The sequence below is a fragment of the Emys orbicularis genome, chromosome 4 (genome assembly GCF_028017835.1).
Source record: "Emys orbicularis isolate rEmyOrb1 chromosome 4, rEmyOrb1.hap1, whole genome shotgun sequence".
NCBI lineage: Eukaryota > Metazoa > Chordata > Testudines > Emydidae > Emys > Emys orbicularis.
In genome coordinates, this window is record NC_088686.1 from 135,647,553 (window position 1) to 135,715,050 (window position 67,498).

The following is a 67,498-nucleotide window of genomic DNA, read 5'->3' on the forward strand; positions in this document are numbered from 1 at the left end:
AACACTGGGTGCTCACACACTCCAGGCACCTTCCAACACCCCAGACATCCAGGCTAACCGACTCTCAGGAAAGGTTCGATTCCCATTACAAAGGGAAGTTCTGCATCTATTGTCTAATGAACCCACACTGAATAATGCCTCTTATAAAGTCAAAGCTCAAATCCAGGACTGGGAGAGCAGCACATACTCACATTAGAGCGTAGTGATCCCTTGGCGCAGCTAGCCCTGTCTGGAGAGTCAGTTCCCTGATTCTGCATGGTGGAGGTCAATAATTTACCACAATACATGGGGCGAGCACCAGGGGAGTCCTTGGGGTGGCTTGAGTCTGCTGCATAGCGAAGGGCGTTCAGAGGGTTACAGACTACATGGTCAGTCAATCAGATGTCCTTCAGCCACCTTTCACATGCCTCTCCCAGCAAGGACTGACTGATTGACCAACACTTAGCTCCCATTAAAGCCAGTAAGAATTTTATTACTGGGTTCAGGCTCAAGACACCCTTTTTTATTAAACACTTAAAGGAACTTCTAGGAGATTGTCAGCTCTTTGCAGATGGGGCCATCTTTTTGTTCGGTGTTTGTACAGCACCTAGCACAATTGGGTCCTGGGCCACACCTGGGCTCCTAGGCGCTACTATAATACAAATAATAAACACCAATCATTGTAGCAGGACCCATGTTTGGAAGGGCAGATCATAGCGGCTCAAATCCCGTGTGGTATTCCTCCGGTGCCCCAAATATCACAGGAACCTCCCACCCCAAATGTCACTCATCCCTAGCCTCCGTGGGACTAAGAACATGCAGTAAGGAGGAGGCAGAGATCCACATCTCTCCCCTGCCCAGAAGGATCAGGCATAGCCCAGCTCTGCTCTTCACAACAGACACGTTCTATAAGTTATTCCAGCACAAGGGATCCCCTGCAGCTGGCCTCGTGTTTGGTGTGTGTGTTTGACAGGAGTTGCGTGATTACTTAATTTTTAATGCATTAATTATAGTTGATTGACCACTTCCACCCTCACCTCCCAGGAAGTGCAGCTTTAACCTGTTCTCACATTGGCTGAGAATCTTTTTTTCCCTCCACTGTATTGCTAGCCACGGCTTGCACCACCTCCCACTGTCAGCAGTGTGTCACAGCCTCAATTAGGCTTTCAGATGTGCCTCTCTTACTGGGTCGCCACAGGCCTGGTACAACTGGCGGAAGCAGCAACAGTTTCCGGCTGTCCCCAGAAGGAGGTGCTGCTTCCTATTCATTGCTGCTTATGGGCAGTGCTATCGAAGCAAAAAGATAAGCTTCACACTTCTGATGGCTGGGAGCAAAGGGGTGGTTGGTACAATCCAGCTGTAGGCTGACTGGGGTTTTAAGGTACCGGGTGTAAAGCAGATGGGGAAGGTAGTAAGTTATGTACCTGCTGGTAGATTCTTCTCAGCACAGCAGGGAGGGAATCATCTGCATTCACCTTTCCAAACAAAGCCACTGGCACTTCCTCACCTGCCAGCACCTCGGCCAAACTCCTCCTCCTTCCCTCTGCACACTCAGCTAGTCACAGACACTCAATATTTCCACAAAGAAATGCCAGGTATTTACAGAGACTCAGAAGAACAGCCCTGCACGTGGCCTGGAGCAGCAGAGTCAGACAGGAAGGGCCTACTGACGGGTGCACCAGAAATACCCAGGACATACAGGGCGATTTCCCCCCCCCCCAATTTGTTAGAGTTATTTTTATTAAAGGTGTATTCGGTGCCAGCCCGACAGCCCTGGCAAAACGGAGTGGTCTCTCCACAGGGCAGGTACAGCACGGGCAGTGGCAGAAGAAGCTACACACACATGCAAACCCTGAGCCCCAAAGACTCTAGTAGCCGGGAGAAGATATTCCAGTCTCCATGGCACACCAAGTCTTTGGGCTCACTGCTGCAACTGCAACTTATTTCACTAAGGACATCAAACTGCCATCAGATGGAGACAAGTTGTCGCTCCCTGCCAGCTTGGCTGGATAGTTAGATGACACGGAGGCCAAAGGAGCTGAATCCCTATATGCCAAGGCCCTGAATTATCTAGTTCTCCTTTGTATCCATTCCCTTCCTCCCTCCCCCCAATCTAAGCACATCAACAAAAAGGCCCGGCCAAACCTTGCTTTCTTTTATGATCTGATCATCTTTGTCTATACGCTTAAGTTCAGATCCAGAGTTTCTTTAGGGTGAGAGCGATGCTATGGGACGGTGGTTTCCTTGAAAGCATTTTGGTATGAAAATTGCCAGGCTGAACGATACCTGCCCTTAGCGGTTAGAGATTATATTATAAATACAAGATATAGATATATACAAACACGCCCCTTCTTATCTTTACCTAGTATTTAAATTATAGTGTGTGACTACTTACATAGAATATATCTACTTTATACTACTGATTCTTCTAGAGGAGAGTTATACTCCGGCCGCTGAGGGGGGTTACGAAGCATGGCACATGCTGGAGATCCTTCCTAACACTATCCTTATGGTGGTTTATTAGCATTTATCCATTTTAAGAGCTAAGAAAGGACAGACTGGTGTGTGGATAAGGCCCAGGCCCAGGAGTCTGACCTGGGTTTTACTCACAGCAGCCCATGACCTGCTCTGTGACCTTGGGTAGGGTGACCAGACATCCGGATATTTAGTTGTTTGTCCCGCATCCCGACCAATGTATGCCATTTGTCCCGATATTTTGCACTCTGGCTTTTTTTTTTTTTTTTTTTTTTTTAAACTTCAGCGGCGCCCCCCCCCCAATGTCCCGATATTTTGTTCTTGTCATCTGGTCACCCTAACCTTGGGTAAGTCTCTTCCCTCTCTTTCCCCATCTGCAAAATGGGGGTCATGATACCGGCCTAACTCACAGGAGGCGGAAAGGCAGAAGAGTGCCTGGAGAAAAGCGTGAATGTTTTGTCACAACAGGGTTTGCACTGGGGGGGAGAAACAACACAAACGCCTTTAAATGGCTCCTGAAGACAAGCAGCATATAGTGTGACCCAGCTATTGCTTTCTAGAGAGGCATTCCCTGCACTGTACAAGTGCCTGCGTGTCTGGGCCTGCTCGACCGGCAATACGTCCCTACAGAGCCGTGACCAGTTATCTATAGAGGCGGCAACCTGGCTACGAGGTCTCCCCCAAGGCAGCACCTTCATTGCAAAGTACCTCAGCCACCACCACTACAACGTGCCTTCTTAGAGCCACCTCACAAACACTCCCTCCCCACACACAAGCAGGGGGTATCAGAGCCGGGAAGATGTTCTCTGTTGCAGCATTAAAAACCCTGACTCACCACAGATGGGCAGCAAGATGGGGGACAGGGCCACGGCCACTTGCCTCAAAACTATCCAATTTAGACTGACTCTCTTTTCTGGGGGAGGAACGGACCGCCACAGCCCTGCCACCTATTTACCATTGCTCTTATTTATGATAGACAAAAGGAAGACCCACTGGGACCTCACACTTTTCTTCCCTGCCCTCTGTGCTCGCCATTTCCCTGTTTGTTAATTCATTAGCACTCTGGGTCAGCTGCCCAGAACTAATCAATCTGAACTGGATTTTCTGTGGAGGTGGGGGTTTTTTGACAAGCAATGTTGGATGCCTCCAAAGCCATGTTTCTGGGCATCTCCCTTCCCTTCCCCCGGCACACCACCCCCCATGCCCCAAAATATTGATTTTCATGCCTGAATCCAAAATGACACTCACTGTGCCCTTTCTGTGTATTCAACCTAATTTACACACAAAGTTAACCCAAACCTGCATGGTTACCTACATAAACACATACACAAATAAGCATGTTATTTTGGAGATTCATATAACTAAGTGTGTTTTGCTTGGGGTCCCGTCCCCCCGAAAAAGCAAGAGCATGAAAAATATTGCAAATGTGCTGCATGGCTGAAAATTATGCATCTAATTAATGACTCGTTAGTACTGTGACTGTGTGACTAGGCACAAAGTGTGTAATATACAGCCAGCATATTATCTTCCAGTGTATGTGTGAGATATGGATGTGTTGTACATGCATATACACAATGCAGTTGCTAAAGACACACATGATGCCCTCCAGAGTCAGAAGGGGAAGCAGTTATATTTGGGGGAGCTACCGCAGCGAGTTGGAGGGAAAAGGAGGCAGTTTATGTAACGTAACATATTGGCTCTACGCACGCTATCGATGGATCATATATTGCGCGCAAGGCCTCTTTGGTACTGTAGCTCCAGCAATCACATGGTCAAAGCCCATAGATACAAAGTAGAAGCCAAAAAAATAAATTCAAATCTATCACAGGCCATTGACTTAGAAACTTAAACTGAAGTGAGAGGCAGGAGTAGGGCAGAAAGCGAGAGCACCCGAGGGAGCAATTGGATGTTTTGAAACTGAAAACTGTTGAATTATTGGGGGGGGGGGGAAGGAGAGATTAAAAAAATAATAATCCACTAACCAGAGGGGAAATGAGCCCCTCCAGGCTGAGGGTAAACACTGAGGGGGGGAGGAGGCAGCAGAGAGGGCCATGGATACGTCCTTCCACAACCAAAGGACTGCAACCGGCCACTCCAGCTAACACAGAGTGAAACCCACACCCCCTTGCGCCCAGTAGCCCCCCGGGGGCGGGGGGGAAGGCTCAAACCCACTGGGGGTGGGGAGAAGGGGCTGGGGGCAGTTCCACCTCCACATCCTCTCTAGTGTTCTAATGGGGCTGATCCCTTCCCAGGCCAGGCCCCCCCACCCAAGCAGCTCAAGTTCCCAGGCAGAGTGGGAAGGGCTGCCCCAGGCAGCTGCAGTTTCGGGGAAGGGATTGCGGGGGGGGGGGCTCTTCCCCCAAACTAATCTGAGGACAGGGCCCCCAGGACAGGCGAGCTCAGCTGGGGGTGGGGGGGAGTGTTGGTGGAACCTCCTCCCCACACAGAGAGATCAGCTAAGGGGGAGTGGGGGCCCTACAGGGGATCCCCTCCCCACCCAGAGCGATCAGCTGGGGGGGAGTGGGGGCCCCATGGGGGAGCCCCTCCCCACCTAGAGCGATCAGCTGGGGGGAGGAAGAGTGTGGGCCCCCGGGGCGGGGGGGGGGGGGGACAAAGCGCCTTACAGCAAAGAAAGACCCTCCCGGGCTGGGGGGGGGGCGCTTACCTGCTCCGTGCTCCGGAGCGCTCGGCCGGCTGCGGGCGAGCTGGGGGTGCCGGAGCCGGTGGGGGTGACAGGGGCAGCAGGAATGCGGGGAGCGCGGCTGGCTCCGGAATCCGCGCACGGAGCCAGGCGCAGGGAAGGGAAAGTTTGTGCAAGGGAGGAGCAGAAAGTTGGGAGTCAATCAGGAGGCAGCTGGGCTGGGCTGGGCTGGGCTGCGCCCTCCCCCCCCCCCCCTTCACATGGCCTCCAGCCCCGGCCGGCCCTCCCCTGGCCAGGGACCGGGACGCCACCCCCCGACCGGCTCCGCCAGCCGGAGGAGGGGGGTTGGGCCCTCTCTCGTTGGAAGGGGGCTGGGATATTGGGGCTCTCTACTGGAAATGGGCTGGGATACTGAGGTTCCCTTCTGCTGGAAGGAGGGGACAGGGGTCCCCTTGTTGGAAGGGGCTGGGGTATTGGGGGTCGCCTCTGCTGGAAGGAGGGAACGGAGGTCCCCTTTGTTGGAAGGGGGCTGGGTATTGGGGTTCCCCCTGCTAGAAATGGGCTAGGATACTGGGGTTCCCTTCCCCTGGAAAGAGGGGACGGGGGTCCCCCTTGGTGGAAAGGGGCTGAGGTGTGGGGGATTGGGGTTTCCCTCTGCTGGAAAAGGGCTGGAGCATTGGGGGGCCCCTTGTTGGAAGTCTGCTGGAATATTGGGGTTCCCCTCTGGTGGAAGGAAGCTGGGCTATTGGGGCGCCCCTCTAGGGGCAGGGGAGGGTCAGACGGGAGTGACCCCTCCTAGGGGATAGGCTATAAGGGGTCTCCCCTCTGGGGAAGGGTAGGGGGATCCTCTCATGCATGGGAGGTGGGGGTTGGGGCTCTCCACGCTGGAGAAGGGGCTGCTCTCCTGCCGGGGGGGAGATCAGGGAAGGACCCAGGGGAGTGTAAGGGGGCAGAGACCCGCCCTGCCAGCGGGTGTGGGGGAGCCCAGGCCTGGCCATTGCCCCGGGGCTGCTGCTACAGCAGCAGAACAGCTCGCGCCTGCCCCCGAATCACAGCTTCGGACTGTGCTGCTGACATCAGACTTGGAGCCGCGCCCGACCCCAGTTCCCAGCCAGAGAGACGGGCTCGCTCTCCAGCCCACGCCTGCCCCGGGCTACGCCAGGCCCCGGTGCTCAGCCTCCTCCTGCAGCGCCCCCTAGGGGAGCCAGCCGGCCGGGGCTGGAGCTAGCAGCCTTGGAGCCAGAGTGGAGGGAGGCGTTTAGCTGTTCAAGCCTTGGTTCCCACTCTCCGCCCCTTACCCAGGTTTCAGGCTGGGGGAAGCTGATCCCGGGGGCCTTGTCATTTCCCCTGGCATCTGCTCTGACCACAGTCTGCTGGCTTCCCCTTCCGCTTCAAGGTTAAACTCCTAGGGCCTGGCTCCCCCGAGTGCACCTGGGGTAGGGCACCTGTGCGTATCCCATTTTGCAGCCACTGGGCACAAGTAAATGGCACCCTAATGTGGAACCAGACCCCTGGCTTTGTCCTCAAAACTCTGCACTGATAAGCTCCCACCTATTTATCTACTTAGCTGTTGGGCTCCCTCCGCTCTTCCCTGCACACCACTGAGGATAAACCCTGGTAAATTCTGTTTACCGACCCACTTCTCATTTGGGGATCATGGCGTTTGTTAGTTTACCTACTTCTTTTTTTTTTACCATTACGCCAGTGCAGGACACCTAGTCTTGTCTTCATATTCTCCTCCCCTCCCACACACCATCTTACTAACATATCACTATGGACCCAGGTTTTCAAGGAGCACTTAGGGCCATATTGCCTAGTGCCCAGCACCCATACGTGGGGCTGGATCTTCCAGGGCCCAGCTCCCATTTAGGCACTTTAATAAAGGACCAAATTTTCAAAAGCACACAGCAGCTCCCACTGTGGGACTGATGGACAGATTTTTCCAAAAAGCTCAGCCCCCAGTGTGCTGGGCTCTTCTGAAAACCCGGCCACTTATTTTGGTGCCTAAATAGGAGCTCAGGTCTTTGGAAAATCTGGCCTTGGTTGCAGGTGCTGAGCACTTGGAAATACAACCCTTGCAGTCTAATTAGATTGTAAGGTCTTTGGGAGCAGGGCATAGGTGCTGGAACTAGGGGTTCTGGGGGCACTGCAGCACCCTCTGGCTTGAAGTGGTTTCCATCACATACAGGGTTTACAGATTGGTTCAATGGCTCTCAGCACCCCCACTATACAAATTGTTCCTTCAGGGTAGGGACCGTATTTTTATTCTGTATTTGTACAGCCCTTAGTACAATGGGGTCCTGGTTCATGACCGGCGCTCTAGGCACTATCAAAATACAAATAATAATTGTAAACCCCTTCCTTGTAGTTGGTAAGAATTCACAGTTAAATGACTGCTCACAGATTGTGTTTTTCAGGCCACGATTTCTTGTCAGTTTATAAGACTTGGGTTTTGCTTTTTAGTTCTCATTTAGAACTTGTTTTATTTGAGTAATTCAGGACTAGATAAGCACTACCAAGGCCTGTTAAACTACAGCCATCCCGCACATTCAGCAATCTAGCATGATGAATAAAACGGCATCAAACTCTCCTGCCCTTGGCATGTGCCTGTTGCTAAGCATCTGGCCCAAGCAGTGTAATAAAGGCCTAATCCTGCAAAATTTAAGAACCTGAGTCATTTTGTGCATGGGACGAGCCATGGGACTATTTTTGTGTGTAAAGTTAAACACGTGCATGACTGGTTGGGGGCCTTATTTTGTTTAGAGAATCAGTTTGAAACTTCTGTGTTGTTTGGATCTGCCCCTTATAGAATGAGGCAAATTCAGATGCAGTGGTTTGGTCCAGTCGTGTGTCAGAAGTCCATAATACTTGCCGCTACTATTCCTCTTCCACTGAGGGGAAACAGCCACTTCCATTTCCAAATTATAACATAAAAGAGCTGCAAGCAATAAAGCCATAAATAATATTTCCCTATGGCTGGAACGTCCGAATCTAGGCAAAGCACCAAGACTAGCTACAGCATTGCAAAAATACCAAACTTGTCCTGAATCGATTAAAAAGATTGTATTTTAAGTCAGTAACAAAACATTGGCTTCCCAGTTAGTCCTGGTAGTTCATGGCAAAGAGGAAGAGACTACTCTAATCATCCAGAAGGCCAGAGTTCAAGATTGGCTGCCAGAGGATTCCCTTCCTCCTGTAAGGATTTAAATTACAAAATATATTAAAATAGACAAACCAGAGTAAACAACACAAAAACACAGCCATAACGTTTAGCCCTGGTTAAAAGTTTTGGAGTGAGAGACCTGCTTGCTAAGAAACAGCATGGTCTAGTGGGGGCAGACACTAGCTTGGTGCTAAGAAGACCAGGGTTCTAATCCTGCCTTTATCTAGTGATTTACCTATTGGGTGAGTTTAGTCGCTCACATCTCCTCTCTGGGCTTTTGTTTCACCCTTTGTTTGTCTGATCTATTGAGGCACTAACTTCTTCAGAGCAGGGACTATGTGTATGTCCAGCACCCAGCCCAATGGTGCTACTGTAGCAGTAAGAATCAAGTGCTTGTCCATTCACAGAGCAGGTACCACACGATCAATGGCAGGACAAGCTTGCTCTCCCCACGTACACAGTCCCTCTGCCCTACGCCTGTTTAACTCCATTTGTTCCAATGGCATTCCTCCGCCTGTACACAGTGTGAGAGAACCAGGCCTCTCCCCAACCTGCCTCAGGCTTATGGAGATGCCACCCCTGTTCATTCATATATTTCCATGCAGTGGAATAACTCCTGTCCATCATGTTGAACCATTAACACAGGGAGTGCTGGATGGCATTGTGCGAGGACACTAATGCACATAGGCCTTGTGGCCCAGGGTTTAACCAATGGCAGGAAGGAGCCTGGCCAGTGATGATTGTGAGAACAGGGGGTGGTGTGGGAGCATCACCAAAAGGGGGCAAATGACGAGCAGGAGCCATCAGGAGAGAAGTTTGGGCAGCGCAGGGGTAGAACTGAGGACCAAGCTGTAGGCTGGGCAAAGCAATGAGAAAAGAGGCCCGTTCATTGTCTATGGCCCACAATATGCTGAGATTGTGCAGCATCAGGACCCAGGCACCGTGGCAGGCCAATCACAACCAACTCTAGTGGTGGGCAGGCTGTGAGCATCAGGGCTTGAACTCAACCCCTCCCAATTACTAGTACAGCTGAAATTTGCCTGATAGGCAGAGCGTCTACTGGAGACTCCAACAACAATGTTCTGGGTGACCCTGTGGCCAACTGGCTAGAAGAGCAGGAGCCTTGATTAACCAGCACCTGGGAGGTAAGGCTTTACCCTACTTTAGGGTGTAATATTTTTTTTCCACTTTCCATTGCGTGCAACTGTCAGAGTTGTGAAACTCAAATGCATCTCCCTACTGGTTCATTGGACAAACAATGATGCTTTCCCCCCCTCCATGCTCTGTGTTTCTAATGGGCTAAGGAGGCATGCAATTAACATGGCTGTGAGTATTTCGCTTGGGGTGAAATCTGTAAAACCCTCTAAAAGAACAAATATTTTAAGCCTAAATGAAGTTGATAAGGTCTCTTATTTTTTGATCTTTCCCTGCAGCAAACATTCCTTTTGCCCCTCCCACCATCTTCACGCATTGGTCTTTCTTTGTATCCATCACACTCTCGGTAGCACAAAACAGATGCACATTTCAACTGCTTCAACCCTTCTTCTCTTCTGTTGTCTCTGGCACTAACAGCCGGAGCAAACAAAGGACCAACTATCTCCTGCCCTACTAAATTGTTTTCAGTTGTTTCTTGTGCTGCAGTTGGTTTCAGTTTTAATTATTTGTAAGTGTAACCGAGCTTGGGAGTACTGGTGCGTGCTTTAATTGTTGTTGGCTGCATGCATATGTTGCTAGAATTGTGCGTATTGAAGTAATTCTGAAAGGTGCTCGTTGTTTATATACGGGGGGTTCTGTTTTTCAGTTAGCTTTGTGTTTGCTCTCTGCGGTAGTGTTACAATAATTGTTTAGGTTGTGTTGGGCTGGTATTTGGATTAGGTAAAACAATATTTTTCTGGGGATCAGAGGCAATAATGGGCAAAACTGAAAAGGTTCAGATGTTTGATTTGGACAGTACCCACCAAAAACAAAAACAAAAAAAAAAACAACTCTAGGCAAAGTTTTGCACCAGGCCTTTTAATGACCTTATAGGTGCCCCATTTCTGATGGGCCCAAATAGCACTGAACTGCTGTTCTTGGTGTATTTTGGCTCTTCCTCTTCCATCTATGCTCAGGTAATCAAGAAGAGCATGAAAAAACCCACCCTCAGAAGGTATCCAGACTTTTTCCTGTCTCAGCAGCGGTTTGGTTCCAGTTTGGAATCTGGGCTGAAGGTTCTTACTTTCTATGCTTTGATTATCCCTAATCAGAGGCTGCAGGCACAGAAGAACAGTGAATGTAATGGGGACAGAGGCTCTGATCTGGAGCAAAGGGGTCTGACCTGCCTAATGCTCCACCTTTTAACCACACAAGAGGTCCTCAGCTCTCACTGTGTGGTTGTAGGAGATAAGTCTTGGATGTGCCCAGTTTGCCTGTTGGTGGTAGGATGAATTATCCCCACCATCTCCTCCATGCTTAGGCCCCACCTTTCCTGATGCAACAAGGCAACAGATGGGGACAATCCGCTACATCCTGGTAAAGGGGGATGAGCTACAAAACCCTCTAGTGCCTCAGACACCTGATGTGAGCTCTGCAGGATGATCAGCAAGAGATCCCACCATCATTTAGAGAGGCTGAGACATCACACACTAGGAAATAATACTGTAAGGGGCCATCCTGCATTGGGCCCCAGGGGTTGGGACAGAGGAGCTCTACAAAGTCTTCTCCAGCTGTAACTCCCTTCCCCTCCCACCCTGTGCCTGACTGGCAAAGAGGACCCATATGGTTCCAAGAATTCCCAGGGATCAACCCCAGAGGGCGGCTGATGGCAGCCGGTGGGCCCACTCTCCTTGAGAACATGGGGAGAGGATGGCCGTTGTGAAAGATGGCAGTTCTTTGGGAGTTCCTCTGAAGCACACCATGAAGCAATGGTTTGGTTTTTTAATAATTTGTCTTTAAAAATCAGTCATCTGGGACCACAAACATCACTATGCATTAGTCATAATTCTTATAACTGCACAGCCCAAGAGGGGCAGAAAGTCAGGCTCTGGTACCTACCTGCCCCTGATAATGGGTGCAGTGGCTCAGCAAAGCCTGCTCTCCCCTCTGTGCTGTGAGCAGTAAGGAGGTACTTTATACCCCGTTATACACTGCGTGGCTGGGTTTACTTGAATCTGCCTCAGTGCTGGGGCCTGGACTGGATGACTTCTTGAGGTACCTTCCAGCCCTACATTTCTAAGATTCTATAATTAGCACTGGGTCGCTGCCTCTCTGGCTTTTCTGTGGGAGATCAGAGGCCATGACCGATGGATCCCTGCTGGTTTTGGTGCTGCAGCTCTGGTTTCTTTTTTCCCCCCAGCGTTCATCACCACCGGCTTATTCATGGATTTGCTTGGGAGCCTGGCCATGGGACTGCAGTCGAGTTGTCATTCCACCAAGGGAGTTTGTGAAAGAGAAGGAGGGATAGAGACCCGCCCCCCAGAACAATGACCGTTAAAGGAGTGGAAAGGGTGAAGGCTTAACAGTTAATAGTGACTTCTTTACCGCGTCAATTTACAGAGCACCCTCCAGCCCTCCTGCTACACCTACCTGCCTGATTCACTGACAGACAACAGTCGTCTGATGCCCCACAGCACTGGGCAGCAGTTTAGGACAGGAAGTGAAAAATAGCATGGCAGCCAATTGAAGCAGAAAGGAGACTGTTCAGTAGGCAAAAGCTAGTTACCCAAATTAGCCCTGGTGTCTTGGCCAAATTTCAAATGTGCCTGCTCTTCCAGAAAACACCCTGGAGAGCTGAAATGAGTGGTCAGAAGGCTGGGGTGGGAGGACTTTTCAGAGAGACAAGGCCACGGCCCTAATCAATACATAAGTACTGACTCAGAAGGAAGAGCTCCACGCCTTCTGAGTCACTGCCAGCACTTCCTTGTAGCACCTTGCATTTTCCCCTTGAGGTCTCTCCTCCGAGTAAGGACCCAACCTAATCATGCTCAACTTGTCCGGTGGAACCGGATCCCGGCCAGCGGCTGTGTGGCTGCAGGCTGCACTGCCTGCTAGGCAGGGAGGCTAGAGAGGGGTGGGAGTGTTTGCAATTCCTATTCATCTAATAAAGATAACTCAAGGCACAGGCTGTCTTTTAAAAGATTCCCCTCCCATTAGGAGCGGGCTGGCTCTGAATCTTTCCTTTGTGGAGCAGCCCGGCTGTGTTTACCTTCCACACACTTGATGCGGGTGATTTTACATTACTATGGCCTCATCTGGTTGCTTCAATATTTTCACCCATTGGCAAGATTTGGATACTCAAAGCAAGTGGCTCTAGGGCCATTCTCATTCAGAAAGGCCTGTAGGGAGGGGAGGAGGGAGATTACATACACCATGCAGAGGGGATTTGGAGTTCCTCAAGGGCTGACTCCTTGGAGCGTAAGGAAAGGTTAACGACCTCAAAGCATGGACAGAGACTCCATTGCCCAGCATTTTATGTGGCACAGCGAGTGCCCAACGCCACCCAGTCACAATGGCAGCGTTTTATATCCCGTTTGCGCTGCTATAAATGACTACGCAAGACAAAGGGCAATGGAGAATCAGGCCCTGGGTGTCAGAAGCAAGGCAGGAGGGGTGTCAGAGGGGCTTGGGCAGCCACACCCAGTGGTCAGAGCCAATGTCGAGGTCACAGCCGAGGGCCAGCGGAATCCAAGGAGTTGGAGCATAGGGTCAGAGCTGGGGCCGTTGGGAACCAGGGTGACAGGATTCAGGGAGTGGATGAGGCTGAGGGCAGGAGCCAGGAACAGGGCAGGGATTGGGGACTGGAAGTCAGGTAGCAGATGGCAGGGTCTGTGGTAGCAACAAACCAGGATCCACCTTGTTGTACAGACAACTTACTGTGTCTCTTTCTAGCTTAAATAGTGTACTTGGCCAAATCAGGGACTCCGGAGCTTCTCCAATCAGGTCCCTGCGGGTGGTAACTTTAGTGGAGCATAAGGCTTTATCCCAATACTCCAGTCACTAGTAGACCCGTCAGGTGGTGCTGGTGTTGTGGATGTGGGCCCAGGTTCAGGGCCTGCAGATAGTCACAAGGGTCCACTTCCCAATGGGTGCACGGGGGAGATGGTAATGCATAGGTTTGGAATTAGGTCCATCTCTGCTCCTACAAAATCCAGATAACACTGCTCTACAGCCAAAATGCTTCTGAAATAAATGTAGTCAAACTTTACTAATTCTGGGTCATTGAGAACGAAAATGATGCTTAAAATTGTTGATTGGCTCTAGTTTTCAAGATATGCTATTGGGTCAGTATATACGACCCTTGACTTGGGAATGGCGGAGGATAAGTCAGTTATAAAGGGAAGGGATCTCAATTTAAACCAGAAATGACTAAAATACATCTTTGATTGGATCTATGAATAAATCTATGACTGGGTTTGGACAGTACTTGCTTTTTAGGCAAAACAATGAATGATGCAATCTGAAGCTGGTATCGCGTCATACATGATATGAATTGCATCATGTTATTTCTAGAAGTCATGGATGATGCAATCATAACGAAGCTTACATCACTCTGCTGAACAAATTGCCCTATATCAGCTCTAGAAATCATACAGTGTCGTGCTCTCTTATTTGTCAGTGTTTGATTTTGCAAAGGGACACATTTCTGTTTAGCCAAAGTGAGCAGAGATACCTCGTACTTGTGTGAACAGTGCAGATAACTTCTGCTATGTTTGTGGTGAAGTGACTTTTGCATCACAAAAGCACAGTATAACCATTATGGTTAATAAAGCCTATCACCTTTATTTTGGCTGCAAAATTGGAGATCAGGACAAGAGGTTGGCCCCACACATATGCTGCAACACTTGTGCAACAAATCTTCGCCAGTGGTTGAACAGGAAAAGGAAATCTATGCCTTTTGCAGTGCCAATGATTTGGAGAGAGCCAACAGATCATACCAGCAATTGTTACTTCTGCATGGTGCCCCCAGTTGGGAAAGGTGTGTCAAAGAAGAAAAAGTGGACTGTGCATTATCCAAACATTCCATCAGCTATACGCCCAGTACCCCACGGAGAAGGACTGCCGGTTCCTGATGCACCAGAATCATTCTCACTTGAGTCAGACGAGGAAGAGGAAGAGGATGAAACTTCTGGTCCTGAACCATCAATGTCACAGGACCCACATTTTCTCCCATCCTCCTCCTCTGAACCACACCTCATAACACAAGGTGAACTGAATGACCTTGTCAGGGATTTGGAACTACCCAAGAGTAAGGCAGAGCTGTTGGGCTCCAGACTACAGCAGTGGAATCTCCTGGCAGGTGATGTTAGGGTTTCCATGTTCCGTGATCGTCAAAAGGATCTTGTCCCATTCTTCTTCATGGAAGGTGATCTTGTAGCCTGCAACAACATCAATGGTGTGATGGCAGCCCTCAACATCGTTCACGATCCAGATGAGTGGAGACTGTTCATTGATTCATCGAAGACGAGTCTTAAAGCTGTTTTACTGCATAATGGCAATGTTTTGCCATCAATTCCCGTTGGTCATGCAGTCCATATGAAGGAAACCTATGACAACATGAAAGAACTTTTGAGGTGCATAAACTATGACCAACATCAGTGGCAGCTTTGTGGCGATTTGAAGGTTGTTGCTCTCTTGCTTGGTCTGCAGACTGGATACACAAAGTACTGCTGTTTTCTCTGCGAAAGGGATCGTCGTGCAAGAGATTCCCACTACATCAAGAAAGATTGGCCACTCCAACAGTCATTGGAGCCTGGGAGGAAGTGTTCAGCATCCACCACTTGTTGAATCAAGGAAGATTTTGTTACCACCCTTACACATCAAGCTGGGTCTGATGAAGAACTTTGTCAAGGCCATTGACAAAACACAAGCAGCTTTCAAGTACCTCCGTGGAAAATTTCCAAGGTTAAGTGAAGCTAAGATAAAGGAAGGTGTCTTTGTTGGTCCTCAGATTCGTGAACTTCTTCGAGATGATGCATTTGACCATGCACTGCGTGGCAAGGAAAAGACGGCATGGAAAGCCTTCCAGTTAGTGGCAATAAATTTTCTCGGAAACAACAAGGCAGACAACTACAGGTTGTTGGTGGAAAACCTCCTCAAGGCATACAAAAGCCTTGGTTGCAACATGTCACTAAAGATACATTTTTTGCACTCTCATCTAGATTTTTTTCCACCGAACTGCGGAGCAGTGAGCGACGAGCACGGCGAGCGATTTCACCAGGACGTTGCAACAATGGAGAAACGCTATCAGGGCAAATGGAGCCCATCAATGCTTGCAGACTATTGCTGGACAGTGACAACAGATGCTCCATTTAATGAATACAAGAGACAAGCCAAGAAGCGCCGAGTAGACACTGAATAGGACTAAACTATGTACATAATAGTTTTTTGCCTTTTGTTTCATAATAAATTTTATTTATATAACCCTTTTGCTGATTTTTAAAGTGTTACATAAACAGGACAGGTGAAATATTATCATGTAAAGCAACCATAAACACCTGAAAAGACCTAGGTTTACAATTTATGATTAAAACTCTACTATCTACACAATATACATAGACATAAAATGTAAAAATTTAAAATCTTAGAAACAGTAGCCAGTTGTTTTAATTGTCATATTTGAATTCAGCACGTCAAAATACATAATAAATAGCACATTTTATCTCTGAAGCAGACGACTTCTCAAAAATTGTACCCCAGTGTAAGCTCTTGACGAAGCTTGTGCCCCGTGCTGGTTAGAAGCACCTTCACAAGTACATCCCAGACCGGTGCTCTCCATGAACCAGCCATGTCTGCTGCATAGCTAGAGGTCAGAGTATTGCTCTCCAAGAATCCAATATATCTTCTGCCTGGAGAGGGAGGAATCACGTTGGCTGGACAGTGCATGTGAGGGATACTTACCCTTCCATTCCCTTGCTGTACCTATTCTGGGGATATAGAAAGCACTCTGGTCCAGCACGAAGTTCAGTTTCATTTTTTTAATGAACAGAGACTTGTCCCACAGTTCTTCATTTATTGACAATTATCAGTACAAAGAAAACAAATTAAAACAACCTGCTCCCCCACCTGTGTCATTTAAACCTAATGCTACAATATATAAAACAGAATCTAAAAAACAAAGTATTTCAGGGATTCTGAGGAACTTCCTGAAAGGATGATGTCAGAGCAACCGTCGGGCTCATCTGCTAAATATATAGAGGGAGCAATTCTGCTTTGTGGTCTGGGATCAGTGGCCAGTTCTGAACCACCCAGAGACTCAATGGAGACAAGAGTACAAAGAGTACTCTGGTATTCTACAGTAACAATCCAACCCACTATAGCTTAAAAGAGCGTCTCTGCAGTGCTTGGGGCCATCTCTTCCATCAGGGTGGAAGCTGAGGAAGACGGAACGGTGACTGTGTGATATCTGACCTGCTACACCCTAATCAGTGGATACGTATTTGCATTTAACGACTCCACTTGGTCTCATTCAGCTCCACTCTCCAGATGTGGACAGGTAACATTAGTAACACCAGTCCAGCTGTTATTCACATCCGCAGAGTGATTCACGGGTTCTCGAGTGTCAGCACAGATCCCCGTATTGTAGGCAAACCCCTCCCCAGCTCAGCCATTCCAACTGGCAACGTTGCCCCTCCGACTGGCCTAGGCTCAGTACAACTCAGGGACGTAGGGCTCCCAGGCATGTTATTCACAGGCCAGCTTCCCATCAAAGCTGGACAGGGCAATGGCGAAAGCCTGCACAGCACACATGGGGTAGTTATAGTCCATGGTGAAAGCGTCGTCTGCCACGCGGCCGAACTGCATCACAATGTAGTCAGCTGAAAGAGAGGAGATAAGAGGCCATCAGCGCAAACACGCACACGAACAGGTTCCTGGGCTAATCTGAGTGCCAAGGGTCAAAGCCCCACACCCTCGAACCAGCCAGGCAGCCAAAACTCTGGCTTAGGAGACTACCCAAGGCTATGCAGTCTGTGGCAGAGCCCAGAACAGAATTCAGATCTCCAGCGTCCTGGTCCCTCCCAGTCACTTTGAACCTCGTGAGCTGCATCAGTTTCCCCATCGGTAACCCAGGGATAACTAAACGGGTTGAGAGGCTTGATTCATTAATGCATGTCAAAGCTTTGAGATCCTTGACTAGGAGGAGGCACTGGACGAAGTGCTCCTTTATACTTCTGAATTCCTGTCTGCGCTGTTACCCCCAGCAGCCCAGTCAGAAATCCCACGAGGAAGTCCATCTGATGACATTTCCAGCTCAGTTTTTCAGCTCCCAGTGGCTGAAGTCGTACCCCTAGGGATCTGAATGCCCAGGGGCTCAGCTTGAACCCAGCCTCTGCAGTTCGTACATCGAAGGTGACCTTCCAAAGAAGCAATGCGTCATGTCTCCGAGTTTGAATGTGTGGGTCCTGCACCTGCTGCCAGCTCCCAGGCTGTGGCTGAGCGAAGCACCGTGCCATGGTGGACTGAAAGGCCGCGGGGCTCTCGCTCAAATGTCAAACCCAGCAGACAGGAGGGGACTGAGCAGGGTGGGGGCAGAACTCAGCCACCTGCCTGACAATAAGCGTTGCCATTTAATCAGCAGAACCAGCCCTTCCCCTCTCAGCGCCGATAGGGTAAGAGAACACAGGAGCCCCAAACACTGCCTCTCCCAAGGGGAAACTGATCCCTTGCTAGAATTCCTGACCTGACCATTCTCAGCACAGCAGTGGCACTCCCCCAGCCCACAGCCTCTCCCGTGGCTTCCTTTTGTTACACCAGCGAGGGTGACAGGAAATCTGTAAAAATAACCGGGGGGCCCCCCAACAGGTTCTTTCTGTCCTGTAATCCAACACTCTGGACACGAACATCCCCTGATTGGACTGGACAGGTGACAGGCAGAAGAGTCCCTCGCTGCTTTGCATGCTTCATAAAGCCGCTGAGCTGCCCTCGCTCAGATATTCGCAGGTGGTCTCTGCCGCGAGTCTGGGGTACAGGGTGGGTGGAGCCCGACAGCCCCCAAGCAGTCAGCTGTCTGAACTTCGAACCCTCTGACTGATCCTCAGGGACCTTCCAAATCCAGCCAACTCATGAAGCCAACCAAGTAAAATGTCATTCTGTCTCCAGCATCAGCCTCGGAATGGAGCCAACACAGGATTGTTTCGGCCTCTGGGTGAGACTCACTCCCCCGAGCAGAGGCTGCACAAGGTCTGTGGATTGCTGAACACCTAGGGGCCATCACCACCCCACCCCACCCCCCGCTCGGGGCCAGGTTTCCCAAAGAGCTCAGCTCCCAAAGTGCCGGGCCCCATTTGTGGGTGCTGAGTGCTAGAAAATTTAGCCCTAAGCTCTTTTAAGCCCCACAGGCCTGATTTTTGAGGACTTACGTGGTGCATATTGGGGGACATAAGTGGTTGCGCTGGGACTCTGCCCAGAGGTGAATTTTCATAGATTCCAAGGCCAGACGGGATCATGGTGATCATCTAGGCCAGGGGTCGGCAACCTTTCAGAAGTGGTGTGCCGAGTCTTCATTTATTCACTCTAATTTAAGGTTTCGCCTGCCAGTAATACATTTTAACGTTTTTAGAAGGTCTCTTTCTATAAGTCTATAATATATAACTAAACTATTGTTGTATGTAAAGTAAATAAGGTTTTTAAAATGTTTAAGAAGCTTCATTTAAAATTAAATTAAAATGCAGAGCCCCCCGGACCGGTGGCTAGGACCCAGGCAGGGTGAGTGCCACTGAAAATCAGCTCACGTGCTGCCTTCGGCACAAGTGCCATAGGTTGCCTACCCCTGATCTAGCCTGACCTCCAGCAGAGCACAGGCCCACAGAACTGCCCCCAAATAATTCCTGTAATTTCTCCCTCTATGATCGTACATGGGATACGGGGAGTTCAGATGCAATGGATTCAAAACCAACCACAAAAGGGGCCCATGTAACGCTGGTGTAGGCAGGCGCTCAGCTATTGGCATCAGTTGGAGCTGGGCTTGCTTACACCAGGGTTAGAGTTGGTCCATGATCCTTTCCGGGCTCTACACTTAGCTTATCGAATGGGTTTCGGTGCGGGGGTGCTCACTGCCTCTCATGTCCCGCCTCCCCCAGCTCCGGGCTTGGGCCCAGCTGGCCTAGGTTGGGGCCCTGGTGGAGTGACCTGCTCCGGGAGCTCTCCCCATCAGCGGGGGCCCCACCAGGAGTGAGCAGCGGCACTGATGGCCTGGCTGGGGAATTCTGGACAGCGTCGTCCTAGGGCCTTATCCTAGTTATTCATCCAGCGACCAGCAGCGAGAAGCTAAGCTGGGAGCATGGCAAGGCAGAGCCCTTGTTTAAAGGCCCAGAGGAGAACAGTTTCCTTGCCGCTAGAACCACGCCCAGGGAAGGTTCCAGGCTCAGGCAGCATGAGCCGGGCTGGGGAACTGCAGAACTTCGGCCGGGCTCCCCTGTCCACCAGACCCACGTAGCCCCAGTCCCCTAGTACAATCTGCCCGGCCCTCTGGCTCCCCCTGGTGCTCCACTCCAGCACGATCCACACAGAGCAGGAATTTGGCCCGCCACGGGCCCAGAGCTGTGAGCAGCAAGGCTCCTAAGGGGTACCATTCTGCTCGCGCAATGGGCCTAATGCTCCCTCCGAGCAGGTTCCTTGCAGAGCGTAGCCCCTTATTTAAAGTGAGATTATGGTCCGGAAACTCCCACCAGGATTCCTCTCAGATCAAATGGACTGCAAGTTTCAGAGCGGGAACAAGACCTTTCCAGCTGCCAATCCCCCCACTCAGCCTGCTGGGACTGTTCCTTCTCCCCCGTGGTAAAGATTCTGCCCCCACCACTGGATGTCTGACTCTCCGGCTGATGCCTGAAGCTGAGCAGACTCCGCTGACCCTCTGTGACCATCAGGAGCGGAAACTCGCTTTGGCTCAGATGCTACCTACGCCGGGGGAGCAGAGAGGGCGAATGAAGTGACCGTGCTCAGTAAGGTGCGTGCCCAGCACCGTAGCTGCCACGTCAGTAACGTGCGAGCCCCAGAGCAGGGCGCCAGGACTGTGTTCTGGGGACAGACCGCAGCAGCCCACCTCCTGACCTCAGCATGAAAAGCTGCTGAGGACACCATATCCTCCCAGTTCCCATCTGATGCCAATTCAAGGCCCAGATCAGCTTTCCATTCATATCCCATGGACACAGAGACTCTCCCCCAGGATAACACTGCTCACCATGACCAGAACGAAGCTCACAAGCACAAAACCTAAGCCGGAGAGATGGCGTGAGATTCCTCCAGACTGACAATCCCCACCCCCTTGGCGGGAATCGCCTGTGTCTCGCACGCTGCTCCCTGACCGGGGAAATCAACCTTGCGGGGTGACTCTCCCTACGGACTTACGATCGTTGCCGTGCACGATCTGGAAGTTCTTGACGGAGGCGTGGGTGACTCTGCCATGGAAGTTCAGGACGTAAGACTGGGTCTCGTCATTCCATACCGGGGCCTTGTTGTGCAGCTCGATGAGGTTGTCCATGTTCTTGTTCTGCCATCTTGTAAGCAGCCCGTCGTTATCCTGGGACCAGCGAGAAAACACGCTCAGGAGGCAGCGCGAGTCTTTCTACCCCTAGGAGTCCCTGCGACTATTTCCCGGGGTGTGCAGGGTCCGTATGAGGCTGTGTACCATGTTTGCACACCCCCATACTCCTGACATCAAGGGGAGCTGGCCATGCCCCTTTAAATCATCTCCAAGCTGTAGGCTTCTGCCATTCTGTTCTAGTTCTTATACTGTGCCTGTCCCCGTGGCATCTGAGTGCCTGGGTGGGGAACTATCACCTCCCTTAGGGATTGCTAAGAAGTGGGCTATGCCACGGAGGAAAAGGGGTCCTGCTCCCACCATTGCTGGCTGGTGCGCCGACTTACGTTTCGGGGCCGGATTGGCACCCGCTCATTGTCCGAATTCATTCCAGGGATGATCACGGTCATCTTCCGGGGTCCTTTGAACCCTAAAACGTTTGTCTCCTGAAACAGAAACCCCAGCGGTCTCACCAGTACGTCACCAGAGGCTCACGCATGCTGAACAGGGAGAACAAACATCCCACTCCAAGACTTAGCAGCTGTTTCCTGACCCACTGGTACCAGCAGCGTGCGTCTGGGACTCCCTATCGTGACCGGGATATGCAGTGCTCCACACTGCCCCGCCTCCCATCCAGATGTGCACGCAGCTGGGAGAATCTCACCCCGCCGCCGCCCGGTGGATCAACAGACCTCCGCTCTCCAGGACAGGATGCAGGACAGCCGCGCTTACTGGCAATGAATCCAGGACTCTCCCGATCTGGCACAGATCACAATGGGCACAGGAGTCTGAGACCATGGGCAGCCACTGTGGGATGCTGCCCAGCGAGCGCGGCTCTCTACCGGGGGAGGGTGGAAAGAGCCTACATCTGTTACTTACATACACGACGGCTGACAGCTCCTGTCGCACGTTCGACCAGTCGGCATTTGCTCTGTCGGGGTTCACACCGTTATCAAACACAGTAAACTTAGTCCCCATTAAATTGGATCTACAACGAAAGACAGAAATCAGGCTGAGGACCTGGGGGAGGGGGTGTATGTGGCACCGTCACCCCTCTTCTGATCCTCTATTTGCCCTTCCTTAGGTTACCCTCTGTGCTGCTATGAAAGGGGTCTCCGGGGCACCAGGGTATCTCAGCAGATGCCCCACAGCAGCACAATCAAATGGAGGAAACAGGAGGGGACGTGGGGTCTTTGCAGTGGTCCCAAAAGCCCAAATCTCTCCGCAGGGAGTGACAGGAGCAGCTCTCCTCCACCAGAGTCTGTCAAGGACAGTCACTTACTGACAAGCACCTGATTAATGGGGAGGTGGGAGGGGCATGGGCTGTATCCTGCACAGGGAACAACCTGCACCAGGCCAGGCTCTGTATGGCCACATGAGACCCCAAGGCATGGAAGTGCTCCCTAGCTTCCTCCAGACCCAGCTGCCCCTTGCGCACGGCTCCCCTGATCCATTGCGCCCATCAGTTTGCCTAGCACATTTGTGTAGATTGCTGGCATTTCCCTGGATAGCCAAGTGGGGCTGGATCTAGTAAGGAGGGGACTTGGGGGTCCCAATCCCACCGTGCTTCCCAATGACCCTTTTCACCAACGCAGCAACCGAGCAGGTCTCCTAACTGCAAATGCATCCCAGATTCCTTTACACCAGGGCTGTTGTGCTTTGAGGGGCATTGTCGGTAAGATTCTGGATAGGTGCCTGCTACACACAACTGAGCAGAAACAAAACCGTCTGCAGCGGGAGAATAGCATGTCACAGACACTGGCCAGTTTGTGGGTGATTCCCATGGCCTCTGCACTAGTCCTGCTACACCCCCATATAAGTAGGGGCTTGTCTGTGCATAGAAATTGCACTGGATTAATTTAAAAGGGTTTAAAAAGGGATGCAAAGTCTCATGTGCACACTCTTATATGGGTTTAAACTGGTTCTCTCTGTAACTTGCACCTGCAAAGTTACTCACTCACGCTAACCCGATGTAAGAAGACAGGTTTGCATTGACCGAAGAGCGTCCACACACAGAGTTGCGCTGGTATAACGAAACCAGTTTACAATCACACCTTTAGGTAAACTGGTGCAACTCTGCAGGTAGAACAGGTCTTGGCTCCCTGGGCAGCTCTGTGCTTAGCCTACGCCGGAGGTAGCCAGCCTCCGATATCCACTGACCTGCTCTGAGCGAACATCCTGTCATTTATGTGACAGGGTAGGGTGCACGTAGGGTGGAACCCGTCTCTGAACTGCCATACACACAGCTACCTCCCACTCCCTGCTCCAACAGACCACAGTGAACGCCTCAGGCCCGCAGCGAAGGCTGCTGGGATGTGCAGGACCCCTCCCCACTGAAAGCACTGTCAAGAGGTGACCTCTCTCTCCTTCCGAAAGAACCGAACGAGCCAGTTCTCCCCTCCCTGCCCCCCCAGCGCCGGTCCGGAAGCCAGATCTAGTAACAGGAGGCTCCAGTTCCAGCCAGAAAAGCTGTGACCCCCAGCTACAAAGTCAGAAGGACTCAGCTGGGCTGCAGTGGGAAGCAGCAATCTAAACAACATACGCACCAATCTTGGGTCCCCTCCCTCCAACAGTTTTCTTTTGGGGGCTGAACTGTGAGGGACTCATTCCTCCATCTGAGGGATTCAGTGTAAGACCCGTTCCCCATGTCCATGGGGGACATGTTCTCCCTACGTCAGCCATCGAAGGACCAGTTTCCACCCTACGTGCAGTATCAGTGCGGGGCCTGCACAGTAGGTAGTAAGCCAACCAGCCCGAATGGGGTGGGGAGGAGAAATCTGAATGGTGCAGTGTGGTCCACATCTCCATGTAGGAAGGAGGGTATGTACACGAGGAAACTGCACCTGAGCCTGGGAAGTGAGGGAGCAGGGGTGGAAGGATCACCTCTTGCCCACTGTTTCCTGATAGCTTTTAGACATCAATTTAGTGCCAGTGAAAGGAGCCAGATGGACAGTCCTGGAGACTGGAGTCCTTCCTGTATCTCTGCAGCAGGGACAGACCAGGGTGGGACAGGGCTGGCTGCTCTCACACTGCACCCACCATGGGCCCATCCTGCTCTGGACAGACCCCTCTAGGGCCGAGATACGAGTTCTGTCCCAATGGCCCAGACCGTCCCTGGATGCGCCGCTGAGGCTGCCAGCCCGGGGGCTGATTCGTGTCAAGTACGAAGGCCCTTTTCATTATATGAACAACTGTCCCCGGAGAACAGGATTGGGACCCACCAAATCACTGCATGCAGGCCACCGAACAACCCTCGGTTGGTGACCACTTTCACTCATTACCGACCAGGGTGGGATCTGAACCCGTGACCTAGATGTGCAAGCACCCCGTCCCTCCCAACATTCACTTCACTGTGCGGCAGCGTTTGCTAAACCACGATTTTACACAAATCCCAGCAGATCGGGCTTCAGAGCCGCAGGAACAGCAGAATGCAGGAAATAGCCCAGGCAGCAGGAGACCTAAGCTGGCATGATTCCAGATGTACAGGGCAGAAGCTGCAATATAGCAGCTATTCTCACTTCACTCCCTGGCACTGTCACCTGCTGGGAATTTGCTCTGGACTCCTGGAAATGGGAGGTGGCCCAGGACTCAGTGTTGCCCGGTGCCACAGCTTTCCTCGTACCTCAGCTTCCCAATGAAGTTCTCTCCGCCTCGGGACAAATCAGTGGGATCGATGGAAATCAGGTAGTTCGAGGTCTTGCTTTTTTTCCGCTTCCGACCAGCCAGCAGGAATACCTGTCGGAGACAGGAAGGAGGGGGCTGGATTACAGGGGCTGAGCGGGGGATGCTCAATTGTTGCAACTCACAGTACGTAGGACTGAAGCCGCACACCTTGAAGAAGCTCTACCAGGCACAAAACACTCAAGCTGCTTGCTAACAGGCTGCTGGGAATACAACATGCGGTGCACTACCTCCCTAGTAAATACAGAGCTCAGTACAAGGCCACTGTCCTGATATTCAAAGTCCCCGTGGTGACTGGCCTTGGCTACCATAGAGATCGCCTGTCTCTGTCTCCATGACCACCACCACCTGTGACAGTTGCCTTCCCTGGAACAATGAAACTGTCAACACATAGGAGAAGCTCAGAGCGCAGGAGGCAGCTTTCACAGGAGCTGGGCCTAGACCCACTGCCACAAGAGATGGGAATGACTAGGGAGCTCACCATGTTCCAGACTAACTGCTAGACTCATGTCTGAGACTTAGATTTCCATGGATCCTTACCTTCCTCGGGGGGTCTTTTTAAAGTCTCTGGGGACAGTGGCTCTAGGCCTCTCGGACATTCTGGCTTGTGCAATAGGACAAGCTTGTGAGTGCCAGTCTTGTGACATTTACGTGACCCACGTTGCAGCAGAACACCATGCCACAAGAGGAGAGGGTGGCGGCCCAATGTCACCAGGCTGTGATTGTGATGACATCTTATGGGTCTCCCAAAAGGAGACCCTCTCAAAGACACTGGCTAAGCGGTGACCCTGCCTGGGGAGTTTGGTTCTATGCCGGGCCTTGTATTCACACATTGGGTATATCTACGCAGCAAAGAAAAACCCATGGTGCAGAGTCTCAGAGCCTGGGTCAATTGACTTGGGCTCTCAGGATATGTCTACACAGGATTTGCGAGGTGGAAGGGTCCCAAAGTCTACACAGCAATAGAACAGCCCCGCAGCCCGAGCCCAAGTCACCTGGCCAGCCATGGGTTTTTCTTTGCAGTGTAGACGTACCCCCTGTGGCTAGGGCTTTCTAACTGCACCTGTAGAGCGACAGAATTGCACTGGATGTAAAGAGCCTGGGGTATCTCCCAAGAGGGATTGTGGGAATATGGACGGAAGGGAACAGATCAATCAGCGGACGAACGCATTTCAGATCGCAAGCTGCAGCCCTACTCCAGGAGCAGCGTGAAAACTGCGCCACTGAAACAGCATCACCATTGGAAATGGGGCATCAGCTCCTGGGAGAGGTGCATCTTCGGGCAGACACAGTGGGCCTGAATTGAATAGGAGTGCTGACAGTCACCCTTCTCCCATCAGTACGCAGGCACAGCTGCATGGGTTCGTAACACTGCTCTCAGTCTGGAGCAAAGAGGGGAAACCACCATGGAATATCAGGAGGTAGAGATGGGACAGACTCATTGGGACAAACTCAGCCTTGGTGTAACTGCAGTGACTGCCTCAGGCGTACGCTAGGGATGCTTCTGACCCATTAGGCCAGTGTTCATCTCTATAGTATATTTTCAAGTGCTTTGTCCGGCTTTAAGTGTCCTGAGTAGAGCTGGTCGGGAATTTTCCAAAAAAACATTTTTCCTGCCCGAGCTAAGGTCGGTTTCAACCAATCTCCTGATTCGAAGAACTTTTGAAACATGCTGAGGCTGCCAGGACGGCCGATTCCACAGGTCCAGAACAAAACCGTTCACTTTACGATTCAAAATGACTTTCCCTTTTGTCAATTCAACTAACACCAGGTTAAAAACCAAGTTACAAGGTCCAAGTGGAAATTAAACGTTTCGAACTTCTCAAAAAGGAACACTTCGATTGATGCTGGCTGAGATGATCATAGGCTCACCGTGTTTTCTGAGACGGGGACTTTTCGCCTCATTTCAGGGTGGGGAAAATTGTGCAAAAACTCTCGTGGGAAAACTGTTCCCCACTGAGCTCTCACTCTGAGCGAGGGGCTTGCCCCGCTCCCCTGGGAGGGATACTCCGCAGTCTAATAGGCTGGGACCTCACTGCTTGCCTTTTTCTCGTTGTCCAGGTGCAGGTAATATGTAGGATAGAGGCCCCGGTCCATCCCCTTCTTGTCTCGAGTGACCCGACACTTGATGGTCACCCCCTGAGGAGCCGGCCGCAGCACAAAGTCCTCCAGGTTGTCCACTTCGATGATAGGGGATGGCGGCCTCTCCTCCTTCTGTGGCCCGGCACCCAGAACGGAAAGGGGAGAAGGCTTTAGGGAGGGCTCATTTCAGGCTCTAGGGCTTTCCGGAGAGAAAGAGTTAGCAGCCAGAAACACACCCACCACCGCGTGACGTGTGCCCAGCCGCATCTCGCTTTGGCACCTTTCCCTTCCTGTCCAGTCACAGAGCTGTTCCCTGGGCCATATTCCTCATTTCCCCTGGGTCTGGCCGGTCAAGTGCCAGGCTCCTGAGCATCTTCCTTCTCTGAACTTAGTCCCCCCAGCCACTGTGGGAACCTGCCGGGGCGACCCCCTCTTCCCCCTGGCCACTGCGGGAACCTGCCGGGGCGACCCCCTCCTCCCAGCCACTGCGGGAACCTGCCGGGGCGACCTCCTCCCCCTGGCCACCTCGGGAACCTGCCGGGGCAACCCCCTCCTCCCAGCCACTGCGGGAACCTGCCGGGGCGACCTCCTCCCCCTGGCCACCTCGGGAACCTGCCGGGGCGACCCCCTCCTCCCCCTGGCCACCTCGGGAACTTGCCGGGGCGACCCCCTCCTCCCCCTGGCCACCTCGGGAACTTGCCGGGGCGACCCCCTCTTCCCCCTGGCCACCTCGGGAACTTGCCGGGGCGACCCCCTCCTCCCCCTGGCCACCTCGGGAACCTGCCGGGGTGACCCCCTCCTCCCAGCCACTGCGGGAACCTGCCGGGGCGACCTCCTCCCCCTGGCCACCTCGGGAACCTGCCGGGGCGACCCCCTCCTCCCAGCCACTGCGGGAACCTGCCGGGACGACCTCCTCCCCCTGGCCACCTCAGGAACCTGCCGGGGCGACCCCCTCCTCCCCCTGGCCACCTCGGGAACCTGCCAGGGTGACCCCCTCCTCCCCCTGGCCACCTCGGGAACCTGCCGGGGTGACCCGCTCTTCCCCCTGGCCACCTCAACCCCCTCCTCCCAGCAACTGCGGGAACCTGCTGGGGCGACCTCCTCCCCCTGGCCACCTCGGGAACCTGCCGGGGCGACCCCCTCCTCCCCCTGGCCACCTCGGGAACCTGCCGGGGCGACCCCCTCCTCCCAGCCACTGCGGGAACCTGCCGGGGCGACCTCCTCCCCCTGGCCACCTCGGGAACCTGCCGGGGCGACTCCCTCCTCCCGGCCACCTCGGGAACCTGCCGGGGCGACTCCCTCCTCCCAGCCACTGCGGGAACCTGCCGGGGCGACCCCCTCCTCCCAGCCACTGCGGGAACCTGCCGGGACGACCTCCTCCCCCTGGCCACCTCAGGAACCTGCCGGGGTGACCCCCTCCTCCCCCTGGCCACCTCGGGAACCTGCCGGGGTGACCCCCTCCTCCCCCTGGCCACCTCGGGAACCTGCCGGGGTGACCCCCTCCTCCCCCTGGCCACCTCGGGAACCTGCCGGGGTGACCCCCTCTTCCCCCTGGCCACCTCGGGAACCTGCCGGGGTGACCCCCTTCTCCTAGCCATTGCGGGAAACTGCCGGGGCAACCCCCTCCCGCCAGCTGTCGCGGGAACCTGCTGGGGGCCCCTTTAGGCAGCCCCACCCTCTATTCTTTCCATGGCCCTGCTCTGTGAGATGGGCTGCCTGCGCATCCTCCCACCCTCCTTCAGCATTAACACCAGAAAGCTGCTGCAAATGCCCCTTGACTTGGCTCTGGGGCTGCCATAACCCAGGAGTGAGGGAGGCCGTGAGGAAACCCCCGTTCCCAGCGCTGCCTATTAGCCCGGACTTGCCGGCCTTTTACCTTCTTGGACTTCTTCCCTTTCCCTTTCTTATTGGAGTTCTTCTGAGGGCTTTCCGAGGCCTCTCCCTCGCTCCCCTCTCCGGCGGCTTTGGGAAGAGCTGCAGACAGAAACACACAATGGGCATTGCCCGCTCTGCTGCCCAGAAGTGGCACAGACCCCGTCAGCCCAGCGGGATGGCGGGGAGGAGCTGAGTGCACTGGCAGGTGGAGGGCGCTGGTGGATTGATTTATAGAGGCAGCGGCCACCCTTGGCACAGCCTGTCGTCCGGGAGCAGAGCATTTTAAATGACCTGCACAGCCAATCGGTGGCGGCAGGTCATGTCTGAAGCAATGTGATGGGTACTCTGCCAGCAAAGGGAGGGATCCTAACTCGATCACATTGAGCTGCTGGCCTGGACAAGCAGCCACTGTGGCATTTCTGCACAAGGCAAGTCAAAGGACACAGCCGATTCCACTAGCTAAATTAGCCAGCAGGGGGCAATACATCCTCCTCCTCTAGAGCCCAAACATATGACCCACAATAATACCCCCACCTGACAAAGATGGAAGAGTTTGTAACCCCAGGTGTCCGGTATCTGCCCATGTGCTGCCCTGCTGCTGGCCCTGAGCAATGGGACTTGTACCCTTCTGTGCCCAGAGCCCACCATGGTGCACCCCCCACTCAGGGAGCACCCACCTTTCTTTTTGGTCTTCTTCTCTTTGTGGCTGTCTCCTCCCGCCTGGAACATGGAAGCCGTGTCCTTTTTCGTGTCAGGTTTGATTGGCTTGGTGCTGGAATCAGAGTCATCTTCCGCCTCGCTGTTCGTGAGAGCTGGGGCTATGGGGGCAGACACGCGCACAGAGGAATCAGTCAAGAGAGGGGCTATGGATCCCTGTGCTAACGCTCGTGTCTTTCGTCTGAGAATCTCAAAGCCATCGAGAGACGTTAGCTAAGGACCGTACACATCTGTCATGACAAGGGAATATTTCGCTCAGGAGAACAGAGTTACTCAGGGTGGGATTTGGTCAAGATCTGGCTAGCGGCAGTCAAAAAGGCGAACAGAATGTTGGGAATCATTAAGAAAGGGATAGATAATAAGACAGAAAATATATTGCCTCTATATAAATCCATGGTACACCCACATCTTGAATACTGCTGCAGATGTGGTCGCCCCATCTCAAAAAGATATATTGGAATTGGAAAAGGTTCAGAAAAGGGCAATAAAAATGATTAGGGGTATGGAACAGCTTCCATATGAGGAGAGATTAATAAGACTGGGACTTTTCAGCTTGGAAAAGAGACGACTATTGGGGGATATGATAGAGGTCTATAAAATCATGACCGGTGTGGGGAAAGTAAATAAGGAAGTGTTATTTACTCCTTCTCATTACACAAGAACTAGGGGTCAGCAAATGAAATTAATAGGCAGCAGGTTTAAAACAAACAAAAGGAAGTATTTCTTCACGCAATGCACAGTCAACCTGTGGAACTCCTTGCCAGAGAATGTTGTGAAGGCCAAGACTATAACAGGGTAAAAAAAAGAACTAGATAAGTTCATGGAGGATAGGTCCATCAATGGCTATTAGCCAGGGTGGGCAGGGATGGTGTCCCTAGCCTCTGTTTGCCAGAAGCTGGAAATGGACGACAGGGGAAGGATCACTTGATGATTACCTGTTCTGTTCATTCCTTCTGGGGAACCTGGCATTGGCCACTGTGGGAAGACAGGATACTGGGCTAGATGGACCTTTGGTCTGACCCAGTATGGCTGTTCTTATGTTCTTATGTAGCACCTGCACTCTTCGGAGATATGCCATGGGTCTATTACTGATTGCACAGGCCTCATCCAAACGTCGTACAGCCACGTGCCAGGGGAACCGAGTCAGCACTGAGGCAGGGCAGGATGCTTCCCCTGCTGAAGCATCACCAGAGTTTTCCTGGGAGGTCTCCCATCCAAGTACTGACCACCCAGCCCTAGCCATATCCCAAGGGCTCCCATGGTACCAGTGGTGACTCCTCATGCACCCTTTGTTGATTACGAGAGCTCTGGGGGCCCAGGGGATGTATGGGCAGCTGTCGCCCCTCACCTTTCTTTTTGCCTTTTCTCTCCTTCTTGTCCCCGCTCACTTGGAACATGGACATCGGCTCCTTCTTCGTGGGCTTGGCAGCTCTGGGCTTGGCATCGCAATCACTTTTGTCTCCTACCGGGAGGGAGAAAGGAGCCAGTGTGAGGACAGGAGGGGAGAGAAAGGGCAGCAAGCCGGGAGGCGGAGGGAATAGTGAGGGGTAAGAGATGGGGCAGGGAGGGCGAGAGAGCAGGGAGGAGTGGGGACAAGCCCGGGAGAAAGGAAAGAGGGAATGGGGGAAAGCCAGGTGTGTTGAGGGGAGAGAGCAAGGGGCAGGGAGGAGACGAGAGAGAGAAGGGCGACACAGGGACATGACTTCAGGGCCTCTGGAAACACAGGAGAGCCCCAGCCCTCTGCTGCCCTCCTCCCTCAGCCACTTCCCAGGAGGCTTGGGGCCTCAGCCGGCCAGTGCTCCCTGCTCATTCCTGGCCTGGGTGTTAACCGCTTAGTCCTGCCGACTTCCCTAATAACCACCCATTGCAACCCGCCACCTCTGGCTGGGGCTTCTCTCAGGCCAGCCCCGAGCCCTGGCTCTCCCTGGATCAGAGCTGCCCTCTCCATGACCTGCCTGCGTCCCAGGCCCCCATCTCCTGCTCTCTAGCAGTGTGTCCCCCATAACACCCAGCCTGAGCCTGCTCCACTGACCCGGGGGAGAGAGAGATTCCCTCTTGGTCCCTCTGGGAGACGGCTAATTGGAAGACAATGTTGAGAACACCCTGCCAGCGGAGGGGCTTTTCCCTCAGCCATACGCTGGAGTCCCCAGCGAGGCACTCTGATTCCAGCTGGGAGAAGTGAATCCCCCGTGGTTTAGCCTCAAGGGTGCTTGATTGGAAAGAGCCTCATACGCCCCTCAATGCCCTGCGGTGGATCCTCAGGCTTCGGAAGCTCAGCTCTGCGAACAACTCTCAATGCCGAACTCCATCTGACTCCCGGGCTGTCTGCTCGCAAGGCAGAGGCAGAGGAGGGATCCCGAAGCCAGGCAAAGTAACACCAGCTCCAGCCCAGCTGCCTCAGTTGACAGGGAAATGGAAATATGCAGCAAAAGGATCCTTCCACTCCTGTCCCCTAGGGCGTTTCCAGGAGAGGGACTCTGATGTACACACACAGATCCCCAGCGACAGAGGGTACCTCACCGGGCCTTGCCTCACCATAGCATCTGAGCACCTCACGCCCTATGACCGGGCAGGGCTATGGTCCCCATCGCACAGAGAGGGGACTGAGGCTCGTAAAGGGGAGTGACTTACCCAAGGTGACACCCGGAGTCTGCGGAGGAGCAGGGAATTGACCCAGCTCCCCCAAGTCCTAGTCTAGCGCCCTCACTGCTGGAGCATCCTTCCTCTCACTCACTCACGCAGCAGGGCTCACTCCCCCCAGGGTTCACCTCCACATGCCAGCCCCTTCTCCGGGGCTCCAGCTGCTGACCTTTCGGCTTGGGTTTTCTCTCCCTGCTTTCTCCAGCTGGGATTTCTTTGGGGGGCTTCTTTTTTGGCTTTTTCGGTGGGTCATTATTCTCCGCCTCCTCCTCTTCCTCCTCCTCAGAGTCCTCTGGAAGTGCGGGGATGGGGGGGGGGGGGGAGAGCGGAACAGGGATGAGAAGAAGATTAAAGAAAAACGGACACAGTCACGTTAATAAGTGACTGCGGCGACGGCTCTGCCTGCCCTGTTTAGAGGAACTTTCCCCACAGCTGGGGACTAGCTTGGGGCCCACTGGACCTGGACCTACCCATTGCCATATGTCACCCATTGCTTACACCTCACTCACCCAGTATCTGGGAGTCTAATCCGTGCTGGGGCTCAAACCAAATTTGATCACGAATCCTGGAAAACTGGTTTCTAACTGGCTTGGCCAGCCAGTGTAAATGGGATCAATCCAGGTGAGAAGAAAGCGTAAAAGTGTGCTTAAAAGCCTACGTAGAAACCTCCAGTCCGGAGGGCTGCTCTGACTTCACTGGGCCCACACTGGGAACGCCCCCCCACCCACCCACACACATTCAAACCACTTTGAGAACCAGTTTGGGCAGTCTGGACTACACTACACCAGCTGAACCAGTTTCAAACCTGGTTGGAAATGCTGAGGTGTTTCCCCCAGTGTAGATCAGGCTCTAGAGCTTTTTACCTCAGGAGTTTACCCTGTAGGAAATAGCAGGTTAGAAAATAAAGGCCACTGTATTGTGCAGGAGAGTGAGAGAATTTGTGTGTGTGTGGTAGGGGGGGGGAGGGGGGAGTGTGGTACAAGGCTGCCACCTAGTGACTGTCTTGCCTCCTGGGCTTTTCCTAGGAGTCTGTGCAGTAAATGCATCCCACAGGGAGTCCTTTCCTTTATCCCTCGCCTCCTCCCTCCCCCGGAGAGACAGTAACAAGGAATGGAGCAATTGCCCATAGACCCCCACCAATGAGCAGGAGCTGGTGGGTCAGGGTGGATGAAATATTCGTCTGGAAAATGGACCTGGCGTGCATTAGAGGACAGGCATTAGAATGGGGCCCAAAACTGCAACAGCCACCTGCCCGGTCTGTGCAGCTGTCCTCCGAAAGCAGAGCCCGGTCTTACTCACCCTACGTGGGAGCTGGGGACTTTCCCAGGACGCGGCCTTTCATTGCCTTTTAGGGGTGGAGGGGGTCGGTTCGCCAGTGGTGCCGAGAGCGTTTTCAAGCAGGCTTTCAGATGGGTTTGGACTGAAAGTGCACAGCGTGTGTGGGAGGGCTGGGACGCACGGTGCTGTTTTGTGTTTGGATGGAGATTGTGTTGCAGTGTGATTTTTGGATTGTGGGATATGTGCAGGGCTGTGTCCTGGATTGTGAATGCCACGTGTATATTATATATATAATGTGTGTGTGTGTGTGTGTGGACTGCATTTGCATGGCGTAACTGTTTGGATCGGGTTGTGAGTGCAAAGCAGTGTGTTGGATTGGGAGCACAACGCCAGTGTACAAGGGTTGTGTTTGGCCGGGTATGCGTGGCGAAGCTGTGTTTGGATTGCCGTGGTAATGTGAGGGTGCACTTGCGTTGTGGCGTCCGGGCCTGGCTGTTGTGTTTGGGCTGCGAGTGTGTGTGGCTGGATTGTGACACAGGCAGGAGCCTGTGGCCTGTATGCTGGTGTGTGTCTGGTTGTGGCTGTGTGCTAGGGTTGGGTGTGGCGGGTGTGACAGTGTGCAGCATGCATTAGAGACCCCGTGGGTGGAAGGGGCCCAACGCCTTCTTACCCTGCTTCTTTTTCGAGGCTTTGGCCACACTGAAATGCGACGTGGGACTTTCCTTCTTCTTCCTGGGCTCTTTGGTGGATTTGGGGTAGGGCTGCTTTTCACTCTCCTCCTCCAGTTTCTCCTCCTTCTTCTTCCTCAGTTTCCTGACAGCTGCATGCGGCGAGAGCGGCCAGAGTGAGGACAGAAACACAGACCGGGACAGGCAGGGAGCTGGCAGTGGGGGTGGAACGGCACATGCTCGGTGTGGTGCGGCTTGGAATGAAGTCAGACTCCACTTACCCCGTAGCGCACTGCAGGAGGGGAGAAGTGGATGGGGGTGTCTCTCGCTGGGGAAGGATGTGGGGGCCTTTTGTCTCTGGGAGGCCATGGAAGTGAGGCCCCGAGGTGATCTTCCAGAGGGGGTGGATCAGAGTGGGGAGGGGAGGCTACGGGTGCCGGGAGGAAGAGCTCATACATGGGACCCCCCTATATTTAGGGGCTTGTGCGGGCATACAGGTGGGGTTGGCCCTGGCTCGTGTCTAGGTCCAAATACGCTTTGCGGGGGTCACTCCCAGAGCACAGGCCTGCGTCTTGGAGGCAAAGTTTAGGCACTGTGCCAGGCTAAATGCCAGGAGGTGTCTGCGTGTGTGCACGGCCGGCCTGGCACTGCTTTGTGGGCAGTACAGCGAGGCACCACCACAGACAGGGGCTCAACCTCTTCTACCAGCAGCTGGTTTCATGCCTTGTAAGGGGCCATGCACGCCGGACTGCTCCTACCAGCACAGCTGGGATTCTCGAGTCCCAGTCCCAGCACGGGCACTGGCACACAGAGACGGCCGGTGCCTTGTTCTGGGGACAAGCCCAGGGCTTTGCTGGCTGTCCCAGTGCTGCTGGAGAGGAGAGAGGCAGGAAGCCGGTACAGAAGGGTAATTTGTTCAGGGAATGCACAGCCAGGAGAGGGTGGGGTGGGGGGTGGTGTGTGTGTGTGTGTGTGTGTGTGATTCAGAGCCCTCCCCGATTTCTTATCTCCCCCGTCCGCAACTCCCAGGGGCTGCCTGTCCCTGGCTGTGGCCGAGCTGCTCACGTCTCTTACTCTGAGAGGGGGCGCTGGGCTCCTCTGCCAGGCTCGGGTTGTCCAACTTTTTCACTTTCGATTTCTTGGGCTTGGCTTCCAGCGTGGGCTCCTGGCGCTTCTTCTTCTGCTTCTGCCCCGGCAGGAGGCGCTGAATGGAGGGACACATCATTTACAGGCGTACAAAAGACCCAATAACAGAGCCCCGGCCCTGGAAACCCTACAGTCCACAAGCATGGTCCAGTGCAACCCACTGCAATACAGAACATGCACGAGGGGGCCAGCACCCTTCTGCAAGGGGGTGCAGTCTGCATAACTGGAACACTTCCCAGGACAAGTGGGTCTCCACAGAGCCTCAGAGAGGAGGGGCAGGGCAATAGGAGGAAGTGAGAAGGCCACAGTGGGCAGAACAGACAGAGGCTGGAGTGGGCACAGGCAGGGAGCAGTCAGGAGAGAAGGGATGTGCAAGGAGGGGAAACTGAGGCGAGAGATCTAGGAGGGAACAGAGCTGCCAGGTGAGGATGAGAAGAATGATGCACCCTGACACACTCAAAACCAGACACACTTGCCGACTGGCTAAGCAGAGATTTTAAAGAAATGCTCCAGTGAAGCACTGGCAAAGGTGAGGGCCAGGGATGGGGTGGAGGGGGCTAACAGCGCATGCAGAGAAGGGACCTAGCTGGCTAGGGGAAGAAATCCCTAACCTAGACATCCCCCTCGCTGCTTAAAAAAAGCAGTTTTTCCTTAGTGGGTTCCTCCTTCAGCACCTAGAGCCTGATTCCCATTTCACCCAGCCTGGTGTAAATCAGGAGTAACTCTGCTGAAGTAAATGGAGTTACACTGATGTAAAAGCAGTGTGAATGAGATCAGAATCACCCCCGATATCTTTCTCCCGTTCTCAAGTCCTCTGTTCAGCAGTAACATTTTCCTCTCACCATTTTAAAAAGACACTGCCAGGCTGGTCCAAAATTTAAAGTTTTGTTGGGGAAAATAAGACAATAAAACTTAATCTTAATACACTGATTTCTCCTTTTCTTTTACCGTTCCCCCCTTTCTTAACAAAATGAAAAGCCTTGTTGTATAATAACGTGGATTTCTTTTCAACGTGCCCCTGCACCATCTACAACCCAAGCAGTGCCCCGTTGTTCCTGGGAGCCAGAGTGAAATGATCTGATCTGAAATGTCAAAAAGGAAACCACCACCACCACCAAATAAGAGAATTAGATTTTTAAAATTTCCCCCCATTTTAAACCATTTCAGGGGTTAAAAGAAACACAGGTCTGGACCCCTCTGCTTTTTTTTTTTTTTTTTAATTGGATGTTTAATCTGACAATGTTCCTTTAAGAGCTAAACATTAACACCTGGATCTTTCCTTCACAGTCATTCTGCCGGCAGGCTGATGTTGGGACATGCAGGGAGCCAGGAGCCAGGCAAGCCTTTCCCAGCCGGGGATGGTGGCCAGAGAGAGACACTATCGCCCAAAACTCAAACCAGGCCTCTTTATTACGTGCTTTTCCCTGTCTTGTTTCATAGGCTGCCCTACGGATGGGGATGGAACTGCACCGTGGGTCACTGTTTTTGTTGTGGATTTTCTGCTGACATAAGGGGAGAGATGGCCAGTCCTAGAGACTGACCGATATCCTGCTACAGACCACAATCAGTGCGGTCAGCAGCCGCGCATGCTGCCTTCACGCCATCCCAACCGGGATCTCCAGAAACCATTCCTAGGCTTGGATGGGCGCTCCAGTTCCAGAGTTCTACCTCTGTGTTGAGATGGACAGTTAGTGCCAACTGAGGGGGTGATGTCTGTTTAGAAACCCATCCACTAGCGCCAAACAGAGCCACTAACTGATTTCACAACCAGCCACTTGGTTACAACACCGCTGAACCCTCTGGTTCACTACCAAACTGCCATGATTTGGACTGGCAGAAACCATCCACCTCTGTGCTCTTTCATTGTCTCGCTCAACCTGCTCCAGCTGCAGTTTTGTTGTTGTTGTGGGGGGGGGGGTTGTTTTTTAAACAATCCAACAATATCCTTCCAAGAATTCCTTGTGCCTCAGGGAAACAGCTTCAAAGAACAAAAGAAAAATCAAATTGGGCCACATTCTTCTGAAAGTTTCTCCTGCCAACATCGTTTTTTGAAGCAAAATTCCTAAGAAGCCATCCTCCCACTGAACTTTGTACTTTGCCCGCAAGTCTTTCTTGTGCGTAGAGGGCGGTGTGGATTATACTTCTTCCAAAGTCTTCAGGTCGGAGTTTCCCAAAAATCTTTTCTGCTGGAGAATGGAATTCCTGAGAAGGCAGCATCTGTCAGCTACAGGAGCAGGCCAATTGGCAGTAGGAATAACGGCCTCCAGCCCCAGAACCAGCACGTTGGAGCGATCTCCCCAACACAACATGAATCTCATTACATGTCAAGCCCCTGCCCAGAGCCAATATGATACAGAGGTCAGAGGAGAGTGACGAGGGGCTGCTGGCCAAGAGCCCAGAGTGCTGATGACTTGACCTTCTGGAGAATTAATGCAGGTCAGTCTCTGGGGTTTAGTGATCACACAGTGTCACTAGCTGGTGAAATGCCCAGAGTAAATATGAAAGGGAGCACGGGAGCCTTCCCACTCACACTGGTGTAAGTCAGGAGAGATTCCCTGGAGCCGAGGGAGTTGCCTCAGTGTAAAAGTGGTGGTAATGGGGTCAGAGCCAGGGCCAGGAGGACGTGGGATATGCCTTGGCGGGATGGGCCAAACAATTTGTGATGTGGTGAAGGCCAAGACTATAACAGGCTTCAAAAAAGAACTAGATACGTTCATGGAGGATAGGTCCATCAATTAGCCAGGATGGGCAGGAATGGTGTCCTTAGTCTCTGTTTGCCAGAAGCTGGGAATGGGCGACAGGGGATGGGTCACTTGATGATTACCTGTTCTGTTCATTCCCTCCAGGGCACCTGGCATTGGCCACTGTCAGAAGACAGGACACTGGGCTAGATGGACCTTTGGTCTGACCCAGTATGGCCATTTGTTCTTATGGGGAAAGAGTGAAGAATTAAGCCAACGGATGGGACTTGGCTACAGGTGAAACGTCTCTCTACTCAACTCCAGAACTGCCAGGCTGGGCAGACCAGAGGTCCGTCTAGCTCAGTATCGTGTCTCCGACAATGGTTGGAACCAGCTGTTTGGCAGAAGATGTAAGAACCCTGCAGGAGGCAGAGGTGGGATAACATGCCCCCAGCATTGGTCTCATCCTGGTCTCTAAGAGGTTGGCACCGCTAAAGCATGAAGTTGAATATCCCTTCCAGAATCATCGACATGTAGGGCTGGAAGGGACCTCGAGAGGCCTAGTCCAGCCCACTGCGCTGAGGTGGGACCAAGTAAACCTAGACCAGCCCTGACAGGGGTTTGTCCAACCTGTTCTTAGAAACGTCCAATGACGGGGATTCCACAACCCCCTTTGGAAGCCTATTTCAGAGCTTAAACTACCCTGCCAGTTAGCAAGCTTTTCCTAATAGCTAATCTCCCTTGCTGCAGATTAAGCCCGTTACTTCTTGTTCTACCTTCGGTGGATGTGGAAAACAATTGCTCCCCATCCTATTTATAACAGTCCTTCGCATATTTGAAGACTGTTACTGGGTCTTCTTTTCTCAGGACTAAACGTGCCCACTTTTTAACCTTTCCTCACAGGTCCAGTTTTCTAAACCTTTTGTCCATTTTGTCGCTCTCCTCTGGACTCGCTCCAATTTGTCCACATCCTCCCTGAAGTGCGGCACCCAGAACCGGACCCAGGACTCCAGCTGAGGCCTCACAAGTGCCAAATAGAGTGGGATAAACTGTAACGCTGCGTATTCTTGGTATCCACGTGACTAGCCAATCCCCAGAGACAAGAGCAACAGAGGCTGGGGGTGAAAAGGGGCAGTTCATTAAAGGCGCAGAGAGGAGTGGGAGTGATAAGGAAACAGGTGTGTGAAAGGAATTGGAGCTCTCACAGCAGGTGTCCACAGCTCAACACCCACCAGCTGGCCCTGGCTCCTGGAGATAATGCTCCCCTCTGCAGTCCCTCCAGGCGCACACAGGCACCTTGGTGGTAGAAGTTCACAACTCTGGGACCTGTGCTGTGCCTACTCGGGGGATAAAGGGAGGGTTTCAGTCTGCAGGGCTGGCAATACCTTTGCTTTAAAATAAAGGTGAAGGGGACTAGGGGGTTTAGCCAAATTCATGGAGGTTAAGTCCATTAATGGCTATTAGCCAGGCTGGGTAAGGAATGGTGTCCCTAGCCTCTGTTTGTCAGAGGGTGGAGATGGACGGCAGGAGAGAGATCACTTGATCATTACCTGTTCTGTTCTGGCATTGGCCACTGTCGGCAGACAGGATACTGGGCTGGATGGACCTTTGGTCTGACCCAGTCTGGCCATTCTTATGTTTGTTCTTATATACCATTGAAATGAATGGGAGCTGTGTGTCTAAGTCCCCGTGTCAGTGCTGGAACTCAGCCCAGCAGCTGAAAGCTTTTGAGGGTAGAACCTGCCTTGTGTCCAGTCGCTAGTGAGGGCTCTCTCCCTCGCCGAGAGAGGACGGCATAGAAACGGGTCTGAGACTAAACTCAGCTCACTCAGCTCCCGGGGAAGCCTGACTCTGGATGTAAAAGCTCAGGCCCGTCTCTAACTAAACAACACAATGACAGAGCAGGGAGGGGCGGCTCATGTCAGAGTCTGTATTGCGTCCATCACCGTAGTATCTGGGTGCGTTCCCAGAACAAAACAAAACCAGTGTTGCCCCAAAGCCAGGCCAGTTCCTGCCTCTGCACTGGACCTGCTAGCAAAATAATACTGGTGTGTGAAGCACGGACTATATGTGTGTCTGTGCACCCTCCAGTGGCACAAATTTAGTTTTTGGAAACCAACAGGGCTTGATTGCCAGGGGAGGACTCTTTGGAGAAAGGAATATTCTGGCTTTCGTTCTAATCACAAGCCTGTTGTTTCTTTGCTCATCTGGTTATCACAGCACTAATAGCTTCTGGCCCTTCTGTCTTGCCCACTCTGAGGCTCTCTGAGCTCTTTACAAACAGCTTTCCCTTCCAACGCAGGCATTACTTCACAAATGTGATTAAATGAAGAGTTAATGAGCCTCAGATGTGGTCGCCCCATCTCAATAAAAAATACATTGGAATTGGAAAAGGTTCAGAAAAGGGCAACAAAAATGTTTAGGGGTATGGAACGGCTTCCATATAAGGAGAGATTAATAAGACGGACTTTTCAGCTTGGAAAAGAGACGACTATGGGTGGATATGATAGAGGTCTATAAAATCATAACTGGTGTGGGGAAAGTAAATAAGGAAGTGTTACTTACTCCTTCTCATAACACAAGAACTAAGGGTCAGCAAATGAAATTAATAGGCAGCAGGTTTAAAACAAATAAAAGGAAGTATTTCTTCACACAATGCACAGTCACAACCTGTGGAACTCCTTGCCAGAGAATGTTGTGAAGGCCAAGACTATAACAGGGTTCAAAAAAGAACTAGATAGATTCATGGAAGATAGGTCCATCAATGGCTATTAGCCAGGATGGGCAGGGATGGTGTCCCTAGCCTCTGTTTGCCAGAAGCTGGGAACGGGCGACAGGGGATGGATCACTTGATGATTACCTGTTCTGTTCATTCCCTCTGGGGCACCTGGCATTGGCCACTATGGGAAGACAGGAAATGAGCTAGATGGACCTTTGGTCTGACCCAGTATGGCCATTCTTATGTTCTTTCAGCACATGGTAGATTCAAGAACAGAACCCAGGAATCCTGGCTCATGTTCTCTTCTGCTCCCTGCAACTAAGCTACGGGTTTGTAGTGACAGTGTCTACATTTGTGTTACCTCTATCAAGGGCACAACATTTTAAAAACCATAGAAACAAATTTTGGATGGAAAACCCCTTTGGCCCGTCAAGTTAATTGAGCCTCTATTTCACAGAAGGACAGCCCCACCTCTCCCACCATGTAGCCAGAGATGTTGGGAGCTTTGAAGTAATTCTCCATTCTTGCCTTAAATTCTCAGCTTCTACAATTCTTTGCAGATTTGTTGTGTGCAGTATTGTTCTAGCCGTGTTGGTCCCAACAGGACATGGGAGAGACAAGGTGGGGGAGGTGGTATCTTTGATTGGACCAACTTCTGTTGGTGAGAGAGACAAGCTTTCAAGCTTACACAGAGCTCTTCAGGTTTTTTCAGATTCTTGCAGGTTAGTTGACAGTTCAGCGAGCTTTCTTCTCAGGGAAGGAGGCTCTCTGGATATCTAATCTAATCTCATGTCACCCAGGTCTCAGAGCAGGTGGGCTTCTATCTTCTTCTGCTTCAACATGTGGGTCCTTAAGAATATAGGAACCACCTGACATGATCAGACCATCTAGCTCAGGATCCTGGCTCCAACACTGGCCAGCACCAGCTGCGTCAGAGAAAGGAGCAAGAAATTCTAAAGTGGGCAGTTATGGGATAACCTGCCCCTAGGGGAAGTTTCCTCCTGACCCCCAATGGTTAGAGGTTGGCCTGGGCCCTGAAGCAGGAGGGTTGATAGCCATTCCAAAACTATTCTAAATCTAAATAGCCTCATTACCCATATAACTATCCAGTCCTTCTTTGAAGCCTGCTAAGCTCTGGGCCTAGGTATCTGCATACCTGTTGGCTGGCCAGGTGGGTCCAAATTCATGCCTTTCTTCATCAAACATTCCCTCTGCCCCATGGATAATCTTTGCTGCCATTCACCAAGGTGTCACCGAATTTAAACAACAACAGAGGTTGGCCCAAGCTGCAAAGTTTGGACCTGGATCAGAACGTCCCCGAAGCTCAGGTGGGTTTGATCCGGGGTTTCAGCCCAACCTGCTAGACAGTAGGATGGTGCTGGCACTGGAACAGACCTGAATCTGGAGGAGGAAGGGGAGGGCATCTGGATCTGTGGGCTGGTTCTTACCCGCCTCTAAAATAACAGTTTTGAATCAATGGTTTGTAAAGCAGAATGACTTACCACCAAGTGGCCCAATGAACGGAAGCAAAGGGGAGAAAAAGAGAAAAGGCAGTTAGTAAACAGCCAGGGGATGGGAAGTGGAGAGATCACTAGCTAGGGGATACAGAGCATGGTGTACTCAGGTTCCATCTGCATCCAGGGCTGCAGGGAGGTCCGTAGGTGGTATGGTACCAGCTGGTAAGGTACTGTAGCTGGTCCTGCCAAGGCTCTATTCAAGTCAGGAGAGAAGGAAATCGGAATGCATCCTCAGCCTCGCCTGATAAAGCTCTTTCACCTACACGGCACCTGGCAGAGAAGGGATAACTTCCCTGGAAAGGACGTTTCAGCCACTCACTAGACCAGGATGCTTTCTCAGGTGTGTTCCATGTATTGTAACGAACACGGCCACCATGTGGGTGTTACAGGTGAGCATGGCAGGCCACCTCTCAGGAGGAGACAGGGCTAGGGCTGTGTGCGCAGCAGGGGTGCACATGGTGTCCCCTCTGGGACATTAGTATTGGGGCTGGGGGCAGCAGCTGGGAAAGGAGCATTTCTTTTTCAAACAGGAAGACGCTGGAAGGGGAAAGAGCCAAGAAAGTCCTGATGGGGCAAAGGAGGGCTGAAGAATCGGGAGCCATCATGCCCGCTGGCCAATTCACACCCCTCCTCTAAAACAGCAAAGCACTGCTCTGCATGGGCTGGCCAGGATCATGTCTCCCATTCCCCCAGGCTCCCACGTTCATCTATGGCGGAGACTGTGAAGGAGGCATCTTGCTTCGCAGCCAGGGAGTGACAGGAGGAGCCTGTGCTAAAGACGATTGGGGTCCTCTGGAAAAGTGGTGGCAGGTAAAGAGATTTCAGTGACTCCAAGGTGTCCAGAAATAGCTTGTGAGAACCAGTTCCTCTGGGATTGAGGTCACCCAGAGGCAGAGCACAGAGGAAGTAGATGGATTAGATGTACCACACCTAATCCCATTGAGCCAGGGCTATAAATAATGAGGATTCATCAGATACAGACCACATGGCTTGGCAATTAGCTAGATAATAAACATTTGGGAAGTAGGTGCTGATTTAGAGCCCGCAGCCTGGTGCAAGGTGATGTAAGTAATACCCGGCTGCAGCCTCTCGCTGGATTGCTGGTATATCCGCCATTAGATCAAATCACCTTTCATGTCCCCACCTACAAGCTGCGCTCCAGTGGTTTCATTCTGGGCTGCTGCGTGGGCTGGGGCTAATTATAAATTGATACCGAAACGAAAAAGGAAACAGAGTAGGTCTGAGTCACTTCAATGAAATAGCGCCATGTTGTGCTAATTAACGATCTCCTGGGACATTTTGCAAGAGAAGGGGTGTGACCTCCACTGTCCTGGCAGATTACATCTGCCTCCCTACTTTCCCCTGCAGCTTCAACGGGCTACCGGTTTCTCCTTCCCCAAACTGCCATGTGTTGTTGTTGCTGTGTGCTGTTAAACAGCAGATGTGTTGCACCCCAGAGGTGGTCGCCCTTGCAGGATGTGCAAAGTAATTCGTGCTCCAACTAGTTCTGTAGTGCTAGTGGTGAGGATGATGTTATCCAGACTACTGAGAAGATAAGGTCTTTGCTCTGAGTTTTCATTCCAGAGAGTTTATACATATGCAATACACTTGTTTAAAAAGATTTTGATGGACAGAAACTCTTCAAGCTCCATCTGGATGAAAATTGGAAGATCACAGTCAGATCCTAATGAGAAAAGCAGCTCCCTGTCCGTCTTTGCTCTATCGACCATGGCATACAGTTCAAACAGAAGAGGAGATTTTGGTAGGCAGAACACAATTACCTTCATGGAATAAGACCTTCCAGGCCAAGTTTCAGCTGTAAACCAACTGTTACGAACCGCTGGAGAGAGAAGCGTATTGTCACAGAAATACTGACAGACCCGTAAGCACCGGAATGGAGCTGCCAGCTGCTGCTGCCAGGGATCAGAAACCGTTCTACCCATTGAGGAGTCATGTATATGTGACTTGCCTCAGGCTACGCACCGCATCGGTGTCAGAGCTGGGGCTAGAACTCCATCTTGACTCCTGGTCCTGATCTTTAACCTTAGAGAATATCTCCGGCTCACGCTATAAACACATAAAACAACCCAAATATTTGGGTTTATAAAGTGGCTCCTGTGTAACAAAGGGGAGTATTTTCCCTACTGACCCTTACCTTTCCCGCCACATGGACATTTTTAGATAGGTCTCGATTAATTTTAGCTTGCTGAAACTCCCTTCGTTAGCAGCCACAGTTCCGGGAAGACAGCAAAACGCATGCGGTGCTGTTTCTGTGTTAGGGAAACTTGCATCTAAAAGACCTTTTGCGAATGTAGCCAAGGAGATCAATGGGCATTTTCATTTCCAAGTCACCAGTAAAGATTCGCTGGCGACACCCAGTGAAGTGCTCAATCTCGTTCTCAAACCTCCGAGTTTAAATCTCAGGGTAGCTGCTTGCTATCTTTTAAGCGTGCCTTTCTAGGGCTTCGCTGCTGAGACGTCCCAGTTTCTTGCTCATACTTCTCCACCTCCATTGTACTTAGGCCTCCTAGCGTCCAATTGGGTTAATACTGCGTGTAAGACAGGAGCAAACCTCACATCCGAAAACTATTTTGGGATTGGATGAGCTTTCGTCCTTTGCAAGTTTGCCTGGCATTACTTTCTTCACCTTTCCCTTTGAACTGCATGCTTCCATCCTTACACGTAACAAACCCAGAAGACCTTAATTCCAATAAAGTGTCTCGAAGGCCACCAAGTAAACCACAAGTCATTCGCACGCCAAGGTCTGGACTCTACCATTTTTGCTCACAATGTTAATTTTTGGTAAGACAGCAAACCACATCTCAGCCACGACAAGAAACCCAAACTCTGCAATGGTGGTTTGTAAGCAATCAGCTTCCGACTTAAGTTCTGCCATAAGATTGTAACCAGCGTTGTTCTCATCTAAAGTGGCGAGAACACCCTCGACCTGATCTTGTAGCAGACAGGCCGCCCTGATCCTTGCTGACCATCTGGTTGTGCTTTGGCACTTTAATATAATGCTAAGATGCTTTTTCAACACTTCCCTGCGACGAACAGAAGTGGCAAACAGGGTCTAAAATCTTGGAACGATTCAGCAAAAATGGGACAACTTGGGGAACACCTGCTGACCAAGATTCAGTGAGCGGGCAGCATGTGGGATGAAAGACGCGGACTGATTTCCCTGCTGAATTCGATTTTAAACACCGTTGTATGCTGAAGCCATGTGAGCTCTGCCATAGCTTTGGCCCCAGCAATCAGCCATATCTAAATTATCTTTTTTCAGCTTCTCTAAAATAACCTCGGTAATCCGCCGCCCTGCTTTGGTGTGGAGGGCAATGAAATCTGCAAAGCATTAAAGAGGGCTCGGAATGGTCCATTTGGGGCTCTTGTTGGAAGGAAAGAGCAAAAAAACAAAACAAAGCATGGGGTTCTGTATGTGCCTGGTTCCACTGGAACCATTTGAACCCCTGTTCACACAGGCCCGCTCAGGCCCCAAGTTCAGAGCTGGACCAGAATTTAGCCGAAGTCTTGGCTGCGGGTGGGGTAGGGGAATCAGCTGGGGCCACACTCTGCATGGGTGTGTTTGGGTAGAACCCCTAGTACGGACTCCAGAGAGGGCAGCGTGTCATTCCCAGAACTCACCGTTCGTTCTAAGAGCCTCATATACAAACACAACTGCTTTATCTGAGCACAAGAGACTGGAGAGTCCCTCAGTTCTGGGCTCACAACCCATACCCACAGTCTAGCCCATCTCTGTGAAGCAGCGTCACAGTCACAATTATCTTCCCAGCCCTGCCAGCAGGCTCATTCCAGAAACACAAACACACATCGGTACCCGAAGCAGACGGCAAGTCTGAATCTCCTACATTCTCATCAGCTACTCTCCGAAACTGCGTGAGATACTGCCGTGATGGGAGCCATAGGAAAACCAAAGGCAGGCAGATGTATAGGGGCTTAGCATTAGGCAGGAGAAGAGTGGGAAGATTTTCTTACCTGCTTGTTAAGTTTCTGCTTTTGAGGGCTCCCGGGTTCCTCATTCACACTGTGGGGGGAAAAACAGTGCAATGAGATGAAGGCCTGCGTTTCCGAAAGCGACGGTGACTTTGCGTGGCTCCGTTTTCGAGGGCCCACCTGGAGTGGCCTTAAAGGCCGTGCTTAATTTGTGCCAGGGCTTGGCTGGTCATAGCCCCGGCGCCGCTGGGCCTGGCAGTTCCGAGCCCTGGCGTCGCTGGGCTTGCTGCATCAGTTATGGATGTAAAAAAATTGCTTGAGCCCTGGCACTGCTTTCATTACAAATTAAGCGCTCCTTAAAGGGGCTTGATTGTCAGTGGATGGATGCTCAGTGGTGTCTCATACAGCATGCCTCAAGCTGGGCTCCCAACAGTGGAAGCAGCCGAAGTCACCAGTCCCGTTAGAAAATCGTGGAGAGGGAAACAAACAAACTTTGACCCTTGGGTTTACATCAATCCCAGCTGAGAGAGAGAGAATCCACTGCCTGCTCCCACTCCCCCACACGCTCCCTGCCCACTTCTTTCTTCTGGGGCTAGAGGGAATACAACTCTGTACCAAGAGGGCATTCTGTAGACTGGCGTATTACAGGTCACTAACCCAGGATCTCTGAGCAAGAGATGGACAATCCACAGAGGCACCCTGTGTGCCCTTCTAAGTTGCCACATGCTGTTTCCTATCCCCTTTATTTCCCACAGGTCTCAGGCTTTGTCTTCACTACCCGCCGATCCGGCGGGTAGCAATCGGTTTTTCGGGGATCGACTTACCGCGTCTAGTCAAGACGCGGTAAAATCGATCCCTGATCGCTCTGCCGTCGACTCCGGAAATCCACCTCGGCAGGAGGCGGCAGCGGAGTCGGCGGCAGCGCGGCAGCGGTCGACTTTCCCGCGTCCTCACCACTAGGTAAGCCGACCTAAAATACGCAACTTCAGCTACGGTATTCACGTAGCTGAAGTTGCGTATCTTAGGTCGGACCCCCGCTGCAGTGTAGACCTAGCCTCAGTTTCCATTCCCATCCTTGCCGGTTCTTCTGGCTGCTCCCAGGACTTGTGGCTGTTTGTCACGGGAACAGAGAATTTGGGAGCATTTACAATAGAACTAGCAAACAGACCCCTAGCAAACCCAGCTGCGCAACAAGGTTGTTCCGGGACACCCAGAACAGCTGCACCAACTGTTAAGGCTCTCAGGGAGAGGGAGGGAGATTCTGATTCTAGTTTAGCCCAGGAAGTCCTAATGCTGCTCAGAGCTGGAGATGCGGAGTGGGGTGGGCGATGGCAGATAGGACATGCCAGCAGTGCTCAGGCTGCCACGGCACCATTGGTAAAACATCTCTGAGCAGAAATTGCCGCTGTCCTCTGGAGAGGTGACCCTCTCATTCCAGCAGATGGCATTGCAGTCTGTCAGTGTAGCTAGCAATGTTTGTTGTTAAATACTAATTATATATATATATATATATATACACACACACACACACACACACCAATGGCTGTTGGGGGGAGGGATCCTTTGGCAGGCTTGTGGCCAGTGGTCAGGCAGAGGAACCCTTGGTGGCATGTTTTCGTGCATTTTCAGACGAGAAGGGATCAACCAGTCTGACCTCCTGCCTAACCCAGGCAGAGGATTTCACCGAGTGACTGATTCCTGCATCAAGCCCACGAGTGCTGGCTGAGCCAGAGCAGATCTTTTAGAAAGAGACACCCAGCCTGGATTTAAACACCCCGTCCCATCCCCAAGTAAAATAGTCCAGGGGTTAATTACCTCACTGGTAAAATAATCAATACATAGATACAAATTTCACCTCATTTCTAATCTGAATTTGTCTAGCTTCAACTTCTGGCCATTGGATCGTTGTCTGCGAGATTCAGAAAGCGTCTCTCCCGTTAGGTACTTACAGACAGTGATCAGGTCACCTCTGAACCTACCCCTTTGTTAAGCTAAATGGATTGAGCTTCTTTAGTCTCGCTGTAAACGCAAGTTTTCCAGAGCTCAGTAATTCTTGTAGTTTTCCCACCCCCCCGAATCTGTCAACATCCTTTTTGAATTGTGACGATCCTTCCAGCCAAGGACGGACAAATCCCCTTTCAGAGCCTGGCAATGCCAGAGGGGATGTTGCTGATCCCTGAAAAATATCTCGGTCATCGCCGGCCCAGGAACAGATGTTCGGGTATCTGACATGGCAGGCGATAGCCAACCCTTGGTCCTTTCTGGCCTATTGTGGCTAATGGAGATGGTGAATGTCAGATTACTAGCTTCACTCCCTCCTGGGTTTTGGAGCAAGCATCTGTTTGCAGTCTCACAGATTGCTGCTCATTTTTGGAACGGACTAAGAAGCCATCAGCTGGCCCAAGAAAATTCTGCAGGCCTCTTGTCTAACTCAGACGTCTGCAGTCCATCGGAGAAGCCATCTGAAATGCCCAGTGTTCTGCTGCAGCGTTTCCTGGGGGACATATAGGAGTCCAAGGAATACGCTGGCTAAGGCAGCAGCAAAGCACACGTCCAGAGCGTGCCAGTGACTCTGAGGGTGTACGTTGGGGTGCGTAGGGGCTCGGGTAATAGCTCCGTGCTCCCAGATACAGCCAGCCTCTCTCTGGTAGGTGAGCCTGATGACAAAGATACCTTAGCACAGTGTTTCCATGCAGCCAGCCCCGCCAGACCCCTCCCAAGCAGGAGACCCCCCGGAGCAGTCCCCACCCCCCCGAGCAATCCCCGTTCTTCACTCTTTGTTCAACAAACTCTGCCTGCTAACAGCTGGTGGAAATTTTCCGACGGGAGGGTTTCCCGTAGGAACAGGGCAAGTTTAGTCGAAACCAAAACCTTTCCTGTTTTGATTTCAATGAAAATTTCGATAGAACACATTTTGTGTCAACGGCATCATTTCAATTCATTCCGTTCAGACTCGTAAATTCGAATATGAATGGTAATGTGATATTTATATCTATATCATACAGCATCATGTTTTGACATGATTGAAAACAAACTTTTTGATGGCCCTGAATGGATGTGTTTTAGAATTTTCATTCTCTGGCCAATTGCATCTCATTCTTCCGATTCCAAATGAATAGCCCCTCCCCCCAAAATATTGAAATTTCCCACAGAATGGAAATTTCCCTCGCTGGCCAACTCTAGGTCTGCTGACTGTAGAGTATCCCTCCCCACAGGAGAAAGTGGGATGGGATCTCCCCAGGGCAAGATTGAGGTACACTGATAGACTGTGGGGGAACCCTAAAATGGTAGGCTCCCATTGGGGTCCATGGTAAAGCCTTTCTCATCTTCCATAAGCTTTGGATGAGGCCCTGAATGAACATGGAGAGACTGGTTTCCTGGAGAGCAATGTTCCTCCAAGTCAGGGGTAGGGTCTACACTAGGGAGACGTCTGTGTTTGATCGAGGCAATGCTCCCTGACTGCTCAGGGGTAGAGAAGCTCCGAGGCTAGAAACCCAGGCTGCAGTATTCCACTGTGACCTTGGAGCCTGATCTTCAGACAAAACTAACCCCGCCCCTCCTTCCCCCTACAACCAGGACCATGTCAAATGTGTGAGAGCAGCCAGGGGCAGAAGGAACCAAACACTCACCTGTCTGAGGTCCACACCTCACGCAGGATCTCCGACTGAAGGGGCATGGCAAGCTGCCGGCGGGGCTCTGGCTCATGGAGAAGCGAGGCTGGGCCCCAGACCTGGAGCACAAAGTCACCTTATTGGCAGATGTGAAGCTGGAGCACTCCCTGCTCCTCGTCCAGATGTTCTTCCTCTCCAGCACAGACTTGAAAAGGCCGCACACAGACGGGGGGGATTTTAAATGCAAGACGTGACCAGCTACAGATTTGACCCTGTCCGGCTGGGGAATCCCTGCTCCAGCTTGCCTGTTAATCTGCCCCAGAGAATCCTGGGGCAGCCTCACAACATTCGCTTATTTCGATGAAGTCGAATAGCTGATCAAATTCATTTTCTCTGGCACCCACCAGCACTGCAGCGGCCCAGCCTTCAACACAGGCAGGTCTGCGTAGTGCTTCGGTGGCCGCGGAGAGCCACAGAGACAATTAACTTTTTATTTCTCTTGAAACTCGGTAATAGGATTTCAGGGGCTCATGGCCAGGCAGCCAGGCCTCCGGGGAGGTTCTATAGAACGCAGCAGCTGTCACAGTAATTCATTCAAACAGGGGCCAAGGGAGCTTGATGGATCACACAATATACCGCTGCAACTCCGGATAAGCGAGTGTAAAACGCATGTGTGCCGTGCCCAGAGAGAGACACACACAGACGGAGAGCGTGTGTGCGTATACAGTTAGTGGGTGCGAGTGTGCGTGTGCACAGCACACAGAGTTTCAATGGCACCTCTCTGTGCTGAACGAAAGCTGGAGCAGGGCACGGTGTGGCCCACCCCAGGCTGGAAAGAGAAGGGAGCTGAAGTCTGATATATGATCAGCTATAGAAGCCGGGCCATTCACAGGGGAGATGTCGCTGTGTGTTGGTCTCCACTGCGATCCGAGGCGTGATTGCAGCATGCGTAGTACCAGACTAGCCTTCATCTTGCTAGTTCCAATAACAGCAGCAGCAGCACAGGCTGTACAAGCCTATGAGGGATACGTGCTGGAGCAGCACTAGCTGGAAGCTAAAGCAGCACAGGCTGGCTGCGTAGATTTCAAGGCCAGAGAGCCCATGCTGAACACGTTGTCTGAGCTCCTGCATCGGGCTCATAATTTCCCGGAGTTTACCGCGGTGCGACTGAGAGTTCGGTCTGCCTCTCCATTGACTCACACCGAATAAACCACTGACACTCAATGGAGTTCCACCAGCATGAAACCCGTGCAAGAGGTAAACCAGGCCTAGGATCTCTTTGGGTCAGGTACGCCTCGCCCTCTCTGGCCTCACAGAACACCACACCCCCATCCCCATATGCCCACCGTGCAAGTGGAGGTGTGGCTGCAGCCAAGCTGGCTTCCTTCTAGCGTGGCTACCTGCAGACAAAGCCCTCAGCATTGCTGGGTAGTCAGCACTAATGATTCCACCCACGTGACCCCTCCCTCCCCCCCATTTTGGTGGGCTGATGCCATGAGCAGGCAGCAGGGGGCTGGGCAAGCTATTCTGGGCACTCCAGCCGCACATCGCTCAGCCTCGGAGACCAGGGATTTCAACCCTGATCTACTTAGGAGATACACAACCTGACTGAGCTGGGCCCCTGATGTAACTGCCCTGGCACACAGACTCCGTCCTGACCCGGTGGCCTAGAATTGCTGTGGAAGACGATACTGCGGGGCCTGGTCCTGCAGTGCCTTACCCCAGATCCTAGGGGAATGGAGTCCGGCTGGCGTGCACAACTGCACGAGATAGAGCATCAGGGCTACAACAAACTGTCTCTCCGGCTGCTTTACAGCTTCAAACCCCACAGGCAGGGGGCCCGGTTGCGTGTAGCTAATCCCTTTGCCTAACTATGCCATGCTCAGCGCTTTGCATATTCCGCCCCCGCTTTCTGCTAGCAGAAGCCGAGCTTGCAAGGCCTGGTCACAATGACAGTCTGTCTGCACGGGGGTTCCAGCCACCAGGGCCGGATTAACCCACAGGCTAATAAGGCTACAGCCTTAGACCCTCCTCTTTTTAGGCCCTACTGGCCAGGCAGGGGGTGCGGCCGGGGCCAGGTGAGCGAGCTTGCTCACGCAGCCCGGCTGGAGCGCTCCTGCCATCAGGAAAGGCAAAGCAGCCCCCTGTGGCTAGGAAGGAGCTCAGACTGCCGCCTGCTGCGTCGCCCCGCTGCAGGAACACACTGCCAGGGATCCGGTTAACACTGGTGACCGGACACTAAAAATCCGGTTACCACGGGAACCCGTGCCAGCCGTGGGTGTCATTTGAGCAGGCATTGCCCCCTCCCCCGCAGTTCCCCCCAGCCTGATTTCTCCGGAGCTCTGCTTAGCTGCCAGGGAGGGAAGAGAAGAGGCTCCCCTCTGTCCCTCTCCTGGGCGAGGCTGGCAGGCAGCTCCAGGACGCTGCCTCCTGGGTCCTAGTGCCCGTCATCTTCTATGTGTGCTGGATCCCGTTTCTGGACAACGGGTGAGTGCCTGTTGGGGGGCAGGGCAAGGAGGTCGCGGGGGGAAGAGGCAGTACCAGAGTGGTGGGGGCGGGAGCTTGCCCAGAACCTGCACACACTCCAGCCAGAACTACTGCCCCTCCCATGTCTAAGGAAGGGATTCCCACACATTTGTAGGAAAAACAAAACGAAACCTCCCATTCTGGATACCAGTCCTTTAACTTTTACAGAACTTTGTATCGAGGGGCTTCAGATGTATGATGCACTGTGTTAGACACTGTATTGAACTGTACTAAAAATCAAAGAACTCCAATTTTTTTTCTTTGATGTATTTTTCTGTACTTGGATGCACAGGCCACCAAGTTCTTTCCTTATGCTTAGCCTAATTCCACCAGCCAACCCATCTTTGTATTTTTAAGGGGTTGCAAAAGCACTGGAGGAAGCTCAACACACAATGTTGTAGGTTTCTCCTTCCCCTTTCCCTCAAGGATTTTAAATCCACTTCTGAGCAGGCTATGATAGAAAGACTGGCTGAATAGGCTAAAGGCTGGTTCTCTAGCAGTTCAATCCATCATAAAAGTTCCTCACATTTAATTTCTTTTGAGTTTCATTCCAAAAACTTAAAGCTAAATAAACCTGAAGTTAGTCCTCATTTTTCTGCCCCAACTCAAACTAACTTCTTTCCCAAGTGGAAAATATTAGGTGAGCCTGGAATGTGATTCGAGAAGGGAACGGGAACACAGGCCCATTCCTGATGACAGTTACACGTGTGTAGCCTTACTGACTTCAGGGAGAACACAATTTTGCACAAGAATAGATTTGGGTCCCTTCTGCTTTTTCACACCTGCTATAAGCAGAATCTCATTCACTTTCCTCCGCTAAGCTCTGAGCACTTTAAGGAAAAAAAATAAGCCAGGTCTGCTTGATTTAGACATGCAAACGAAACAGGAAGCTCTCCCTTCACTCTACCCCAGCCTTAAACTAGGGTGACCAGACAGCAAATGTGAAAAATCGGGGTGGGGGGTAATAGGAGCCTATCTAAGAAAAAGACCCAAAAATTGGGACTGTCCCTATAAAATCGGGACGTCTGGTCACCCGAGCCTTAAACAAACACCAGACCTGATGTAACAAGGGTGTCACTACAGCAGCCTTGGTTGGACTGTTCTTTTGAAAGATCCTTAACGGTTCTTTTAAGATGCTGATTTTCAGTGAAGTCTTTTTGTTCAGGGGGGCAGAGAACACAACAGGGAATAGCTCTGCTTTGTCAACTCCTAGGCCTGGTCTACACTAGGAGTTTCTCTCGAATTTAGCACCGTTAAACCGAATTAACCCTGCACCCGTCCACACAACGAAGCCCTTTACTTCGATATAAAGGGCTCTTAATATCGATATCTGTACTCCTCCCCGACGAGGGGAGTAGTGCTGAAATCGGTATTGCCATTTCGAATTAGGGTTAGTGTGGCCGCAATTCGACGGTATTGGCCTCTGGGAGCTATCCCACAGTGCACCATTGTGACCGCTCTGGACAGCAATCTGAACTCGGATGCACTGGCCAGGTAGACAGGAAAAGCCCCGCAAACTTTTGAATTACATTTCCTGTTTGCCCAGCGTGCAGAGCACAGGTGACCATCCAGAGCTCATCAGCACAGGTAACCATGTAGTCCGAGAATCGAAAAAGAGCACCAGCATGGACCGTACGGGAGGTACTGGATTTGATCGCTATATGGGGAGAGGATTCCGTGCTACCAGAACTACGTTCCAAAAGACGAAATGCCAAAACATTTGAAAAAAATCTCCAAGGGCACGATGGAGAGAGGCCACAATAGGGACTCACTACAGTGCCGCGTGAAAGTTCAGGAGCTCAGACAAGCCTATCAAAAAACAAAGGAGGCAAACGGTCGGTCTGGGTCAGAGCCGCAGACATGCTGCTTCTACGCTGAGCTGCATGCAATTCTAGGGGGGCGCCACCACTACCCCACCTCTGACCGTGGATTCTGATGGGGGGGTAATCTCAGGCATGCCTGAGGATTCTGCGGACGGGGAAGATGAGGAGGAGGAGGACGACGACGATGAGCTTGCGGAGAGCACACAGCACTCCGTTCTCCCCAACAGCTAGGATCTTTTTCTCAGCCTGACTGAAGCACCCTCCGAACCCCCAGACAATGAGGCCATGGAAGGGACCTCCGGTGAGTGTACCTTTGTAAATATAAAACGTGGTTTAAAAGCAAGCATTTTTTAATAACTAATTTGCCCTGAGGACTTGGGATGCATTCGCGGCCAGTGCAGCTACTGGAAAAGTCTGTTAACGTGTCTGGGGATGGAGCGGAAATCCTCCAGAGACATTTCCATGAAGCTCTCCTGGAGGTACCCCAAAAGCCTTTCCACAAGGTTGCTTGGCAGTGCAGCCTTATTCCGTCCTCCATGGTAGGACACTTGACCATGCCATGCTAGTAGCAAGTAATCTGGTATCATTGCATGACAAAGCCTGGCAGCGTATGGTCCCGGTGTTTGCTGGCATTCAAGCAACATCCGTTCTTTATCTCGCTGTGTTATCCTCAGGAGAGTGATATCGTTCATGGTAACCTGGTTGAAATACGGGAATTTAATTAAGACAGAGGTGGCCGTTTCTGCTGCTGCACATTAACAGGAAAACCGCAGCACTCAACAGGCTTTGCTTGGTATGTGGGAAAGGAGGGCGCTGCTTGTAGGAAAGCTGCAGAAGCCAAAAGACAATGGCTTACCATGGCCGCATGCAAGCCGAATTCTGTTGCCCGGACCTGCATCTGTGCTCTCTAACACCAAAGCCGCAGGCACTCAATATTAAGATGCAAAATGCGACCTTGTACCGAAATCACATGTGCTATGTAATGTGAATAGTGTTGTTCACCGTGAAAGAGTATAAGCATTGTTCTGTAAAATGTATCTTTTTAAATACTTCTCTCCTTTTTTTCCCCTCCCTCCCTCAGCTGCAAATTTTTCAAGCCTCCCTCCTCCGTCCCGAAGGCTATCTCAGATAAGGCGGCGAAAAAAAAGGACGCGAGACGAAATGTTCTCGGAAATCATGGAATCCGCCCGCAATGAAAGAGCTCATCTGAATGAGTGGCAGGACACGGTATCAAAGTACAGGAAAGATACCAGTGAACGTGAGGCCATGAGGGACGCTCGAGATGAGAGATGGCAGGCTGCAATGCTGGGGCTGCTGCGTGATCAAACGGACATGCTCCAGCGTCTGGTGGATCTTCAGGAACGGCAGCAGGAGCACAGAGTGCCGCTGCAGCCGCTGTATAACCTCCCTCCCCCCTCACCATGTTCCATAGCCTCCTCACCCAGACGTGTAAGAATGCGGGGGGGGGGAGGCTCCGTGCACCCTCCCACTCCACCCCAGTGAACAGCCCAACCAAAAGGCTGTCATTATATTGAACTTTTTTAGTGGCCTTTTACTTCCCTCCTATCCTCCTCCCAAACCCCACCCGGGCTACCTTGTCAGTTCTCTCCCTCTTTTTATAATCAATTAATAAAGAATGCATGATTTTTAAACGATAGTGACTTTATTTCCTTTGAAAGCAAGCTGGGATCGAAGGGGGAGGGTGGGTTGCTTACAGAGAACGAGTCAATCAAGGGGGTGGGTTTTCATCAAGGAGAAACAAACAGAACTTTCACACGGTAGTCTGGCCAGTCATGAAACTGGTTTTCAAAGCTTCTCTGATGTGCAGCACTTCCTGGTGTGCTCTTCTAATCGCCCTGGTGTCTGGCTGCGCGTAATCAGTAGCCAGGTGATTTGCCTCAGCCTCCCACCCCGCCATAAAGGTCTCCCCCTTACTTTCACAGAGATTGTGGAGCACATAGCAAGCAGCAATAACAATGGGAATATTGGTTTGGCTGAGGTCTGAGTGAGTCAGTAAAGTGTGCCAGCGACCTTTTAAATGTCCAAATGCACATTCTACCACCATTCTGCACTTGCTCAGCCTGTAGTTGAACAGGTCCTGACTACTGTCCAGGCTGCCTGTGTATGGCTTCATGAGCCATGGCATTAAGGGGTAGGCTGGGTCCCCAAGGATAACTATAGGCATTTCAACATCCCCAATGGTTATTTTCTGGTCTGGGAAGTAAGTCCCTTGCTGTAGCCGTTTAAACAGAGTAGTGTTCCTGAAGACGCGAGCGTCATGAACCCTTCCCGGCCATCCCACGTTGATGTTTGTGAAACGTCCCTTGTGATCCACCAGTGCTTGCAGCACCATTGAAAAGTACCCCTTGTGGTTTACGTACTGGCTGCCCTGGTATTCCGGTGCCAAGATAGGGATATGGGTTCCATCTATTGCCCCACCACAGTTAGGGAATCCCATTGCAGCAAAGCCATCCACTATGACCTGCACGTTTCCCAGAGTCACTACCTTTGGTAGCAGCAGCTCAGTGATTGCTTTGGCTACTTGCATCACAGCAGCCCCCACAGTAGATTTGCCCACTCCAAATTGATTCCCGACTGACCGGTAGCTGTCTGGCGTTGCAAGCTTCCACAGGGCTATCGCCACTCGCTTCTCAACTGAGAGGGCTGCTCTCATCTTGGTATTCTGACGCTTCAGGGCAGGGGAAAGCAAGTCACAAAGTTCCATGAAAGTGCCCTTACGCATGCGAAAGTTTCGCAGCCACTGGGAATCGTCCCACACCTGCAAAACTATGCGGTCCCACCAGTCTGTGCTTGTTTCCCGGGCCCAGAATCGGCATTCCACGGCTATAACCTGCCCCATTAACAGCATGATCTCCAAAGCGCCGGGACCCGCAGTTTGAGAGAATTCCATGTCCATGTCCTCATCACTCTCGTCGCCGCGCTGCCGTAGCCTACTCCTCGTTGCCTGGTTTTGCAGGTTCTGGTTCAGCATAAACTGCATGATAACGCGCAAGGTGTTTACAATGTTCATGACTGCTGTCTTGAGCTGAGCGGGCTCCATGCTTGCCGCGGTATGGCGTCTGCACTGTTCACCCAGGAAAAAGGCGCGAAACGGTTGTCTGCCGTGGCTTTCCCGGAGGGAGGAGGAGGATGTACCCAGAACCACCCGCGACAATGTTTTTGGCCCGATCAGGCATTGGGATCTCAACCCAGAATTCCAATGGGCGGAGGAGACTGCGGGAACTATGGGATAGCTACCCACACAGTGCAACACTCCGGAAATCTACGCTAGCCCCGGTACATGGACGCACACCGCCGAATTAATGTGCTTAGTGTGGCCGCATACATTCGACTTTATACAATCTGTTGCCAAAAATCGAATTCTGTAAATTCGGATTAATCCCATAGTGTAGACATACCCCTAGTCATTCAAAAGTAGAAAGGCTTTAGATTCTGTTTAATGTTTATACAGTGATTTTGAAGAGCTAACATGATACAGAAGTGCTACATATTATGACTGGGCAGCCATCTAAAGATCTGTGTCACTTCTAGCTGGTATCTTTTTCTTACCAACAAATGCAAACGGTAGGGGGCTTGTGCACACAGAACTCATGCTTAAAAAACCACAGGTCAGAGCTACTGATCACACATTCTAGAATAGATAATACTTAGTCCTGCCGTGAGTGCAGGGACCGGACTAGACGACCTCTCGAGGTCCCTGCCAGTCCTATTCTATGCTTCTAATTGTGGCAGAGCTTGGTGACAGAGTGGCCTGATGTGGTGAATCACTGGAGATTAACTACACAAACTGGGTATCATCCCACAAATAATATTTGGGTTCAATTCATTGTCCTCAGCCAGTGCCACACTGGGAGGCAGCTTTCAGAGCATGACAGCCTAAAATACAATGCCACCCAATGTAATTTCCCCACTCCTACTTCCTCTACTTCAGTGGATTTTACACCGGAGTGCTTTTCTTTTACATAATAAGAGCTGGCTGCCTCCCAGAGTGCAGTCAGAGTGAGATAGGGTGTGTGGTGTAGAGTCCATAGCTTGGGGGAAACACCTGCAGGGCTTGGCTTTGCACTGTGCCACGTGGAGAGCTGAGGGTAGACGCACAAGGTGGAAAGAGGTGAGCAGGATGGGGAATGTTGCAGTGTTCATCCTCATACAAATGAGCACTCCACTTCCCCAGAGGAAGGAGGCCCAGGAGAAGGACAGCATAGCATCCCCTGTGCTACCTCTTACTCAGAAGTATCTGTAGAGAGATGTTTGATGACTTCATATTTTTTTTTTGCAATATGTCATTCATACTTAGGCCCTTCCCCCCCTTAGCCTTAGGCCCCTCGTTACCTTAATCCTGCCCTGCCAGCCACACAGGCATCCTGCAACCCCCTGCTCCACCCTGGGGCTCAGAGCCAGCTGGAGCAGCCCAGAAACTGGGTGGGAGGGCATGTAGCCAGAGCACCCATATAATAAGTTGAATCGGCTTACGTGAACGGGGCTCTTTCCAGGCCTGGAACCCCTGGGAAGCGGCAGTACCAGTGCCTGCCCTCCGTCAGTGTGAACACCTCCACTGACATGGATGACAGGATGGTTGACAGGGTTCCATCCCTCTCTACCCAGGGGGTGAATGGAGCCCAGGAAATGATACAACCATTCAGTGCTCTGATTGAAGACAGGACTTTCTCCCCTCTTTCCTGTGTAACAGCATTACCGGGAACCCTGAAGAACATACAGGCTAGTTGCTAGCAGCTGGCTGTACTATCTAATCTCTCTCTGTATTTACAGGCGTGCAACTCCATAGCATCTGACATTTCCTTTGAAGTTACTTCACTTGCATATTATGCAAGCAATCACATCTCTGCCTACTGAGCAGGGGCACTGGGTCTTTTTACCTGTTGAGTTGACTGAGGTTTTGGTTTTTAAATCTGATGCGACACAGCTGTCAGGACAGATCAATTGTATTTTTGACTTTCCCATTGTCACTTGACTGTCAGTGTTGAGTCACCAAGCCAGCACACACAGCACAACGTGAGTGAGAGATGGTATAAACTTACAGAGAAACGGGATGGAAAGAGACTGAAAGGTGAAATCTATAGCATGTGCAGCCTTCAGTTGGTGGTCATGGAAAGTCAGGCCCTGATCCTGTCCCTTGTGCCTGCGCAGAGTTCCAGCGAAATCAGCAGGGCTCCAGCCACATGCATCTGATTGGGAGTCAGAGTCGTGTTTCTAGAGTCTGCATAACATTCTCCCAGTGCAACCGAAACCTACTGAGAACAAAACAGTGATCAAGAAATGCTATGGGGAAAGTGCCAAAGTTCCTTAGTTTAGCCCGAGGGCCGCAGGGATGCAAGATATCAAGTCACTGCACTTAATCTCTTGTATTCTGTTTCATTGTCAGCACTGGTGAGCGATTTTTCATTCAGCAGGCCATGCATCGTCTCTCAGGGCTGGCTGCTGACGTCCAGAGTTGGGCGCCCTGGAATTTTCTGTCTGTGACTCTGAAGACCAAGGCTTTGGTCATGGGCGGGCGGAGTCAAATGTCTGTCCACTGGAGATAAACTCTTCCCCTATTATAGCAATGGCCAGAGTAAAGAAATGGCAGGCACTTGTTCAAGTCTAATTTATCCTGACCCGTTCCGCTGTTAAATCATGTTGGTTTCATTCATTTGAATGTGTTAGAATAGGAAACTTTTGTACCATTTCCACTACTAAACCATGAACGGCTCCCTGAGTCATTTCCCAGCTCAACTCCTGCAGTGGCTTCACCCCCAGATTTTGGTTTCTTTTCTCCATTTTACCTTCCAGGATCTGGAGCCTGGCAGACAATTTGGGACTTAGCCACTGTCTTTCCCCATCTGTTTAGCCAGAGAGGCAAGTTTCTGGCCCCATTCCTACTTCTCAAGGTAACAGAGGCTTTGTCACCGAACTGGAGCTGTAGGAATGGGATCAGCTGCTCCCTCGGGAGAGCCATAGTTCAGTGGAGTTACTTCTGATCTACCCGGGGTAAGTCAGAGTTGAATGGGGCCCCGTCTGCTAATCACCGAAGTTCCAGTCCGACTGCCTGCATGCTGGGGCAGAATGCAAACGGTTCAACAAACAAAACAAACTTGGAGGAAGAACCTTCCTGTTGGAGGGGAATGCTCCCCTGTGCCCATATTGCCCCAAGCAACACTTGGTAAAATACAGGGGCTCTAGAACTCGGGAGATGCTAAGACCATTGGCTGCTAAGGCAGTGATGGTTTATTAACGAAGCGCAGGTAACGGCAAGGGTGGCGAAGACAGGCAGTGCCGAGAGCGCGCAACGCATGCAGTGAGGCTCATGAAGTCTCCTCAGCTCCGCTGGAGTCGAGCTTCGCAGCAACACTGCTTCCAAGAATGGGCCACGATCCCCCCTCGAACCCAGCGCCTAGAGTTGAACTCTGACCCCCTGGTTAGTACAACTCTGACCTATCTGCAGCAACCAACCTACTTAATGCTCATGGTGTGTTCTGCCCGGTCTTATTTCCTAACCAGCTGCATCTTATGCCACTAGGTGGCACCACAATACCATTTATCTATTTGAATGTCAAGAGCAAAAATATGCCGTGGTTTCGAAGAGGAAAGGGGACCTGTGTGATGGGCTGAGGGAGGGAGGACTGCGGTGTGTAAGCCCTTTCCCTCCACATCAAACATCCTCTGCAAAGCAATTGCTCTGGTTATTCTTTGACCAGGCTAATGCATTATTCTTAGCAAGTGATTCACTCTGACTGGCATTTGGCAAGCTTCCAAGCCAGTGGCTCCTTCACCTACAACATCCTCCCACTCCTTCAACTCCTTTTTCCGACACTCGCTTCCATGCCACCAGAATCCTTCCTCCACGCCTCTTCTCTCCACAGCCCTCTGCCGGAGCACAGAAACCTCTACCACAGAAACCAGCTCCCCCATGTTCAGTGCCTCCAACCCACCTCTTCCCCAGAAGCCTGCCAATAAAGGTGGGCATTGCAGGAACGCTAACAAATCAGAGGGTGCTCTCCCTTTTGAGTCAGTCCTGGGCCAACTGCCCGGCACGCCAATAAGAGCGATGTGCTGCTGACGGTATCTCCTCCAGCATGGGATGTCAAACCGAAGAGCTAAGCAGCCATGGCCATTAGACACCCATAATATTTTGCACAAGAGTAACAGAGTTAGCCCAGGCATCCTGATCGGATTCCAATCCCATGCGTAAATACATTCTGCCTAACTCTCTCCTTCACGTCTCGTTTTAAAACTGCTGTGTAGTGCCGCCGTGCATCATTATACAGTCCGCCCCAGAGGCGGCTGCATTTCAGCAGTGGGTGATGCTGGACACAGCTTTCAAAACACTGAGCTCCTTTACGGTTAAATCTTTTCACCCCGATGACAGCTATAATTAATAAAACAGCCAACAGGCCGTAGCTCAACTGACTGTCTCAGCATCCTGCAAAATGTTCAGTTAAACACAGACCAGTTCTCGAGTTATACGAGGTCAGCAAAGCAACACACTCATTTTTCGTTACCCGAATGCTTAGTAAAAACAGACAACCACAAGTAAAACCCAACCATGCATGCATGGCCTCTCGTGGGTTCAGTTTCACCTCTGATCTTATTTTTACAGTCATTGCGTATACACCTCCAAGAAACTGTTTGCAACGTAGGAACAGCCGGCCGCTATAGGAACAGTTTTGCTATAATTAAGTAACAAGTCACATTATGAGATGTTCTCCCTTGACACACAACCCCCCCCCCCCCCCCGAGCTTGGTGAGTTTTACAGAGCGTAGCATACAGCAAAGTGCTTCTTAGGTGCTTTGACACCGAGGTAGGACCCATATCATGTACAATGGTGACAAGCCAGTGCTTTGACCTGTATTTTCAAGCGCTGGGTCAAACTGGTCCGTCACCCGTGGTTATCATAGAGGAGGGAATCCAGGTCAGTAGTTGAGAGACTGGAACTAAGAGGTCTGGGGGGTTTTGTCCCAGTTCCATTTCAGGCTCACTGTGTTAATTCACTCTCTGTGCCTCCTCGGCCCCCATTTATAGACAAAGCAGCAAACACACCCCTACCTCTACAGCTTGTGAAGCTTGGTTTGTATTTGGTGAAGGGCATAGACAGCCTCAGCGCAAAGGCACTACGGGCAAAGCATTTCTTATGTCATATATAAGAAATAACACTAACAAGATCGCTTATTGCGCCTTGTTCATGCTAAGGTATCCAATCCAGCTGCATGATTTTGAAGAGCAGACTCTGGCCGGTTGGGAAGCTTTTAGGAGTTTGTCAACTCTCAGCTAAACTGGGATACGTGTAGTTGTTGTCAATACTTGGGTGGAAGGTCTCATGGAGTTAGTGGTCTCTCCGCTGAGTCTGGACCGCCCCAATGTGCCAGGTGGCACCGTGCTGGTGGAAGTCACATCTCTTAGAGATGGTCTCGATCACACATGTAGTCATTAAAGATCACATAAAAGCAGCAAAGAGTCTGTGGCACCTTATAGACTAACAGACGTATTGGAGCATGAGCTTTCATGGGTGAATACCCACTTCGTCGGATGCATCCAACGAAGTGGGTATTCACCCACAAAAGCTCATGCTCCAATACGTCTGTTAGTTTATAAGGTGCCACAGACTCTTTGCTGCTTTTACAGATCCAGACTAACATGGCTACCCCTCTGATAAAGATCACATGGCGTTCTTCATGAGACAGGATGTGAATGGGACACTGGCAGGCCGGGTGCCAGGTTATGCCAAAGTCCCCATGTCTCAACTGAACACTGACGAATACGTTGCTGGAATCTGTCTGGCTCACCTGCGTGTTACCATCGTTCCAATAGGTATCAGCCTTCTAAGGGCGTGTTTAGACTTTATTGAATGCGTGTGAGTTGCTGCACGCTTTAATCTCACTTAGCACACCTGTATCCCGTGGAACTGGCATTTCCTTACATGCCATCAACAAGAGGACAAAAGGCTGTGTTGTTCTGCCCTCCTCCCCTGAAAGTGAGTCATGTAAGCGGATTCCCCTCATCAGCTGAGGTTGCAGCTCTGGGTACATGGCAGGGAGGGAATAAAACCCCTTAAAAAGGGAACTGATTATCTCTATGCTGCTTGGATTCCAGGCGGCTTTTCTAGGCATAAGCAAGAGATCCTCAGCTGCTTAGCCTGGGTTAGCCCTAATGGACACACAGAGCTTGCAGATCATAGAAGCTTCTATGACCTTTAGAAACTTAAGATTGGAACTCATTTGTGTCCTTAAGTTTGCCAGCTTTAACCTTGTAAATAATTCTTCTATTTCCTTTTCCCATTAATCACTCTGTATATAGTTTATTATAAGATTGGTTACAAGAATGGTCTTTGGTGAGAGATCGAAGGTGCGACTGACCTAGGGTAACTGACTGGTCCTTTAGGACTGGGACTAACCTGAACATTGCTGTGATCTTTGGTGGAAGGGTCTATATCGATCACAAAAGAATGCTCACCTGGGTGGCGAGATCAGAGTACCCAAGGGGACTGTCTGTGACTCCACGTTCAGGCTGTTCTAGTGCATGAGGATTTACACTTGATAAGTGGTTTGTGAAATCCAAGGGTAGGACTCACAACCAGTTTGGGGTTTGTGCCGTGGTTCTAACAGTTTTCCCTGACGGTGGTAGTCACACTCTTGGGTCATTGAGAGCAGCCGTACAGTGAGCTAACAGGTCCTGTCTGAATTCCAGTTTCTGGCCCCACACATCCTGGCCCCTTTAAATTCCCCTCTGCAGTTTCAGTTCAATACAGGATTTTTCGTCACTTCCTCTCCTATACAGTTTCCTAGCTTTGCTGTGCACTGGTAGGTAGCTGCCAGGCTGTACGACTGCACCTCCATGATCCTGCCCCTTCCTGGTAACACAACCATCTCTGAACAGGGCCCAGAGAACCTCTGCAACCATTCACGATGAATACTGGGGCAGTTCTCTGTAGGCAAGTTATAATGAGCCAGGACGCTGGTGCTCAGACCTCCTATTCTTCAAAAAGGTGCAGAAAGATTTTAATTGGCCACATTCATTAAAGCCAAGAAACTGACTGTATCATCTGCAAGTTAGCGCCTCTAGCAGCACAGCGTCCCTAGCCATGGGGGGTGGGGTGGGTTATGATTCAGCAGCCCAAGGGAAGAGAGCCGTGTGCTGAATAACCAATGCCACTACCTGAACAACCCAAGTGTACCCTGCCGATCTCCCATCCACATACAGACCAGGCCAAACCCTATTTAGCTTGTGATAACTGACAAGATTGCAGTCAGCAACGTTACAGCAGCAGACGCTTAGAAGAGTGTTTAGCAGATTGTGGGTGGCCAGTGTCGAGAACCACACTTCCACAGGCAGAGGTGCTTAGGTGCCATATAGAACTCCTGAACAGTAAATAACACATACGAGAAAACACTCTTTGGCAGCAGGCTCGGCATAGTCTCTACCCTTGTGGCCTGCAGGGTTGGGGGGGGGGGGGGGAGGGAAGAATGTGGGGAGAAAGAGAATTCTTATATCCTAGCTTTAAAACAAAGACTGATCATATTGTAAGGTGTGAATCAGATTTGCATTTATGCAAGAGATAGCAACAATACCCAGGAAATGTCCAGGGCCCAAGCTGGTTAGCTGGGGTAATTAGAAATTTCTGCGCTTAGGCCTTCTCCCCCGCTGCATAAATGACCAGATGCAATATGGGGCTCCCTCTTCCTCTGCCTGAGCCATGTCAGGAGCCAAACAAAGGGTTCACAAGAGGGACACTCGGCTTCAAGATCACTTTCTAGTTCCATCCTGTTGTCATCCAGCTGCTGGTTTCTTAGCAACCCCTCCTCCTCCACAAAGACATGCATGAGAGAACCACAGTCCATTTACAGAAGGAAATAAGGAAAGATACCGTGCAGCTAAGGGGCTGATCTTACGGTGACCAGATGTCCCGATTTTATTGGGACAGTCCCGATATTTGGGACTTTTTGCTTATATAGACGCCTATTACCTGCCTATTACCCCCCACCCCCATCCCAATTTTTCACACTTGCTATCAGACGTCCTGATTTTATAGGGACAGTCCCGATATTTTGGGCTTTTTCTTATATAGGTGCCTATTACGCCCCACCCCCTGTCCTGATTTTTCACACTTGTTATCTGGTCACCCTAGCTGATCTAGATATGCCTGCCTGGTGGGAATCAATCTGCTTTTACAGGGAGCATGCTACCCCTCCCCCTTCTAGGCTCACCTCAGGGCACTGTGGCAAATAGAGAGAGCTGTGAACAGGTGCTGAAATCTTGCCAGGTACTCCCTAGCTAGCGGGGTGGGGTGGGGGAAGCCCCATGACCTCCAGCAGGAATAGCAATAGCAGTAGGAGCTACTGCAGTTCTACAGCGTGAGGATGTACAATTCAACATCCCAGCCTAACTGGAGAGCAGACACCGGTGCAATGCACGACAAGGATGCAACCGCAGGGTGATAACCAATCTACAGCTACACCGCAGGTAGAAGGCAGGCTTCTAAGGAGCATAGATATACCAGGAGTGAAAACACTGGGAGGAAGGTCAGGATCTACGCCAGTGGTTCTCAATGGGTACGTGTGCGCCTGAGAGTACAAAGAGGCCTTCCGGGGGTACATCAACACATCTAGATATTTGCCTTGTTTTACAACAGGCTACATAAAAAGCACTAAAAGTCAGTACAAACTAATGTCATAGACAATTATTTTATACTCCTCTGTATACTATACACTGAAATGGAGGTACAATATTTATATTCCAACTAATCTATTTTATAATTGTATGGTAAACATGAGAAAGGATGCAATTTTTCAGTAATAGAGGCTGTGACACTTCTGTAGCTGTATGTCAGATTTTGTAAGTTTTTACGTGAAGTGAAACTTGGGGGTACACAAGACAAATCAGACTCTTGAAAGGGGAACAGAGAAGTCTGGAGAGGTTGAGCTCTACTGATCCACGCTTCAAAATTCTGCTGGTGGCTCGGACCGCCTCTCCCATTGGTGAGAATGAGCAGTTTAGGGTGACAGCCAGGAAAGCGAAAGGAGAATCAGATGCAGAAGGTGGAGCCAGAGTGACAAGGCACAGCCGCCTTTCCCGTGCGGGAGAGCTGCAGATGAGCTGGGGGGTTGTAGGACACCAGACAGCTGCTGCAGGACACAGACAGCAACGAAGGGACAGAAAAACTGTCCAACTTGATGAGTGTTTCAAGCTTTGACGTGCCCAAGGATACAACATCCCCCCAGAATAATAAATGCTTTAAAAACACTAACAGGCGTGGCCAAGAGCCCTGCAGCCCCTCTAGTGATGAGGAGAGAGTTGGCAGTAAACCTCCCTCAGAACCATCTCCCTCAGCACCACAGTATATGCACCAATGGGAAGGGACATGGACTTGTAGGCCGCCCATTCCTTACCACAATAGAAATTAAACCACATCCAAGCCGAGGCACTCTCCACTCACAGGAGGAGCAGAACACTGGGGTTGTGTATTGCTGCAATATATTGAACTGAAAGACATCTGGGTTGCTCTCTGCACAACAGTCCACGGCGTGGCAGCCGGAGCCGGGAAACGACTGGCGACGTTCGTTTGGAGTTTCTCTTTATTAGCTGTCCAAGTAATGCTGGCTTCAAATCCTGCAATTTTGGCTTCACAAAATAAAGAGAAGAGGGTTTGCTTTGCTTTCAGCTACATCTTTATTATGATGTAAACGGATGACCACACATGCTTTTGACCAGGCTCCCCGGACTGTAATACCAGGAGCATCTGCCATAAATACAGCCCTGCTAGCCACCCGGCGGAGGAACCCTGCCTTGGACTCAAAGATCCAGATACCCTTATTTTTTCATTCAAGGCTACTGCAGTTATCAAAACAAGGATGTCGCCTGGTCACTTGTGGCTGTGTATCTGTGTCTCCCCCTCTCCTCGAGGCACCAAGCCTACAGTAGCATGGAGGATCCAGAGGCCAGGTTGAGTGCTGGGGAAGTCTCCAGCAGGTGAAACAATAGATGAGCTCGAAAGATACTGCAGCCTCAGGCAGCATTTGAATGAAGAGGAAGAAAGGATGCTGAATTTATCTGGCCTGCGCTCTCCCTTTAAGGTGATGGGGTCTGGACTCCCACAGCCTTTGCAGTGCGGTACAGGAAGACCACCACCACTTACAGATACAATAAATTCCTCCCTTCCTGCTCTCTACTCCCTTTATGGCCTGAAGCAGGGACAGGCTGGATGAAGCAGCCTGTGTGGAACAACATATTCCGAGAAGAGGGAGTGCTGAACAGAGATGGGGTCCACTATCATGGAAGGGGAAGAGTATCTGGGTAACCTTGTGAGGCAGGCTTTAAACAAGGTTCAACAGGGGCAGGAGACAAAAGCCCACAGGTAAATCCAACACATGGAGAGCTGGGTGAAGGGTCAGAGTCTGGGAGGAACATGAGCAATCATAGCAGGGAGAGACGATAGAGGGGAATCTAATGAACATCTTAGATGTCTGTATACGAATGCAAGAAGCATGGGGGAAATCAACTGGAAGAACTAGATACGCTCGTGAATAATCACAATTGTGACAACTGGCATCACAAACTTGGTGGGATAATTCACATGACTGGAATATTGATACAGAAGGGACAGGCAGGGGGAAAAGTGATGATTTGATCAGGGCTACCACGTTGGCTGTGGGCAAAGGGGCTTTGGATAGCAAAGGTGGACACTAGGGGAGCAGTTTATGACAGAGGATAGGGCAAGTGGATTAAGTAAGAGGCCCCGTTACCCTAGAAAGGGAATTTAGATGAGAATGGGGAAGGGGGTGGATCTTGTGCCTATTACAGAAGTGATGTGTGACCACGT

General features: G+C 51.4%; 1 protein-coding gene across 1 annotated transcript; it reads right to left on the reverse strand.

Moving 5' to 3' along the window:
• Positions 1–16,916: 16,916 nt before the first annotated feature.
• TULP1 (TUB like protein 1) lies at positions 16,917–60,596 on the reverse strand. Its single transcript, XM_065403408.1, has 15 exons — positions 60,462–60,596; positions 49,336–49,436; positions 45,749–45,797; positions 34,767–34,896; positions 33,695–33,844; positions 31,916–32,038; positions 30,455–30,568; positions 29,067–29,207; positions 28,391–28,488; positions 26,476–26,646; positions 24,374–24,486; positions 21,631–21,739; positions 21,099–21,197; positions 20,580–20,751; positions 16,917–17,050 (listed from the first exon to the last, which is right to left on the reverse strand). The coding sequence occupies exons 1-15, from the start codon at positions 60,594–60,596 to the stop codon at positions 16,917–16,919; spliced, it is 1,839 nt and encodes a 612-aa protein (XP_065259480.1).
• Between the last annotated feature and the right edge of the window lie 6,902 nt (positions 60,597–67,498).

What these genes read in the sequence shown, in the direction of transcription:
- TULP1 (XM_065403408.1), bottom strand. Translation starts at nt 60,596, where the DNA reads ATGGGGGAGCTGGTTTCTGTGGTAGAGGTTTCTGTGCTCCGGCAGAGG. An exon ending in GAGGTGTGGACCTCAGACAG is followed by an intron (nt 45,798 to 49,335) that starts GTGAGTGTTTGG and finishes TTCCCCCCACAG; the next exon opens with TGTGAATGAGGAACCCGGGA. An exon ending in AGCAGAAACTTAACAAGCAG is followed by an intron (nt 34,897 to 45,748) that starts GTAAGAAAATCT and finishes CCCTCCATTCAG; the next exon opens with CGCCTCCTGCCGGGGCAGAA.